The sequence below is a fragment of the Stegostoma tigrinum genome, chromosome 35 (genome assembly GCF_030684315.1).
Source record: "Stegostoma tigrinum isolate sSteTig4 chromosome 35, sSteTig4.hap1, whole genome shotgun sequence".
In the NCBI taxonomy this organism is placed as follows: domain Eukaryota; kingdom Metazoa; phylum Chordata; class Chondrichthyes; order Orectolobiformes; family Stegostomatidae; genus Stegostoma; species Stegostoma tigrinum.
The window spans coordinates 2,951,779-3,023,867 of NC_081388.1; the positions used below are offsets into that span (position 1 = coordinate 2,951,779).

The following is a 72,089-nucleotide window of genomic DNA, read 5'->3' on the forward strand; positions in this document are numbered from 1 at the left end:
CCAGACCTGCTGAGCTTTTCCAGCAACTTTGTTTTTGTTCCTGATTTACAGCATCCACAGTTCTTTTGGCTTTTATTAAAATTTAAGGTGTTTATTGAATTCAAAAATTCTGCATTTGACTCAGTAGGATTCAAGCCTATGTTCTTACAAAATTAGCTTAGGGTTCACAATTAGCAGCCTAGTGACACATTCCTTACCTGCAAGTACTTGAAAAGTCCAATCTGTGACAGACCTTACTGCCTCATATGAGATAGTTATAACGGTCAGTGAGAGTTGCTGTTTCCACCATTAACATCCATTGTCATTGACGGCCATGGTGACACATACCCACACAAAGAGGATGAGAAAAATTCACTCTGTCATCAGCTGGTGTCTCCTCAGTGTTCAAACCAATGTTTAGAGATTGCAAACATCATTAAAGTAGATATTAGGGATTCCTACCGGGCTTCGAGCTCCTACAGAAAAACAATGGCCTTGATTATATGTCACCTTCCTGTGGATGTGCCCATTTCAGCAAAGCTGTCCTGTTTGATCACAGGCAATATACTTGAAAGAAGAGAATCTTTTCATGTATTTGTCTTTCCATGAGATCGTAGAAGTTTGTTCAAATTGAAGAATTGAAATTTGTCGAATTTACGTCCTTATCTTCTTCGCATTCCAGTCAAAAAAATCTGATACTGTAATTGGGGGTTATCAATCCCAGCTCACTACAACATAAGAGGGTGTGAAAACCTGTTGTGTTTTCTTATTTGATTCCTGCACATCGTGGCAACTGAAAGGGTAAAATAAATACAAAGATAAACTTCAATTTAGGTTATGGTTCGTTAGCAGGAGGGGTTCAGCTGCATGATGTCTGTTGGAAAAATCTCCTGATGAAATGAAATTTATCATTGTTTTGGAATTCTTCCTTTCACTGTTGTTCTAAATGCTTTATGTTTAATATTTGTTGTACATGATAGGCAGTGCAGATACCTGGATGTCCTTTAAAGAGGTCCACGAAGGAATATTTTCTTGGATATTACAGAATGCTCAAATTAAATATATTACAACAAAAAAATTCCATTGGGAAGACCCACAGCCCATGGTTAATTGAGAATGTTAAAGTAAAATAGATTTGTTTTTAAAAAACAAACAATTAGGGAAAGATAGGCATGAGGTTGCAAGATTGGACAGAATCTACAACAACAGCAAGGAATAGCTCAAAGAATCTTTTGATCTCAGCTGATGTTAATACTGGATACACAAAACCAGAATGAAATCTGACTTGTTAGCTCCTAAAATCTTGTTTTTTTTTAACAGTGGTGATCAGTTACTTAACAGATTCAATGGGGCTGCCAAAGCATTATTGATACAGGGAATATGTGTTATTTCTCTGGACCTGAGCCTTTGTAATGGGCAGTGTTGCAAAACAGATTGAAATTTATTATTGCTGTGTTAATAATCTTTTGAACTGCCTTATATATGCAGATAGATGGTTTCTAATCAACTTCTGCTGTCATGTTAAAGGAAATTTTCAGCCATGTGTGAATATGTCTGAATACCAAATTCTTAACTAATTAAACAAGAAAGTCAAAATACCAAGCCAGGTTTTCATTCTAGGATCTGACCAGTACTGAAGAACGTAAGAACATAAGAATTAGGAACAGGAGTAGGCTATTCGGCCCTTTGATCCTGCTCCGCCATTCAATAAGATCATGGCTGATCTTTTCGTGGACTCAGATCCTGCATTCTCACCGTATCCCTTAGTTCCTTTATTGTTTTAAAAAAATCTACCTTAGCTTTAAAAATGTTTACTGAAGTAGCCTCAACTACTTCACTGGGCAAGGAATTCCATAGATTAACAATCCTCTGAGTGGAGAAGCTTTTCCTCAATTCAGCCCTAAATCTGCTCCCTCTATTCTTGAGGCCATGCCCTCTTGTCCTAGCTTCACCTGCCAGTGAGAACATCCTCTCTACTTCAATCTAATCTATTCCCTTCATAATTTTATATGTGTCTATAAGACTCCCCCCCCCAATCTTCTCAATTCCAATGAATATAATCCCAATCTACTCAGTCTCTCCTCATAAACCAACCCCCTCAACTCCAGAATCAACCTAGTGAACCTCCTCTGCACCCCCTCCAGTGCCAGTACATCCTTCCTCAAGTAAGGAGACCAAAACTGCACACAGTACTCCAGGTATGGCCTCACCAGCACCTTGTACAGCTGCAACATAACCTCTCTGCTTTTAAACTCAATCCCTTTAGCAATGAAGGACAAAATTCCATTTGCCTTCCTAATTACTTGTTGTACCTGCAGACCAACCTTCTGTGATTCATGGACAAGGACACCCAGGTCCCTCTGCATAGCAGCATGCTGCAACTTTTTACCATTCAAGGAATAATCCTTTTACTATTACTCCTACCAAATGTATGACTTCACATTCATTTACATTGTATTCTATCTGCCAGACCTTTGCCCACTCACTCAATGTATCTATGTTCCTCTGCAAAGTTTCACAGTCCTCTGCACACTTTCCTCTGCCATTTGTCTTCATGTCATCTGTAAACTTTAACACCCTACACATGGTCCCCAACTCCAAATCATCTATATAAATTGTAAATAATTGTGGCCCCAACACTGATCCCTGAGGCACACCACTAGTCATTGATTGCCAGCCAGAATAGCACTCATTTATCCCCACTCTTTGCTTCCTGTTAGTCAACCAATCCTCTACCCATGCTAATACTTTGCCCCTAACACCATGCATCCTTATCTTATGCAGTATCCTCTTGTACAGCACTTTGTTGAAGGCATTTTTGAAATCTAGGTAGACCACATTGTCCCCATTGTCCACCTTGCTCATATATCTTCATAGCATTCCAAAAGATTTGTCAAGCATGACCTGCTCTTCATGAACCCATGCTGCATCTGCCCAAAGGGACAATTTCTATTGAGATGCTTTGCTGTTTCTTCCTTGATAATTGGCTCAAACATCTTCCTCACTACAGAGGTTAAGCTAACCGGTCTATAATTCCTCACGTTTTGTCTACCTCCCTTTTTAAACAGTGGCGTCACATTTGCTGTTTTCTAATCTGCTGGGACTGCCCCAGAGTCCAGAGAATTTTGGAAAATTACCACCAGTGCACCTACAATTTCTCCCACAATCTCTTTTATTACACTGGGATGTATTCCATCAGGGCCAGGAGACTTATCAATCCTCAGCTCCATTAGCTTGCCCAACACTACTCCTTCCATAATAATGATTGTTTCTAGGTCCTCACCTACCTTTGTCCCTTTGCCAATTACTGGCATGTTATTAGTGTCCTCCACCGTGAAGACCAATACAGAATACCTGTTCAATGCTTTGGCTATTTCATCATATCCCATAATTAAATTCCCCTTGTCATCCTCTAAAGGGCCAACGATTACTTTAGCCACTCTTTTTTGTTTTATATATTTATCGAAACTTTTGCTATCTGTCTTTACATTCTGTGCTAGTTTCTTTTATCTCATGTTATAGCTTGCTTTTCTTTATAGCTCTTTTTGTGGCTTTCTGTTGACCTTTAAAGTTTTTGCAATCTTCTAGTTGCATGCTATTTTTGGCCACTTTGTATGCCTTCTCTTACAATTTGATAGACTCCCTTATTTCCTTAGACACCCATGGCAGATTACCCTTTTTCTTACAGTCCTTCCTTTTCATTGGAATATACTTTTGCTGAGCACTTTGAAAAATTGCTTTGAAAGTCCTCCACTGCTTGTCAATTGTCCCGCCATAAAATCTTTGTTTCCAGTCTACTTTAGCCAAGTCTTCCCTCATTCTATTATATTCCCCCTTGTTCAAGCATAGGACCCTGGTATTGGATTTCATCTTCACACTCTCCATCTGTATTCTAAATTCAACCATACTGTGATCACTGCTTCCAAGAGGATCTCTAATTATGAGGTCACCAATTATGCCTGTCTCATTACAAAGGACCAGATCCAGGATAACTTGCTCCCTTGTCAGTTCCATTACACACTGTTCCAGAAAACTATCACGGATATACTCCTCAAGGCTACCCTGACCGAGCTGATACGACCAATCTGCATGTAGATTAAAATCTCCCATGATAATTGCTGTACCATTTTTACAGGCATTAGTTATTTCTTTGTTTATTGCCCGCCCCAATGTGATGTTATTATTTGGTCGTCCATAGACTATGCCTATCAGTGGCTTTTTCCTCTTAGAATTTCTAATTTCCATCCAAATGCATTCAACCTCATTCTCCAAAGAACCTATATCATCTCTCAGCACCGCCCTGATATTGTCCTTGAATATCAGAGCTACACCACCTCCCTTACCTTTTCATCTGTCCTTCTGAAGAGTCTGGTACCCCTGGATATTTAACTCCCAGTCATGACTATCTTGTAACCAAGTCTCCGTAATGGCTACCAAATCATATTCATTGGCGATGATTTGTGCCGTTAACTCATCAAACTTGTTACGAATGCTACAAGCATTCAGGTAAAGTGCCTTAATGCTAGCTTTCTTACCCTCCTGATTTCCAACATCTCTAATAATATCACCTGAGTTATCCTTCCTTTCTGCCTCTTTCACAGCCTGCTTGAACTTAAACCCTGCTGCACACATGCTAACCTGCTGCTTACCCTTTTTATTAACCATCATACTCTCTGTCGTTTTCCCTTTCCCTTAGCCCTGACTCACTAGTTTAAAGTCCTAGTGACCACCCTATTTATCCTTTTCACTAGAACACTGGTTCCAGATTGGTTCAGGTGGAGACTGTTCCATCAGTACAGACCCCCCCCGTTCCAAAACTGACACTAAATGCCCCATGAAATGGAATCCTTCTTTCCCAAACTACTCCCTTAGCACCTGTTTATCTCTCCAATTTTCTTATCCCTAAGCCAATTTGCACGTGGCTCAGACAGTAACCCAGAAATTGTGACCCTCGAGGACCTGTTCCTTAACTTCATGCCTAGTGCTCGATAATCCCCAAACAAGTCCCTCATCCTAGCCTTGCCTAAGTTGTTAGTCCCAATGTGGACCACAAAAACTGGATCCTCCCCCTCCCGCTCCAATATCCTTTCAAGCTGGTCAGAGTTGTCCTGCACCCTGGCACCGGGCAGGCACCAGACCATGCGGAACTCCAGATCTGGCTTGCAAAGGATACTATCTATCCCCCTAATTATAGAATCCCCTATAACTACCCCTTGTCTTTTTGCTCCCCCATCTTGAATGGCCTTCTACACCATATTGCTGTGGTGAGCTGGCTCACCCTCCCTGCAGCCCTTTTCCTCATCCCCACAGGGAGCAAGTATCTTGTGCCTGTTGGATAACATCAAAACCTGAGGTTCCTCCACCACTGAACTCAAGGTTCCCCCCTACCTGCCTCACTTGCAGTCACACCCTGTTGTCCCTGATCTCTAACTGAATTTGAATTACTTAATCTACCGGGTGTGACTGCCTCCTGAAACATAGCCCAAGTAACACTCCCCCTCCCGGATGTGCAGCAGTGTTTGAAGCTCAGATTCCAGATCTTCAACCCTGAGTCGGAGTTCTTCCAGCAACCAACACTTGCTGCAGATGTGGTCACTGCCGTTCACAATGGGATCAGCCAGCTCCCACAACATACAGCTACAGCACATCACCTGCCCAGCCATCTCTACTTAGTTAACTACTTTATTACTTCATATTAATTTATGAGTTAAATACTTTTGAATACTTCTCTGCTATGGTCTTTTTCAAATAACCAATTTATAGATACATAAAGAAAGAAAGTAAATTTTAACCAATTACATAATACAGAAGAAATAGAAAAAAAAAGAAAAACCCTACCTCACCAACCCACTGCTGAGTCCTTTTTTTTGGTTAGAGAAGGAGGGCGGCTGGGAGACACTATACGTGTAGCATCTTGGGTTCGGCCACTGCCCACATATATTCCCGGCAGCCCCCGGTCCTCGCTTTCGCCTCTCCCTCTGCTGCTGAAAAATGAGTCACGTGAGGTAAGACTTTTATAATCAAAACGCTTACCTTCCCAGGCTGCCCTCGTGCTTCGTCCTCGTCTCCCATCGCTGAAACAACTGAAAAGAACAATCCACTGGGATCATAGCAAACTGTGGAAGTATGTGAGAACGTTGAAAGTAGAACATAGAACATGTTATTGATCAAACCCACAAGAGGATATCAGTTTTTGTTAAACATGAAGAATAAAGCACTTCTTAAACAATGTAAACTGGTACTGTATTACATTCCACAACAGCGCTACAAAAAATTACAGTACATGTGTCACAACATCATTGCTACTTTATGCTTATCCCTTTTCTCCCAAAAAAAGCTTCTTAAAAATACCCAACCCTCTATAAGAGTCACTATTATCTCTACATGAAGGCTTCTCACACAGGTTGGCGCAGCCGTAATCAGTTTCCTTCTGTCAAATTTCTATGCATAACTAAATGCTATTTTCTTTCAGCTGGCATCACTCCATCAAAAACAAACCGCAAACCAACTCACCATTACTTTAACATTTTAGAGCAAACACAAAAAGAAATCCTATGACTAAAGAAGGGTCATTGAATCCAAAATGTTGATTTTGCTTTCTCTCCACAGAAACCGCCAGACTTGCTGAGTTTCACCAGCAATTTTTGTTTTTGTTTCAGATTTCTAGCATTTGCAGTTCTTTGCCTTATTTTACATGAATTCAGAAACTCTGTTTCTAACTGTTTACTTGCCATATTTCTTACAAGGGAGCTAGCACTTCAGCTTCTACTCTCTAACACTTAACATCTGTCTAACGGAGTTTCTGGATCATTCCGTTTCTTAGTGTCACTGGCCCCCTTCCACCATGAAACAGCGTAGAATTTTTCTCCCTCTATCTTTGTCGTAACACACTGAACTGTTAACTCCCAGGTCTACATGAAGTCTGCAAAACCTCATTTAAATGTATCAAAAGAGAACAAGCATCAAAATTCACACAGCTAAGCTATCAGGCTCACAAAATATCTACACAAAATGTATCAAAAGTTGTGTTTCATCTTCCTAGCACTCAAAATGCAACATATATTGATTAAATCTGAAGTTATACATAGTCCTTACCACCTCTCAAATGGAACAAAAATGAAAAGGTATCTTTAAAAGGCATTTTCAGTTTCCTAATATAATTATCATCACTGTTTCTACTTGACTTGTACAGGTTTTCCTCCAGCAGTAAGAATGCATTTACACGAAAAACACCGGGTTACCTATCTCTGTTTGCAACTGCTTCTTCCTGGGGAAAAGAAGACATTTTACATTAATGGCTGAACTGGCATGGCAGGGATAAAATTATTTGGTGCTCCAATAGAAACATCTATGGAATTACCATGACCATGCATTGCCTCTACCTAATCTGCTTGTTGGTGGGGATTCTGGATACTGTGTCATAGTCCTTGTGCACTGGCAGCTAATGTCAATCATGTTGAATGGAATTGTTGTCTACTGCTGAGTTTTGAGGGACAGGGGGCGAGAGGGGTCTATACCAGTGTCATCTTTCAAATGGAAGCAGGAGCCAAAGCATTTCCAATGGTTCCATCAAACCGTGAGTGAGAGGAGCAGAATTAGGACATTCAGCATATTGAGTCCGCTCCTTCAATCGATCATGGCTACACTGTTTCACACCCTCATTCTCCTGCCTTCTCCCCATAACCTTTGATCCCCTTGCCAATCCAGAACCTATCTTAATTTCTTGGCCTCCACAGCCTTCTGTGGCAATAAGTTCCACAGACTCATCCTCCTCTGGCTGAAGAAACTCCTCCTCATCTCCCCTCCACTCTGAGCCTGTGCCCTCAGTCCTAGTCTCTCCTACTAGTGGAAACATCTTCTTCATGTCCACTCTATCCAGGCTTCTCGGTATTCTGTAAATTTCAATGAGATTCCTCTTCACACTCCTGAACTCCATTGAGTACAGAACCAGAGTCCTCAACTGCTCCTCAAATAACAAGCCCCTTATCCCTGGGATCATCCGTGTAAAACTCCTCTTGGCTCCTTCCAAGGCCAGCACGACCTTCCTTAGATAAACGACCTAAAACTGTTCACAATATTCAAAATACAGTCTGACCAAAGCCTCATGCAGTCTCAGCAGTGCATATCTGGTCTCGTATTCCAGTCCTGTAGAAATGAATGTTAGCATTGCATTTGCCTTCCTAAGCACTGACTGAACCTGCACATCAACCTTAAGTGAATCCTGAACTAGGACTTCCAAGTAATTTTGTGCATCAGGCTTCCCCATTTAAAAAAAAACAGTCTTTGCTTCTATTCTTCCTACCAAAGGGAACGGCCTCACATTTTCCCACATTGCATTCCATTTCTCACTTTTTGCCCACTTGTGTAGCATATCCTTCTTCAGTATCCCCGTCTCCTCAACTCTACCCATCTACCCACCTATCTTTGTGCCATCTGTAAGCTTAGCACCAATGCCCTACATTCCTTTGTCCAGCTCACTTATATGCAATGTGAATAGTTGTGGCTCCAACACTGATGCCCTTATGAACCTCCCATTGTATTAAGATATCCTTGGCGATGTTGTTGATTTTGTGGTGTTATGACCGGATCGCTGCCTTGTTTCTCCTTGAGCCCTGAGCTGGTGTGATAGTATTTGAAGCAGTGGTGCCAACTGATCCAGTGCATGGGTATTGTTGAGGCCCTCCGTTTGGTCCAGACTCCAGTAACAAAGTTATTCGGAATACTTTTATTGACATTTCACGAGTGTACTTTACTGAACTGACATTTGTTTGGCACTTCCATCGATGGGAATACTCAAAAAGGAGAGGTCAATTTTGTTGCACTGACAGACGTAGTGACTTTTCTTCTGAACTGAAGACAAGTCGTACCGGACTTGAAACATTAACTCTTGTTTCTTCCTTCACTGAAGCTGCCAGACCTGCTGAGTTTCTCCAGAATTCTCTGTATTCATTTCAGATTTCAACCATCCGTCGTATTTTGCTTTAAATTACAAATGAAGAGCCCAGCTGGAGTGGCCTGAGAAAGAAATTTTGCAGCAAAGACAATAGAGCAATACGATAAAGAAGGTAAAAGCACATGGGATCTGGGGAAAATTGAAAAGACAGATCCGAAATTGATTTAGTGATGGAGACAGAGTGTTTGCGTGATGGAAGGTTTGGAACTTGTGTCATACCACAGGGATTTGAGCTGGGTGGCTCATGAGATGTATAAATGACATAGATAAGAGTGCAGGGGAGTGATAAGTGAGTGTGTGGATGCAATAAAAATTGACTGGGTAGTCAATAGTAAGGAAGGAAATCTCAGGATGCAGGAAGATACAGACAGGTTAGTCAGATGGTCAGATTAGTGGTAGATCATAGAACACAGAACACACAACAATACAGCGCAGAACAGGTCCTTCGGCCCTCGGTGTTGAGCCGACCTGTGAACTAATCTAAGCCCATCCCCCTAAACTATCCCATCATCATTCATATGCTTATCCAAGTACTGTTTAAATGCCGCTTATGTGGCTGAGTTAACTACATTGGCAGGCAGGGCATTCCACGCCCTTACCACTACCTGAGTAAAGAACCTGCCTCTGACATCTGTCTTAAATCTATCACCCCTCAATTTGTAGCTAAGCCCCCTCATACAAGCTGACGTCATCAGCCTAGGAAAAAGACTCTCACTGTCCACCCTATCTAATCCTCTGATCATCTTGTATGTCTCTATTAAATCCCCTCTTAGCCTCCTCCTCTCCAATGAGAACAGACCCAAGTCCCTCAGCCTTTCTTCTTAAGATCTTCGCTCCAGACCAGGCAACATCCTGGTAAATCTCCCCTGCACCTTTTCCAATGTTTCCAGATCCTTCCTGTATGGAGCAATCAGAACTGTACACAACATTCCAAATGAGGCCTCACTAGCGTTTTGTACAGTTGCAGCATGACATCACGGCTCTGGAATTCAATCCCTCTACCAATAAAACCTAACACACCGTAAGCCTTCTTAACAGCACTATCAACCTGGGTGGCAACTTTCAGGAATCTATGTACATGGACACCAAGATCTTTCTGCACATCTACACTACCAAGAATCTCTCCATTGACCCGGTATTCTGCCTTCCTATTATTCTTCAAAAAGTGAATCACCTCACATTTATCCGTATTAAACTCCATTTGCCACCTTTCAGCCCAATTCTGCAGTTTATCCAAGTCTCCCTGCAACCTGTAACATTCTTCCACACTGTCCACCACTCCACTGACTTTAGTTCATCTGCAAACTTACTAACCCATCCACCTATGCCTGTGTCCAAATCATTTATAAAAATGAAAACAGCAGAGGTCCCAAAAGAGATCCTTGAGGCACACTGCTAGCAGCCGGACTCCAGGCTGAATATTTTCCATCAACCACCACTCGGTGCCTTCTTTCAGAAAGCCAGTTCCTAATCCAAACAGCTAAATCTTCCTCAATCCCATGCCTCCACATTTTCTCCAATAGCCTACCATGTGGAACCTTATCAAAGGCTTTACTGAAGTCCATGTACACCACGTCAACTGCCCTACTCTCATCCACATGCTTGGCCACCTTCTCAAAAAACTCAATGAGGTTTGTGAGACACGACCTGCCCTTGACAAATCCATGTTGACTATCTCCAATCAAACTGTTGCTTGCTAGATGATTACAAATCCTATCTCTTATAATCCTTTCCAAAACTTTTCCTACAACATACGTAAGGCTTAACTGGGTTATCTTTGCAGTCCTTCTTGAACAAGGGCACAACATTTGCAATCCTCCAATCTTCTGGTACTAAACCTGTAGGCAATAAGGGCTCAAAGATCAAACCCAAAGGGTCTACCACCGCCTCCCGAGCTTCCCAGAGATTCCTTGGAAAAATCCCATCCGGCCCAGGAATATTATCTACTTTCACACCTTCTAGAATTGATAACACCTCCCCCTTACTAACCTCAATCTTTTCAAGTCTAATAGCCCGTATCTCAGTCTTCTTCTCTACAATATTCTCCTTTTCCTGAGTGAAAACAGATGAGAAATATTCGTTTAGCACCTCTCCGCAGGGTCCACACACAACTTCACACTTCTGGCTTTGACTGGGCCTATTCTTACCCTAGTCATTCTCTTATTCCTCACATACCGATAGAAAGATTTAGTGTTCTCCTTTATTCTATCTGCTAATGTCTGCTCATGTCCCCTCCTTGCTCTTCTTAACTCTCTCTTTAAATCCTTCCTAGCTAATCTGTAACTCTCCATCGCCTCATCTGAACCATCTTGTCTCATTGTCACATAAGCCTCCCTCTTCCGCTTAACAAGAGATACAATTTCTTTAGTAAACCACGGTTCCCCTACCTTATCACTGACCCCTGCCTGACAGGGACGTACCTATCAAGTACACGCAATATCTGTTCCTTAAACCAGCTCCACATTTGATTGTCCCCATCCCCTGCATTTTGCTACCCCATTCTATGCCTTCTGAGTCTTGCCTAATCGCATTATAATTGCCCTTCCCCCATCTATAACTCTTGCCCTGTGGCATGTTCCTATCCCTTTCCATTGCTAAAGTAAACATAACCGAATTCTGGTCACTCTCTCCAATGTGCTCACTTACCACTAAATCAAACATCTGGCCTGGTTCATTAACAAGTACCAGATCCAGTGTGGCCTCCCCTCTTGTTGGCCCTTCGACATATTGAGTCAGGAAACTGTCCTGCACACATTGGACAAAAACTGACCCATCCGACTTACTAGAGTTATAGCATTTCTCGTCAATGTTAAGGAAGTTAATGTCTCCCATAATGACCACGCTGTTCCTTTCACTCCTGCCCAGAATAGTTTTGCCAATCCTCTCCTCCACATCACTGGAACTTTGCGGAGGCATATAAAAAACCCCCAGCAGTGTTACCTCTCCTCACCTGTTTCTGACCTCAGCCCATACCACCTCAGTAGACGAGTCCTCATCAAAAGTTCTTTCAGCCACCGTTATACTGTCCTTGACTAACAAAGCCACACCTCCCCCTCTTTTACCACCTTCCCTGACCTTAATGAAAGATCTAAACCCTGGAACCTGCAGCATCTATTCCTGACTCTGCTCTATCCATGTCTCCGAAATGGCCACAACATTGATGTCCCAGGTACCTATCAATGCTGCAAGCTCACCTACCTTATTCCGGATACTCCTGGCGTTGAAGTCGACACGCTTCAATCCAGCTTGCTGTCTGCCAGCACACTCCCGTGACAGTGAGATCCTGTCCATGTCCTCCCTACTCTCTTCCTCCTTTGCACTGGAATTACACCACAGGTTCCCATCCCCGAACTGGCCTAGTTTAAAGACACCCGAATAGCACTAGCAAATTTCCCAACCAGGATGTTAGTACCCCTCTGGTTCAGGTGGACCCCGTACTGTTTGAATTTAACTGGATAGTGAGGGTTGATTCACATGGTCACCACACTATGAGAAGGAAATGTACAGTGGGGGTGCAGAAGAGATTCACTCAGATGTTGAGATAACAAGGTGTAGAGGTGAATGAACGGGCGGCAGGGTGGCTCAGTGGTTAGCACTGCAGCCTCACAGCACCAGGGACCCAGGTTCGAATCCAGCCTCGGGTAACTGTCTGTGTGGAATTTGCACAATCTCCCCGTGTCTGCATGGGTTTCCTCCAGGTGCTCTGGTTTCCTCCAACAGCCCAGTGCAGGCTAGGTGGATCGGCCATACTAAATTGCCCGTAGTGTTCAAGGGTTTGTGGGTTATAGGGGATGGGTCTGGGTGGGAGGCTCCAAGGGGCGGTGTGGACTTGTAGGGCCGAAGGGCCTGTTTCCACACTGTAGGTAGTCTAATCTAAAAAACGCAGCAGGCCAAGCAGCAACAGAGGAGCAGGAAGGCTGACGTTTCAGGCCTAGACCCTCTTCAGAAGGGTCTTCATTTTTTCTGAAGAAGGGTCTAGGCCAGAAATGTCAGCCTTCCTGCTCCTCTGTTGCTGCTTGACCTGCTGTGTTCACCCAGCACTACACCGTGTTATCTCAGATTCTCCAGCATCTGCAGTTCCTACTACCTCTTCACTCAGATGATCCCTGGCATGGAGCAGTTTCACTGTGAAGTGAAGCTGAATTAGCTCTGGATGTTTCTTTTGGAGCAGAGAATGTTGAAATGGGTCCTGACTGAGGTATGTAAGATTGTGAGGCACATGAATAGGATGAATGGGAAGCAGGTCTTCCCTGTGATTGAGCGGTCAAAAATGAGGATGCATCATTTTAAACTGAACGACAGAAGGTTTAGAGGAGGTTTGAGGAGTTTGTTTTCACCCAGAAGGTGGTGGGGAACTGGAATTCTTCTCCTGGGAATACATTAGGGGCAGGAAAGTTCACAACTTTTAAAAATAAAGTCATAACATTCAAGAATGTAGACTAAGTGCTGGAAAATGGAAGCACAGAAGTGCTTTTTTAAAGTTTGTAGTTCACAGCTGAGATAGGATAGAATCCCTATAGTACTGAAACAGACCTTCCAGCCCAACAAGTCCACACTGATAGTCAGAGCATCCCACCCAGACCCATCCCCCTAATATACACATTCCTGAACACAATGGGCAATTTAGAATGGCCAGCCCACCTGACCTGCACATTTTTTTGGATTGTGAGACGAAACAAGTGCATCTGGAGGAAACCCATGCAGACACAGGGAGAATGTGCAGACTCCACACAGACAGTTGCCCAAGGCTGGAATTGAACCCAGGCCCCTGGTGCTGTGAGGCAGCAGGGTTAACCACTGAGCCACCGTGCTGCCCCAAATATATCCCGGTGGGAGAGGATTCTATGAAGGGAGTAGGTAACTTTGGTTAACCAGGGAAGTTAAGGACAGCATCAAATTGAAGGAAAAAAACACAATGTGGCAAAAGACTAGTGGTAAAGTGGGAAAGTTTTAAAAACCAGCAAAAGATAAGCAACAATATTAAGTGGGACAAAATGAACTTTGACAGTGTGATAATCCCAACAAGACCTATGGGGAATCATTGATAATTGCCTTGTGGAGCTTGTTGCTTATGAGTTCCCTCAATAATAAGCAATGGCTTGCCCAGCTAGAACTCATTGCCTGAGCCTTTGCTAAAGCAGATCCATGCCTGGGTGTCCTTGACCAGACCGCATGCATTGTCCCTCAGTGCTCTAAATGCCTTTCGACAGAGGTGGGCACTGTGCTTTATTTTCCCTTCTAACTCCATTTTGATTTAATCCTTCTGTCTGTCCTTGCCTCCCCTTCACTGACACTGAAGCAACTAATGAATGCGGAGCAGATAAGCAAGACTGACTTCATGAGAATGAAACCAGACGACACAAACACCCCTGGCTTCTATGGGCGGTTCTAAGTACACAAACCAGACATCCCTCTCAAACCTAGTGGACCTACAACAGGGATTGAAACACCTAGTAAATGGACCACCCCATTCCATCCACTCAACTTAAGATTTCCTCAAAACCCTCAAGAATATAAAAATCAGCAACGATGAGATTATGGTATCCTTTGATGTCACAGCTTTATTCACATCAATCAACATCTCACTAACCAAAGTGGCCACATTACTACAGGAAACAGCAATGCAGACCAGCAGCTCCATCAGCAAGGACAACATACTCAAACTACAAGATTTCTGTCTCACCACACACTTCCTTTTTAATGGTCAGATATACAAACAGATCAATGGTACACCCATGGGGTCACCCATCTCAGGACTCATTCCAGAAGCAATTATGCAAAGTCTGGAACAGACCACCGTCCCCCACATGTAATCTAAACTGTGGGTCCAGCATGTAGATGACACGTTTGTCATTATTAAATGCAACAAATTAGAAGAGACCCACCACCTCATCCACAGCATATTCACAGGGATTAAATTCACAAGGGAAGAAGAAAACAACAACTAACTTCCATTTCTGGATGTTAAAGTGGAGCGATTGACAAACGGGGAGTTCCAAACCTCAGTTTACAGAAAAGTAATCCATACGGATTAAATCCTCAACTTCCACAGCACTATCCCAAAATCCACAACTAAAGCTGCATTCGGACACTATATTTAAATGGGCCAAGGCCCACTGAAACACTCCAGAGCTACACAGGAAAGAGGAAGAGCACAATTACAAAATCCTCACTTTAAATGGACATCCCCACAACTTCATCCGCAGATGCCTACAAAACAGACAACAGGAGGTCACAGTATGATGTACCACCCTGCCATACTGTCCTACATCAAGAACATATCAGGACGGACAATGAGACTCCTATGACCACTAGGGATCATGGTAGCACACAAGCCCACAGCCACTCTACAACAAACACTCACAAGGATTAAAGACCGCATTCTCACAACATGCAGAACCAATGCAGTTTACAAAATACCAACGACCATGCAACGATTGCCACAAATATTACATCAAACAGACAGGAAGGATATTAGCCATTAAAATATATGAACATCAACTAGCAGCAAAGTGGCACAACACACTCTCCTTAATATCGGTACATTCAGACAATGAAGGCAACAATTTAACTGGGACAAGGTAACCGTGGCAGTCCAAGCCAAACATTGACCTGCACAGGAATTCCTAAAAGCATGGTTCTCCACCCATACTTCAATCAACAAACATATAGAATTGGACTCCATATACAAATCCTTACAGATCAAAACTGGAAATGACAGCACTCACCATAATGGACTATATGGTATTAATTCCAAGTGGAGTAGAATAACATCGCTTCATTGGAGGCTCCACTGATGTTGTCACCTAGCATGATGATGGAACATCTGAAAAAAAGACAAGCCAGCTCGGTGAGCAAGTCAATAACATCACCCCTTCACTTTTGACTGTCAACCTTGTCCATAATCGGCTATGCACGTAAATATTTAATTGGCTACATGAGGGTTTTTACTGGTTATGGTTAGTAGTTTAAAAGAAAACAAAGTAAAAGTCATAGTGAATTTGGTGGTGGCAAAGTTGTTCACTTGTGCACGCTCGCACTTCTGGGTCTGAAGAAAGAGCTAAAGCAGACCAAGTTAGTGGTTCTGTTCATGCTCAGGTGTCCTTGGAAAGGGTGGCAGCCCTGTCCCCAGTACTCTCAATGCCTTTAGAGAAAGGTGGACACTGTGGGGGATACGATGCTTTATTTCCTTCTGCAAATCCATTTTGATTTAAACCGTTTCCCAATCTCCCGATCCCCTCCCTTTTGATGGATCGCAGCATCCTTAATGGGATTTGACCATAAATCTCTATTTGGCTGCACAAGGTGAAGTACTGGTGGCAGTTAATAACGAAAAACAAAAAACAAAGGGTCATGGTGATTTGGTGGCAGGAAAATGTGATAATACTTCTGGATATTAAAATAAAGCAGGTACAGTGACACTCTTGTGGAACAGTGGTAGTATCTCTAACTTTGAGTTCAGAAACCTGGGTTCAAGTCACAGAGGTGAGCAGGTTGTGTGGAAAATATTAGAAAGCAGACCCACGATGCTTTTTAGAGAAAGGGTGGATACTAAGGTTGGTATAACACTTTATCTTCCTTTCTAACTCCATTTTGATGTAGCCCTATCCCGCCTACCCTACCTGTCCCTCACTCTTGATGGTTTGCATTGCTCTTAACCGGCTTTGTTTCTCATTGGCTGCACAGGTGGCAGTTAAAAGTTAGAAACAAAACAAAAGTCATGGTGATTTGGTGATCGTAAAAGAAAACATTTAGTTGTTTAAAGAGCACTTTTGGAGAATAACAAAAACAAACCCACAGATGATTAAAACAATTAGCAGACCCAACGTGCTCTTGTGGAGCAATGGTAGTTTGACTACATTTGAGCCTGGAGGCCAAGACTCAAGTTCCATCTACTTCAGATATGTGTCATAACATCCCTCTATAAAGCCAACTTGGGATTTGCTGAACTGCCTGTCTCAGGCTGCGATTAGCTATGTGCACCATAGGTAGTCGCACTATTTTGGTGTTCAACAATAAATGGTGCTCTTTTCCAGTCAGGCTGCCTGAGTTATGACATTGACAATAAGAGTCAAGAAAATTTTCAGACAGTTTTGCTTTTCAATGAATTTGGTAAGAACAGGACAGGACATAGGGTGTAAGAACATACTGGAAATGCCTCTGTTATGGAACCTGGACATGTAAGTTGGAGGATTCAATTTTTTTTTCCTTATTCGTCCATGGGATGAGGGTGTTGCTGGCTAGGAAGCGTTGATTGCCCATCTCTAATTGACCTCAGGGCAGTTAAGAGTCAACCACATTGCTGTAAGTCTGGAGTCACATGTAAGCCAGACCAGGTACGGATGGCAGTTCACTTCCCTAAAGGGCATGAATGAACCAGATGGATTTTTCCAACAATTGACAATGGATTCATGGCCATCATTAGACTGTTAATTCCAGATATTTATTGAATTCAAATTCCACCATCTGCTATGGCTGGATTCGAGCCTGGGTCTCTGGACTAATAGTCCAGCAATAATAGCACAAGGCCATTGCCTCTCATCTCAGTATGTCAAAAGAATGAGTTTTTTTCAGGCATTTGGATAGAAGGGGACCACTGATGAAAAGTCATTCTCCTGACCGCTTGAGGGGCCCCAAGTTTCAGTGTCATATAGAATACAGCCCACCCAGCAACGCCAGAGTCAAAAACCTTTGGTGAACTGTTGGATATGGTGGTATCAAACCAGCTGCATATCTGCAGTATAACATGTTTAACACAGCCAATAGGCTCCCTGGGGAACCATTTACTAAATTTATGGCAACACTGTACAAAATGGTGGAACACTGTGCAGAGGTGACAAAGAGAGGAGATACCTTATTGAAAAGTAGTTGAAAACCATACAAAGAGGCTTCAACTCCAAGGAATGTAGAGAGTTCAAGTTTATCCTAGATCTTAAATATTAAGAGGGGGAGATATGGTCCCTGTAAGGAACTTTGGTGACTGTTCTCCAGGGGTCCTGGGAGTTATCCTTAAAAACACCAGGACTTGTATTGTACACGGTCAAAACTAGGGAGAAGATCACAAAACAAAAGAAAGTAAGTCAACCACCTCCAGCAGAAGCCCTACAAGGAGGTGATTACTTCAAAGAACGCACCACCCTGCGGAGACTCTTTGATGGTCTTCACAGAAGAGATCGCATAAGAGATACTTATTGTACGCCCTTTGATCGGACCTGGAAAGCAACAGGAATAGGGCCATGGGCAAAATGGCACAGAAGGGCCTATCGTCATAGGACTGAATTGGAGTGAAGGAGAATGTTTCCTTATTACCGTGACATTTAATCTCGCTGTACTTCTGTCTCCAACCAGGAGAGCTTGAGCATTCCTGAAGTAATCCTTGAATGAAGGCCCAACTGATTTTAATCACCATCAAGGGTCAAGCAGGTAGTTGCTTGTTAGTTTGTCGCAAGTAAATTGTAACAAATTCACTGAAACTATTCACATTATAACCCACCATCAGAAGCCGAATTTGCCCTGTATATTATTCCTACTAAAGTCAGTAACATAAACCTGCCAACAAAGATCATAGGTAAATATTAACACACTCACTGAAACTCTTTGTCCTCGTATTAAACTGGTAAGTACTCACAGTAACCAGTGACAAGCTCTCAGAGACCTTGGGTAATTCTTCTGCAGCGCAGAAAAACCATCAGTAATTGTTCATCCATGTCTTCTGTAAACGTTAACTCAATCATAGAGCACACTGCACACTTTAATTCCCTGCCAGAGTTACAATTCTGCAAGCAAAACTTTTCCCATAAAATCCACAATGAATCACTGTCAGATATTGTTCATCATAACAATTGACAATGGTATCATGCAGGCAATAATACACATTTAGCAGTCAATTGCTGGGGTGATAAAGAAAACCCATTGTACATCTGGGGAAGATGTTTTTGAGATCAATGAACAACATTTGGAGGAAACACTGACGTGTCAAGGACACAGAACATGCCCTGGGCAGGGGATTTCAATGTCCACCACCATGAGTGGCTCAGCAACACCCCACTTGGCAGAGCTGGCCAGGCCCTAAAGGACACAGCTGTTAGACTGGTGCACTGCAGTGGCGAGGGAACCAACAAGGGAGAAAAACATTCTTGACTTCATCCTTACTAATCTGCCTGCTGTAGATGCACCTGTCCATGATAGCATCAGTAAGAGTGACCATCGCACAGTCCTTGTGGAGACAAAGTGCTGCCTTCACATTGAAAATAACTTCCATCATATTGTGCGGCACTATCATTGTTCTAAACAGGACGGACTTCATACAGATCTAGCAACTCAAGACTGGGCATTAGTGAAGTACGGTGGGCCTTCAAAACCAACTGTACTGTACTCCAGCACAATCTGTGACCTCATGGCCCGCATATGCCCCACTCAACCATTACCATAAAGCCAGTGGATCAACCCCAGTTCAATGGGGAGTGCAGGAGGGCATGCTAGGAGCAGCATCAGGCATATCTACCAAGGTATCAACATGGTGAAGCTATCAAACAGAACTACCTATATTCCAAACAGCCTAAACAACAAATTGTATTACAAAGCAAGCAATCCCACAACCACTGGATCTAAGCTCTGCAGACCTGCCACGTCCAATCGTCAAGTGGACAATTAAACAAACTACTGGAAAACAAGACTCGACAAATATCATTCTCAATGATTAAAGAGACCAATACATAGTGAAAAAGATAAGGTTGAAGCATTTGTAGCAATCTTCAGCCAGAAGTGCTGAATGAATGATCCATCACAACCTCCCGCATTGGTCCCCAGCATTACAGATAGCAGCCTTCAGCCAATTTGATTCACTCCATGTGTCATCAAGAAAAAGATGGAAGTATCGGGTACTGCAAGGGCTATGAGGCCTGAGAACATTCCACCAATAGTACAGAAAACTTGAACTTCAGAACTTGGCATTCCCCTCACCAAGCTATTCCAGTACAGTTACAACACTGCCATCTGTCTGACAATGTGGAAATTTTCCCAGGTAGGTCCGAAACACAAAAAGCAGGACAAATCCAATCTAGCCATATACTACACCATCGGTCTATGTTTGATCATCGGTAAAGTGATTGTAAGTATCATTAATGCTATCAAACAGCACCTCCTAAGCAATAACCTGCTCAGTGATGCCCAGTTTGGGGTTCCGCCAGGGTCACTCAGCCCTTCACCTCATTACAGCCTTGGTTCAAACATGGACAAGACAGCTGAATTCCAGAGGTGAGGTGGCAGAGACAGCCTTTGACATCACAACCGCATTTGACCAAGTGTGTGAAGTCAAGGAGCCCTAGTAAAACTGGAATCAATGGAAATCAGGAGACAAACTGAAGTCACATCTGGCACAAAGGAAGACGGTTGTGGTTCAGAGAATCCCTACAGTGCGGAAGCAGACCATTCAGCCCAATGAGCCCACACCAAACTTCTGAAGAACATCCCATCCAGACCCAGCCCCCTACCCTATCCCTGCATTTCCCATGGGGAATGCAGTTAAGCTAAGCATCCCTGAATACCATGGGTAACTTAGGGCCAATCCACCGAACCTGCACTTCTTTGGACAATGGGAGGGAGCCATGGCAGTAAACAGAAACCCACACTGACACAGGGACAACGTGCAAGCTCCATACAGTCACCCGGAGATAGAATCGAGCCCAGCTCCTGGCTGTTGTGAGGCAGCAGTGCTAACCACTTACCCACTGTGCCACCCCCTTGAGCCACAATGTCACCCACTGTTGGAGGTTGTTGGAGGTCAGCTTTTTAAGTCTCAGGAGTTGAGCCATCTCAGCTCTGCAGCAGTAGTGTCTTATGTATAACCATCTTCAGCTGCTTTATCAATGATCTTCTCTCCTGTACAGGATGGGCCAAAGGATGAAAGTTTAGTGATGATATTCGATAGCTGCATGAGAACATAGATTGTATGGGATGGGAAAATAACCTGGGAAAGTTAATAACGATACTCGACAAGCTGCATTAACTTGAATGTGAATATTCCTTTGTGGGCTGAAGATGACACCTGCAGCTTGTCTTTCTGCAGCCAAGCTTTCTGCACTAGCTAGTCACTTGTCTTCTGCATCTGGTGCTGGCTGTTTGTTACACTGTATAAGAGATTGAGTTTCATTCCAAATCACTGGACTTCACCTCGGACCAGGATCACGAATGGTGCCAGGAACGCCCTCAGTCTCCAGACCAGCTGTTGATCGAGGGGTCGCCGATGGGCAGGAGGGTGTGAGGTGTATGTTTTTTTGCCTCTCATTCTCATTCTTTTTATTTACTTAATAAATATTCCTTTTATTCTCAATAAACATTCATACTTAAGTATATTGCTATTGTTGAATCTTCTCTTTACTATATTTAACTGAATCCAAAAGAACTGCTTGGATACACCCTGTGATCCAAGACAACTCCATCATAAGGTCAGAGGTGGGGATGTTCGCCGATGATTGCACAATGTTCAATACCATTCCTGAGTCCTCAGATGCTGAAGCAGTCCGTGTTCAATTGCAACAAGATTTGAACAATATCCAGGCTTGGGCTGACAGGTGGTAAGTAACATTTGTGCAATATAAATGCCAGATGACGGCTATCATCTATAAGGGACAATTTAACCATTGCCCAACATTCAACGATGTTACTGTGACTGAATCGCCTTTATCAACAATCTTAATGTTATCATTGACCAGAGGCTCAACTGGGCTTGCCACTACAAGAGCAGGTCAGAAGCTAGGAATACTGCAGCAAGTAAATCACCTCATGACTCTCCTAAGCAGTCCACAATCTATCAGGTGCAAGTCAGGAATCTGATGGAATATTCCCCACTTGTCTGAATGAGTGCAGCCCCAAGAACACTCTAGAAGAATAATACACAATCCAGGACAAAACAACCCGCTTGATTTGACCCCAGTCACCACATTCAACATTCATTCCCTCCACCAATGACAGACAGTAGCAGAAGTGTTTACCATCTACAAGGTGCATTGCAGAAACTCACCAATATTCTTTAGACAGGACCTTCTAAAAGCGTAACCATCACTAACTAGAAAGAAAAGGAAGCTGTTATATGGGAACACCACCACCAGTACGTACCCCTCTAAGTCACACATCATTCTGACTTGGAAATATATCACTGCTACTTCAGTGTTGCTGGTTAAAATCAAGCAATTCCCTTCCTCACAGCATTGTTTATGTTCATGCACCCAGAGGACTACAACAGTTCAAAAAGACAACTCATGGGTGACTAAGTAAGGGCAATAAATCCTGGATTTGTCAGAAGCTTGGTAGACCCATAAATGAATTAAAGCGACTTCAAATTCATTTCTACCAATTGCCTCCTCATATAAATACCACTACATGTGCAGAACATATCAAGAAACATACACTCCGCATGTATATGTTTCTACACATGCAAATGCACACATGCAGTCACTAGCACACAAAGAGATAGACAAATCTGTAAACATATGAATAATACACACGCATAAATATTCATAAAAATGCATATAAAAAGGAATTCACATACAACGTACACAAGCATGAACACCAATGGTAAACTCCAAACACAACCAGATGAGACAAAACACATACACATAATAATCAATATATAGAATGATACAGTAAGAGGTGCACATTCAAACAGACACCAACGGCCTTGTGCGCAGACAGATACATGCACAGGCAAACATATAAATCCAACACACCCTGAACAAGAGAGACAGGTAACATTTAGAAATGGATTGAAATCACCCTGTTAGCTTAGGGGTGGAGAGATAATGGGAACTGCAGATGCTGGAGATTCCAAGATAATAAAATGTGAGGCTGGATGAACACAGCAGGCCCAGCAGCATCTCAGGAGCACAAAAGCTGACGTTTCGGGCCTAGACCCTTCATCAGAGAGGGGGATGGGGGGAGGGAACTGGAATAAATAGGGAGAGAGGGGGAGGCGGACCGAAGATGGAGAGTAAAGAAGATAGGTGGAGAGAGTACTCCCCCTCCCATTCTCTTGATGACATGTCCATCATGGGCCTCCTGCACTGCCACAATGATGCCACCCGAAGGTTGCAGGAACAGCAACTCATATTCCGCCTGGGAACCCTGCAGCCATATGGTATCAATGTGGACTTCACCAGTTTCAAAATCTCCCCTTCCCCTACTGCATCCCTAAACCAGCCCAGTTCATCCCCTCCCCCCACTGCACCACACAACCAGCCCAGCTCTTCCCCCCCACCCACTGCATCCCAAAACCAGTCCAACCTGTCTATGCCTCCCTAACCGGTTCTTCCTCTCACCCATCCCTTCCTCCCACCCCAAGCCGCACCCCCAGCTACCTACTAACCTCATCCCACCTCCTTGACCTGTCCGTCTTCCCTGGACTGACCTATCCCCTCCCTACCTCCCCACCTACACTCTCTCCATCTATCTTCTTTACTCTCCATCTTCGGTCCGCCTCCCCCTCTCTCCCTATTTATTCCAGTTCCCTCCCCCCATCCCCCTCTCTGATGAAGGGTCTAGGCCCGAAAAGTCAGCTTTTGTGCTCCTGAGATGCTGCTGGGCCTGCTGTGTTCATCCAGCCTCACATTTTATTAGCTTAGGGGTGGAGATTGGCGCAAATTTGATTTCTCATAACAGACTGCATTTTAGCTTCAACCTACAGTTTAGGTCAGACTTTCACATCCTTAGATTTCAAACCCCAAGTTTGGCCCTTTGTGTCGCCCAGTGCCTCGCTGAATTTTTTTGTTTTCGAGTGCTGCACCGTATTGTTTCATAAAACAATATTGAATGGTGTGGATTTACAGGACTGAAACAGACTATTTGCACAATATGTTCATGTCATACTTCTTTCCAATTCAACCTCCTCCTACATGATTACCCATCAGCATATTATGTTCTTATCAAGATTCCCCTAAAATACATATTGTGGTATTCCCATAAGCTCCTTTATAAGGTAGGGAATTCCATATTGGCGTCCGTTTCTTCATGTGTAAAGATGTATTTCCTGAATTCCTCACTGAATTTATTAGTAATTAACTGACAATTCAGATCCTAATTTTGGATCCTTCACAAACATAAACATCTTCTCTATATTTCACCTATAAATGAGATCAGATATGTCATTGTAAGGTGGGTAGGTAGTTAAGTGATCTCAGCACTGAGGCTAAATAAGGTATGGAGACAGTATTTCAGAAAAGTCTCTCTAGACTCTATTATCTTTGATACAATTTTAACCTGACTGTGAAGCCTCTTCTAGCGATGCCTAACCTGAAGAAGTTACCCTCCTCCCTCCGGATAAACGTCAGGGGATCTCTCTCCCACTGCAAGTCTCTAAAAAAGATTTCTGATGAAGGGTCTAGGCCCGAAACGTCAGCTTTTCTGCTCCTGAGATGCTGCTTGGCCTGCTGTGTTCATCCAGCTCCACACTTTGTTTTCTTGGGTTCTCCAGTATCTGCAGTTCCTATTATCTCTCCCTCTAGATTCCCTCTTGACTATTGAAGGTTTTGCACGAGATTTTAATTGAGTGCTGAGGTTTAAGACAGCCCCTTTAGAAAACCAGAGTTGCTAAGGTAGTGGTCAGCTTGAAAGTGTGTTCATGGCACTGGTTAGGTTCAGAAAGAAAGTAACAAAAGCATAGTTGCTGGAAAAGCTCAGCAGGTCTGGCAGCATCTGTGAAGAAAAAAATCAGAGTTAATGTTTTGGGTCTAGTGACCCTTCCTCAGAATTGATTTGTTTTTGGAAGCATTCTGTATTACATGTATGTATTTTAGGGGAAGCTTGATAAGAGCATAACACACATGTAGGAAGAGGTTGAAGTGCATTGGTTTTCTATTGGTTTCGTTTCTAATTTTTAGCACTTCCACTTCTTTCAGTTTTTATCTCACAAATTTTGCACCAAAGTTAAAAAAGAAAGACGGAGAAAGTCGAAGAGAGAGAAAAAAAAGCAGGAACAAAAAAGGGGAGACAGAGGCAGCATAAAGTAACAGAGGCAGACATACATAGAGTGACATACGTAGAAATAACTAAGAGGCTGCAGGGTGATTGACTGAGTGGGTAAGTACTTTGCAAATGCATTGTAACACAGATAAACATGAGGTTATCCACTTTGGCCGCAAAAACAGGAAGGCAGATTATTATCTGAATGGTGGCAGTTTAGGAAAAGGTGAGGTGCAACGAGACCTGGACACCTTGATGGAACAGCCGCTGAAGGTTGGTATGCAGGTGCAGCAGGCAGTGAGGAAAGCTAATGGCATGCTGGCTTTCATAGGGAGAGGATTTGAGTGTCAGAATAAGAATGACTTGCTGCAGTTATACAGGGCCTTGATGAGGCGACACCTTGAGCACAGATTGCATCATTTTGGTCTCCTAGTCTGAGGAAGGGCATTCTTGCTATTGAGGGAGTCCAGCGAAGATTCACCAGACTGAGGTGCTACTCAGAGGACTGGTACAGATTCAATGTACCTAATGTCCTCTTTCTGTGCTGTAGGGTTTCTGTGAGTACTCTACAGTTGTTGTGGAACTTCCGTACTTTTAAACTCCAACTGCCTACCAGTCAAGTCCAAGATTTCATTTACTTTCTGAATTGCTTGCTGCACATATATGCTAATTTTTCTGTTTCATCGACAAAAATCCCTTTGTGCTGCCCTTCTGTGCATTTCCTCCCCATTTAGATAATAGTCAATCTATTGATTCTTTCATGACCTCATACTTTGCTCCATTAAATTCCATCTGCCAAGTTTCTGTCCAGTCCCTCAATCCATCAATATCCCCTTCCAGATTTTTCCACTTCTTCATCAAAACATATCCTTCTGCTTATTTTTGTACCATCGGCAAATTTGGATAAATTGCACGCTGTACTTCCAGCATACTGTGGATGCAGATTGGAAATAGTTGACCTTCTACAACTGAAACTTGAAGTACTCCGTGAGTTATAGAGCCATAGAGTAATACAGCCTGGAAACAAGCCCTTTGGCACAAACTGGTCCATGCTGGCCATGGTGCCCACTCACCTAGTTCCAATTGCTCACACCTGGTCCATATCCCTCTAAACCCTTCCCATCTATGTACCTACCCAAATGTTTTTCAAATGTTGCTGTTTGTACCTGCCTCAACCACTTCATATGACAGTCCATTCCATATACGCACCACTCTCTGCGTGAAGGAGTTGCCCCTCAGGTCCTTCTTAAATCATTCCCCTCTCACCTTAAACCTTTGCCCTCTAGTTTTCAATTCCCCAACCCTAGGAAAAAGATGATATGCATTCATCCTTTCTTTACCCCTTGTAATTTTGTACACCTCAACAAGATCAGCCTTCATTCTCCTACTTTCCAAGGAATAAAGTCCTATCCTGGCCAACCGTACCCTACAACTCAGGCCTGCTACTCCTGGCAACATCCTTGTATATCTCCTTTTGCACACTTTCCAGTTTAACTATTGCTTTCCTATAACAGGGTGGGCAAAACTATACACAATACTCTACCTGCAGCCTCACCAATAACTTATACAACTGTAACATAACACCCCAACTCCTACACTCAATGTCTTGATTGATGAAGGAGAGGATGCTAAGTGACTTCTTCAACACTCTGTCTACCTGTGACGTCACTTTCAACCAACTGTACTTGTACTCCTGGGTCCCCCTGATTCACAACACTCCTCAGGACCTTACCATATACTGTATAAGTCCCACCTTGGTTTGACTTTCTAAAATGCAACACCTCGCACTTCTCTGTATTGAATTTCATTTGCCAATTCTCAGCCCACTTTCCCATCTCATCAAGGTAATTTTTGATACCTTCTTCGTTATCAATAATGTCTCCTAATTTTGTATCATCCACAAACTTGCTAATCAAGCCTTGTACACTCACATACAGATCACTCATGTAAATAACAAATAACAAAGGCCCCAACACTGACCCCTGTGACACACCACTAGTCACAGGCTTCCAATCCAAGAAACAACATCCTACTAACACTCTCTGCTTCCTGCCATTGAGACAGTTTTAAATCCAATTAGCTAGGCCTCCCTGAATCCCATGTGACCTAACTTTGCCTGATGTGTGGGACCTTGCCAAAGGCCGTACAAAGTCCATATAGACAACATCCACTGCCCTACCATCATCTATCCTCTTGGCTATCTCTTCAAAACACTCTAAAGGATTTGTCAGACATGACTCCCATATACTGTTCCATACTGTCTACCCCTAATCAGAACTTAGCGATCCAAATGTTGGTTGATTCTGCCCATCAGTATCCTCTCCAATCACCTTCCTGCCACTAATATAAGGCTCACTGGCCTTTGTCTTTTCTACCTTTCTTAAACAATGGAATAACATTAGCCATCTTCCAGTCTTCCAGAATTTCACCAGTGGCTAAAGATAAAGTAATAATCTCTGCAAGGATCTCTGCCTCCTACAATGTCTAGGATGGACTTGATCAGGCCTAGGGGATTTATCCACCTTAATGCACTTTCAGACTGAAAACACCTCCTCTCTGGTGATGTGTATGCATTCTAAAACATCCCCATTTGTTTCCCTTATTTCCTTAGCATCCATGATTACTGAGGAGAAGTATTCATTAAAAATCTCCCTAGCCACCTTAGTTGAGTATTTCCATCCTGAAAAAAACCCATTGATCTCAACTTTTTGTTTTCTATGTTTTAACCAATCATCAAACCATTCTAATATATTATCACCAAATCATGATCTCCTCTCTAATGTGTTAAAACTTTCTGTAGAACCTTCTGTAATGCCTTCTAGATGTCTAAATACACTACATCTACCAATTTCCCTTTAGCAACTCTTCTTGTTATATCCTCAAAGAACTCTAGCAAATTTAACAAATGTGAATTCTCTTTCATAAAACAATATTGACTCTGTTTCCAAACATTAAGCTTTTTTAAATGCTCTCCTATTTCTTCCTTAATAATAGGCTCATTTTCCCAATGACTATGTTGAAATGTTGGTGGAAGACATCTGTGTATCTTCCTTGTCTGGTCCCAATGTTCCTCGTGGAGGCCAAAGTGTCCATTTCAATTTCCTTTTTAAAAAAAAGTCACATGGGCAAAGTCTTATATATAACCAAGAGAAAAACGCTAATTATTGAACCACACCTAAATCAGTCCTTCCTATCTCCACTTGATGCTTCCACTTTTTCTCTGTTATAAGAACTCATAATTTTGAGCATTACCAAATTTTACTTCTTTGGTCTTTCTTACAAAGATGAACGTATAATTTTCTCAAATATAAATTGTTGTATTATGCTTGACTTTTCGTCTTCCAAAATTATTCTGAATTCAAAATTGACAACAATAAACTCAAAGGTTTCTTTTGCGTGCAGCCCCTACTGTATTGTTGAGCTGATAGGTTTCATTAGTGGTCAATTAATTTCTTCCCAAACAACCTATCCCTTTTTCTCAGACACCAGTTAAAATAACATACACTGTTTCTATCGGCCCTTTGTTTTTAAATTAAAATTTAAAGATATTAAATTTATTTGTCCTCTAAAATACACTTAAATTTCCTATTACATGTTTAAATTAACAAGTATATCAAATAATTTTATCGATCTCAATTTCAGAAATAATGCCACTCAGCCTTGGTATTTCAATCAATACCCTTATGTTGGTTCAACTGATTGTGGTTGGTCCAAAGTTCTGCCTGTTTCCAAAGCCTTTGTGTCCATGAGATGTCCAGATGCCCCACTGTGTTCTTGAACCCTGTTCAAAAACATTAAAAAAAAATCCCCGGCAACTCAGGAAGAAGCCCAATAGGTTAATAATGTTCAAAGTCACACATCTCACCACACAGAAGGTGCGTGAGAAAATTTAGAGCTGTCTGCAGAAAGGGCTAACTCTGCAGTTCTTGGAATGGGCAGGGCCTAATTTACCACTTGACATCAAATCATATTTTCATGTATTCTATTTAAGAATCTGCCACAATCTCCTGGTGGTTTTAAATTTCTATTGTCTTAAAGAAACTTTTGTCAAGTACTTTATTTCAAGACCACCTTGAAAAAGAAACAGTATGAGCATACAGGAAAAACATTTCTCATTCCAAATTCTGAGTTATTCAAATTGGTTTCCTTCCAAGAGAGAATATCTATGTTTTGAAAATAACAAATGTTCTTTCTCAATGCCTTCTGCAGCTGATCAAAAATAGCACTTTTTAATCTTTTCAACAAAATATGATTTGGACCTATGATGCTTTCAGACTTCCCCTTTTAGTGCCTCCACCAGGAACATTGGGACCAGACAAGGAAGATACACAGTAATAAAGTGTAAAGCTGGATGAACACAGCAGGCCAAGCAGCATCTCAGGAGCACAAAAGCTGACGTTTCAGGCCTAGACCCTTCATCAGAGAAGGGGATGGGGAGAGGGTTCTGGGATAAATAGGGAGAGGGGGGAGGCGGATCAAAGATGGAGAGAAAAGGAGATAGGTGGAGAGGAGAGTATAGGTGGGGAGGTAGGGAGGGGATAGGTCAGTCCAGGGAAGACAGACAGGTCAAGGAGGTGGGGTGAGGTTAGTAGGTAGGAAATGGAGGTGCGGCTTGAGATGGGATGGGTGAGAGGAAGAACAGGTTAGGGAGGCAGAGACAGGCTGGGCTGGTTTTGGGATGCAGTGGGGGGAGGGGATGAGCGGGGATGAGCTGGGCTGGTTGTGTGATGCAGTGGGGGGAGGGGACGAACTGGGCTGGTTGTGGGATGCAGTGGGGGGAGGGGAGATTTTGAAGCTGGTGAAGTCCACATTGATACCATTGGGCTGCAGGGTTCCCAAGCAGAATATGGGTTGCTGTTCCTGCAACCTTCGGGCGGCATCATTGTGGCACTGCAGGAGGCCCATGATGGACATGTCATCTGAAGAATGGGAGGTGCAGTTGTTTATTGCGAACCGAGTGGAGGTGTTCTGCAAAGCAGTCCCCAAGCATCCGCTTGGTTTCCCCAATGTAGAGGAAGCCACACCGGGTACAATGGATACAGTATACCACATTGGCGGATGTGCAGGTGAACCTCTGCTTAATATGGAAAGTCATCTTGGGGCGTGGGATGGGGGTGAGGGAGGAGGTGTGGGGGCAAGTGTAGCACTTCCTGCGGTTGCAGGGGAAGGTGCCGGGTGTGGTTGGGTTGGAGGGCAGTGTGGAGCAAACAAGGGAGTCACGGAGAGAGTGGTCTTTCCGGAAGGCAGGCAAGGGTGGGGATGGAAAAATGTCTTGGGTGGTGAGGTCAGATTGTAGATGGCGGAAGTGTCGGAGGATGATACGTTGTATCCGGAGGTTGGTGGGGTGGTGTGTGAGAACGAGGGGGATTCTCTTTGGGTGGTTGTGGCGGGGGCGGGGTGTGAGGGATGTGTTGCGGGAAATGCGGGAGACTACGTTGGGGAAACCAAGTGAAGGCTTGGGGACTGCTTTGCAGAACACCTCCGCTCGGTTCGCAATAAACAACTGCACCTCCTGGTCGCGAACCGTTTTAACTCACCCTCCCATTCTTCAGATGACATGTCCATCATGGGCCTCCTGCAGTGCCACAAGGATGCCACCCGAAGGTTGCAGGAACAGCAACTCATATTCCGCTTGGGAACCCTGCAGCCCAATGGTATCAATGTGGACTTCACCACCTTCAAAATCTCCCCTTCCCCCACCGCATCCCACAACCACCACAGTTCATCCCCTCCCCCCACTGCATCACACAACCAGCCCAGCTCATCCTCTCCCCCACTGTATCCCACAACCAGCCCAGCCTGTCTCTGCCTCCCTAACCTGTTCTTCCTCTCACCCATCCCTTCCTCCCATCTCAAGCTGCACCTCCATTTCCTACCTACTAACCTCATCCCAACTCCTTGACCTGTCCGTCTTCCCTGGACTGACCTATCCCCTCCCTACCTCCCCACCTATACTCTCCTCTCCACCTATCTTCTTTTCTCTCCATCTTCGGTCCGCCTCCCCCTCTCTCCCTATTTATTCCAGAACCCTCTCCCCATCCCCCTCTCTGATGAAAGGTCTAGGCCCGAAACGTCAGCTTTTGTGCTCCTGATATGCTACTTGGCCTGCTGTGTTCATCCAGCTTCACACTTTATTATCTTGGATTCTCCAACATCTGCAGTTCCCATTATCTTTGATCCAGGGAAGATGCACAGATGTCCTCCACCAACATTTCAACATAGTCATTGGGAAGTGCTAATTTCTGTCCAGTGCAAGGGACATTCTCTTTGTAAAAATTACAGGAACATTCTGCCAATACAATACCATCTTCACAGAGGCCTTATTTAAATTCAATAGAAGAAAGGGTCCTACTCCTTTGTCTACACTTCCCGGCTCATTGGTGACATTATGCAACAACTTTGTCTCATTACACAGAGATGGACCAATTGGAGAATCAATTACATTCTCAAGGTTACCTGCCCTGTCTTGCAAGGTAACAGTCCTCGCTGCTGTCTGATCACATTTTTCTGTCTGGTGTGTTTTGATTTTTGCTAAATCAAGTCCATTTCATCATCTGTGTCCAATTTGTTTACTCCATAATTTGGGTGTACCTACAGCCTTTTCCTCATATTGCACATTATGGGTATAATACTTCCCTGTTGGTAATCATTTTTAACCTGCAGCTTTTTTTACCCATTCCCACAGCGTTCTTTATCCAACTTTAACACACACAAAAGCCAGCAGGCTGACTTATTGTGGACAGTTTGTAACTCTGTTATTCCTTTTGTAACCTCTTTCAAAAGCCTATCAAGGACACACAAATAATTACCATTGCATATTTCTACAATTCCCAGTACAGATCCCACTGCCGTTGATTGTAACTTTTTCATCAGTTGTATTTTAGAATATGTCAGTAACCTGGTTAGAAACAGCTGCTTCCCAGTTTCTTAAACTTAAAGCCAACTAAACTCTTACTCCTGTGATGCATTAGTTAGTTAGTCAAAAAAAAATATAAAAGTGACAACTGTGAATGGTTCACTGAAACCCGAGAATAAACAGGCTGTTGGCACAGAGTGTCTTGGTCTCATTAAAATGATAGGGGCAGCATCCTGCTCTCTAGATAAGGTGTTAGGGAACTTGTCCATTGGTTTTCCTCCTCTACTTTTTCCTTCTTGAATATTTTTCTCAGACTCTACTTGCAACACCAAAGTGTATCATTAGGCTTAAAGTACCTAATGTGTTATTTAGAATCTGATCAAAATGAACAGAACATAGAACAGGACAGCACAGGAACTGGCCTTTTGGCACACGATGGTGTGCTGAACATGACACCAAATTGAACTAAGTCCTTCTGCCAGCCCTTGGTCCATATCCCTTCATTCCTTGCATATTCATGTGCTTATCTAAAAGCCCCTTAAATGTCCATATCATACCTGCTTCCAGCATTACCCCTGGCAGTGCATTGCAGAAACTTACCACTGTGTAAAAAACTTGCCCCTCACACCTCCTTTAAATATTCCCCCCTCACCTTAAAAGCATTCCCCTAGTTTTAGACATTTCAACAGTGTGAAACATTTCAACATTCTGATCATCAGACCTATGCATCTCATAATTTTATAAACTTCTTTCAAGTTTCCTTTCACTCTGTTGTTCCAGAAAAAATAACCCAAGTTTTTACAGCCCCTTCTTTGATCACACATCTTCTAATCCAGGCAGCATGCCGTAAACCTCTTCTGCACCTTCTCCAAAGCCTCCATATCCTTCCTGTAATGTGGCATCCAGAATTGAAAGCAATATTCTAATTGCAGTCCAAACAAAGTCTTATAAAGCTGCAACATGACATTGTGACTATTGTACTGAATTCCCCAACAAATAAAGGCGAGGGTGTCATATGCCTTCTTTATCACCTTATCTACTTGCATGATCACTTTCAGGGAGCTATGGACTTGAACACCAAGATTCCCTTGTAAATGAATGCTGTCCAGGATACTGCCATTTTCTGCATATTTTTCCTTAACATTTGATCTCGAAAAATGCTACACCTCACATTTGCCTGGATTAAACTCTACTTGCCATTTCTCTGCACATATCTACAATTGATCTATATCCTGCTGTATCATTTGACAACCTTTTACTCTATCCACAACACCATCAACCTTTGTGTCATCTGCAAACTTACTAATCCACCCACCCACATTTTCATCCAAGTCATTTACATATGTCATGAACAGCGAAATCCCAGTATGGAAACCTATGGAACTCTACTCGTTACAGACGCCCAACCTGAAAAACACTCTTCCAACATCCTTTCTGCCTTCTATGGGCAAGCCGATTCTGAATCCAAGCAGCCAAGTGACATGCATCTTAATCTTCTGAATACATGTGCACTTCTAAACATAGCATATTTCACAGAAGTATAGGGGTATTTCATAGTTTGGAAGCAGGCCATTCAGCCCATTGACACCACACCTCCGCTCAGAAGAACATCCCACGCTATCCCTGTAACTCTGCATTTGCCATGGCTAAACCACTTAATCTGCACATCCGTGGACACTACAGGCAACTTAGTATGGCCAATCCACTAAACATGCACGTCTTTGGACTAAGGAAGGAACCTGGAACACCTGGAGAAAACCCATGCGGACATTGGGAGAGCTCCACACAGACAGTCACCAAAGGTGGAAACAAACCTGGGTCCCTGGCGCTATGAGGCAGCAGTGCTAACCACTGGACCTCCATGCCACCCTGTTTATTGGCGTAATCAACTTATAAGTATGAGCTAATCAGTGAACCTATTAACTGAAACTACTTTATGCAAATACAAGCTAATGAATTGTATTGACTTGTTTTCACACTGGGGTCATGGGCAGCAGCTGGCATTTAGAATGTGATCTCAGATTCTATGGCACTGGTCCCATGAGCCCCAGTTGGATGGTGAAAGACTCCTCATATTAATACTACTCTGAATCTGACATTCCATGCTGTATTGCCATTCGGGGTACTTTTCCCAATCATTTCTTTGTGCTTGGTGGTCACAACAGAATCCAGATGTAACTACAAAGAGCCTGTTCCCAATTCAAGTCAGTGTCATTGTCAGCCAAAACACACTGCTCTCTACTAAGAGATAGTAGGAACTACTGATGCTGGATTCTGACATAACAAGGTGTCAAGCTGGAGGAACACAGCAGGCCAAGCAACAAAGGAGCAGGAAAGCAGACGTTTCAGGTCTAGGCCCTTCTTCAGAAAGGGGGAGAGGAAGGGTGCTCTGAAATAAATAGAGAGAGAGGGGGAGGTGATGTCGAAAGGTGGTTGGTGGAGCAGATACGTGGAGAGAAGACAGACAGGCTAAAGAGGTGGGGATGAAGCCAGTAAAGGTGAGTGTAGGTAGGGAGTTGGGATAGGAATTGGTCGGTGGGGAGGGAGGCCGGGCAAGTGGGAGGGAAGATGAACAGGTCAAGGAGGTGGGGATGAGGCTAGCAGGTAGGAAGTGGGGGAAGTGGGGGTTGGTCAGTGAGGCGGGGGGAGCACATGGGTGGGAGAAAAGACGGACAGGTCAAGGAGGCGGGGACGAGATTGGTTGGTATTGGATTGAGAAGGTGGGTGGGGAGACTTTGAAGCTTGTGAAGTCCACTTTGCTTGTTGGCTCGTCTGATTAACCCTTAACAATTAACCTTTAATGATTTGGTTTGCAGATATCATTTTTGGGCCTAACACTGCTGAGTGGCAGTACAAGTATCGTGCCACAGTTGCAGCATTTGAGAGTTCATGAATGTTTGTATGGTTTGGATCAAACCTGTTTGTGGTATGTGTTTGAAGTTCAAGCAGCTTCAGCTCAGAGCTTATGAGCTGGAAGCTGAAGTACAGATACTGTGACACATCAGAGGGGGGTTATGTTCCCTGAAACATTTGAGCCAGGTGTCAGACACAGTTGGGTCATCTGATGCTGTCAGTGTTAAAGGACAAGAGAGCATGACTGTGAATTAGGGAGGTGAGGAGACCAGGGGACAGGAATGCAAGACCCTCAGCCTTTGCAATTTTCCACCACATTGAAGGCTATTTCTGCTTATCTGGGTAAGGGAGAGGGCTGTGGGGAGACAGAGGACGAGTTAACTGAGTATGACACCACGGTGCAGGAAGTCACTCATGAGAGGTAGTAAAAAGGAGTGTGGTGGTCACAAGCAAAGATATTGTGAACGAGGTTGACATCACTCTTGGCAGCAAACTGCATGAGTCCAGGTGCCTATATTACCTGTTTGGTGCCAGTGTTCTGAGCAACTACTCAGTGCTGGAAAGGAACCTGGAGTGAGGCAGAAGGATCCAGTTGTCATGGTCCATGCAGGTACCAATGACAGGCTGGGAGTATGGAGGATATCTGCTCTGTAAATGTGGACCTTTGTTTCTTGAATAACTGTGCTCATCCTATTGATTACTGTCACACTTAGGAATAAGATATCCTTACAGTGTATAACAACTCTTCTGCCAATTTACTTTAAGCCTCTCCTACCAGGCAGTTAAACTCCCCTGCAAACTCCAGGATATAGGTCTCAGTCCAAATGAGTCTCAGCTCAGCCGTTGTGAATGTTTACACTCCCCACACAACCAGCAGCACTCCCTCCTGCACCATGTCTCAGATCACAATGATCTCTCACATGCACCACTATAGTTTCATTACAAGTGTATTTCATTAACTGAAATGTTTGAACTGACATCAGTGGCTGCCAACTCCAGCCTGGGATTGATATGACCGTAGACCACATTCATGAACTACATGTTCTATTTGAATTCAGCACAGTAGTCAGAACGTGCTGAGACTTGTAGAGAGGCCAAAATATTGAACCATGTGACTTAAAATCTGGAGGAGTGTCAACTGAGTCAAGCTGTAAACGGGATTCACTGTCACACAAAAAGGAAACACATTAAGCCTTGGGTAAATTCTGAGCAGAGATTTGCTCCCTTTGCACAATTAGAAGGGCAGCAAACACTTCGCATCTGCTTCAGGAACTTTTCCAGTCCTATCATCTTAACCCAATCCTGTGAAATTCCTTGCAGAAGATGAAGAAGGAAATGTTAATGGTTATTGGTGTCTTGCTGCTTATTCAGTGTATTCCTGCTCAAGGGGGCTTCCGGGGACATTTCTCAGGTACATTCTTGCGGTATCTTGCCAGCCTGTTTGTAGACAGCTTTTGAGTTAATTCTGATTAGTATCCTTTGATGCCTGACTGAAGCTGATTCTGAGATTCTGACAAAGACAAAAGAATATAATTGGAACCAGCACCGTATACTTTTGTTTACTGGTAGTTCAGCATGGAGATGGAATGAATTTGAGTTGTTCAACTAAAGCAGTAAGAAAAGGCAGATTCCTTGCTTGTAATAAGTCGGAGTACTATGTCGCAGTTATGCACTGATTCAGCTTGTACACAGCACTAATGTATGGGAGAACTCCTCTCTTCTCCCTGCTGCAAAGTGTAAATGTGGACTGATTCTGAAATTCCTTTAATGCTTTTACTTTACACTCTTCTGTCCAGTTTCACAGATTTAGGGGAGGTGAATTCTGAAAGATATTGTAAATATTTACCTAACTAATCTACATATGTGCATCAGATTTTCAAAGCACGAGGAATTAAAGACATTTTAAACAGCTTGATGTAATTTTAAGCCTTTTTTTTAAGAAAAGGAGAATGTTGGCAACACTGTTAAGGACATTTTTTGTCTAACCTTAGTTGTCCTTGAAAGGGCTGTCTTGCTGTGCCATTTCAGAGAACAGCTCAGAGTCAACCAGATTAGTGTGGCTCTGGAGTCAAGTGTAGACCAGACTGGGTGAAGACAGTACATTTTCTTCCTTAAAGGGAATTGGTGAAGCAGATGTGGTTTTTAAACAGTCATTAATATTTGTCATGAAACTAGCATTCAATTCCAGATTTTGTTAAAATGAATTTAAATTCCATGAACTGCCATGGTGGAGTTTGAGCCTATGTCGCCAGATCATTAACCTCCTTCATTTCTAGCCAAGTGACATTACCACTACACCGTCATAGCTGAAGTGATCTGATTTAATGAATACAGCAGACTGCACAGAGATCAGGCACTATGAAAATCATCAAAGTGTGGAGCTGGATGAACACAGCAGGCCAAGCAGCATCTCAGGAGCACAAAAGCTGATGTTTCGGGCCTAGACCCTTCATCAGAGAGGGGGATGGGGAGAGGGAACTGGAATAAATAGGGAGAGAGGGGGAGGCGGACCAAAGATGGAGAGTAAAGAAGATAGGTGGAGAGGAGAGTATAGGTGGGGAGGTAGGGAGGGGATAGGTCAGTCCAGGGAAGACGGACAGGTCAAGGAGGTGGGATGAGGTTAGTAGGTAGGAGATGGAGGTGCAGCTTGGGGTGGGAGGAAGGGATGGGTGAGAGGAAGAACAGGTTAGGGAAGTGGAGACAGGCTGAGCTGGTTTTGGGATGCAGTGGGGGTTTGGGATGCAGTGGGGGGAAGTGGTCAAGCTGGGCTGGTTTTGGGATGCAGTGGGGGAAGGAGAGATTTTGAAGCTTGTGAAGCCCACATTGATACCATTGGGCGGCAGGGTTCACAAGCGGAATATAAGTTCTCCTCCCCCCACTGCATCACAAAACCAGCCCAGCATGACCCCGAGATGCTGCTTGGCCTGCTGTGTTCATCTAGCTCCACACTTTGTTATCTCAGATTCTCTAGCACCTGCAGTTCCCATCATCTATATGAAAGTTGCCATGGTCTTGGAAGCAAGTGACTGTCAATTTGGTTCAGTCAGGAGTTGAGTGAACAAGTCTGGGGTTGCTGGCACACACCATGGTGGGATAGCTGCATTGTTGATGATTTGTGTTTTGAATGAAACTTTAAATGAATACGCGATCGACTTATTCCCAGTGTGAGAAATATTCAGTGCTACTCAATGAAGGGTTGGGAATTGTACCAATGTCTTGGGCCAACATCGTTCTGTCAGGCGCCCAGGGCAAAAACACCCCAGCCTGCCAAATCATGCTTGTTAATTGTGTGAGCAAATCAATGCTAATGCTTCCTACCAAATTGTGTAAACACTTCAGAAACAGTCTGTGACTGACAAAACCTTCAGTGCCTGGTGAAGCTGGCAAGGTTTCTACCTAAATCTTTGTCTCTGGTCTAAAATGGAGTATTGTAGACTCCACTGTTGGCTGCTATGTGTCTTGCATTAGGAACATAGGAACAAGAAGCAGAAATGGGCCACTCAGTCCCTCAATCCTGCTTCACCATTTAACAAGAACACGACTGACTTGATTGTAGTCAAAAATCCACATTTCCGACTTCCCTGATTACCTTTCATTCCCCTGCCTTGGGTGGGAGAAGTAGATCCCAGTTCTTGTGCTGCTGGTACCAGTAGATGAGAATGGGGGCATTTAATGGGAGTTTTTGCACCAGGACCATCTCACAAGCTCCATAACTGGAGAAGTACAGAGGGTTTTAGATTGCACAGAAGGGGAAAGGGATCATTTGTGAAATATGTGGTAATTCAGGGACAGAAATCACACTGCAGCAGGTTATAGTCCAACAGGTTTAGTTGAAAACACAAGCTTTCGGAGACTTGCTCCTTCTTCAGGATACACACACACACACACACACACACACACACACACACACACACACACACACACACACACACACACACACATCTATGGGGTGAATTTGCATTTGCAGAAACACTCTATTTTGTATTTATAGCAAAGTAAACAAAGAGAACACACACTTTTAACAATAGCTGTCATCCTTTAGGCTTTGTGACTTTGGATCTCTGTCTCAGAAGGTAATGGAGGCAGGGTCATTGAATATTTTTTAAGGCAGAGATGGATGGATTCTTGTTCGGCAGGGGACTCAAAGGTTATCACTCTTGGATATATTGGGGTATATGGGAATATGGAGTTCACAACATAAACAGATCAACCTTGATGTTACTGAATGGGCAGAGCAGGTTCAAGGGGCCAGATGATTTACCTCTACTCGTATTTCATATGTTCATGCTGTTTCTTTCTCAAGGTACCTTAGCTAATTCAGGAAGGTTTTACAATTGCCTGAAGGGCACTTTTAAATGTCCTCAATTGCACCCTGAGCTGGTGAATGTGAGCGTCTTAAGGGGTCTTTACTATCTAATTCTAGTTATTCCTTAACTTAGCAATTACCTAAGCACTATACATTTAATAAAGAGGAGTAAAGTTACATTGTAGTCTTAATTCAGGGGTATACAAGCTCAGAAGTAATCTGTGGTTGGTTTGATTTATTTTTAATTATCTTAGTCATTTTCAGCAAGCATAAATAGAGACCTCCTTCACTGCTGCCTTGTCTGCCGTGAATGCCAAGTGAGGATTTGGTAATTTACAGGGAGTTCGGCAAAGGGGGAAGGAGCTGCTTCATTTTCTTCTATCATTCTCAGTCTCCCATGGTAAATTCTGACTTTGGTACAGGGGATCAAGCTAATTGCTGGGTAGCAGTGTATTCTAATTGTAATATTTGATCTTTGAAGTTATCCAGTGTAAGGTCAGTTCAGCCAGGGGGATGGTACCTCCCATGCTATTGTAAAGTCATGACGGCATCATACATCCACATGAACACATAGAATCCCTACAGCGTGGAAGCAGAATATTCAGTCCATTGAGCCCACACTGACCTTCTGAAGAGCATCCCACACAGTCACACCTCCTACTCTATTCCTTTAACCCTGCATTCCCCACAGCCAATGCACATAACATGGACATCCTTTGATTGTGGGAGGAAACTAGAGTGGCCAGAGAGAAACCACGGAGAAATGGGGAGAATGTGAAACTCCACACAGACAGTCACCCAAAAGGTGGAATCGAACCCAGGCCACTGGCATCGTGAGGCAGTAATGCTAATGACTAAGTCACCATACCGCCCTAACACATCACAGGCTGCACAAGCTCAAACTGCAGATTTTGGAATCTAAACCTTGGCTGGAGTCACTGTTGTATATCCACAAGGCAGAGAGCTGCATGGATAATTTATTCATTCATGGAATGCAGGCATCATTGGGTGGGCTAGCATTCATTACCCATCCCGAATTGCCCAGACAGCAGTGCAGAGTACATCATGTTGCTGTGGATCTGGAGTCACATTTAGGCCAGACCTTACAAGGGCTGAAGGATATTATTGGAGCCAGTATGTTTATTTGTTCCCAACAATCGATAACAGTTTCACGGTCATCATTAGTTTCTTAATTCCAGATTTTTACTGAATTCAAATTCCATCATTTGCCTTAGTCCCAGGTCCCCAAAATACCCAACCTATCTCCCTCTGAACTGACTGCACTCTGTGCACTCAGAGCGAACACTGACTTTGTCATTAAGCCTGCCGATAAGGGTGGTGCTGTTGTAGACTGGTGTACTGATCTCTACCTCGCAGAAACTGAGCTCCAACTCTCAGATACCTTCTTCTACCTTCCCCTGGGCCATGACTCCACCATGACACATCAGGCCGCTGTATCCACTACGGTTTCATCTGGTGATCTCCCAGACTCTGCTTCCAAGCTAAGAGTCCCTCAACCCCGTACAGCTTGTTTCTACCTCCTGCCAAAAATCCACAAACAGGACTGTCTGGGCAGAGCTATTGTTTCAGCCTGCTCATGCCTCACAGAACTCATCTCTTCCTACACTGACTCAATTTTCTTCCCCCTGCTCCAATCCCTGCCCACGTACATCAGTGATTCCTCTGACGTCTTACGCCGGTTTCAAAACTTCCAGTTTACCGGCTCCAGCCACCTCCCCTTTACCATGGACGTGCAATCCCTTTACTTTCTATTCCCCACCAGGAGGGTCTTAGGGCTCTCTGCTTCTTCCTGGAGCAAAGACCTGAACCATCCCCACCCACCACCACGCTCCTCTGCTTGGCCAAGCGCACTCTCACCCTCAACAAATTCTATTTCAACTCTTTTCATTTTCTTCAGGTTAAAGCGGTGGCCACGGGTATGCACATGGGCTCTAGTTATGTCTGTCTCTTTGTGGGGTATGTGGAACATTCCTTATTCCAATCCTATTCCTGCCCCAACCCACAACTCTTCCTCCGATACATCAATGATATCATCAGTGTTGCTTCTCTCTCTTATCTGGAATTGGAAAACTTCATCAATTTCGACTCTAATTTTCAACCTGCCCTCACTTTCACCTGGTCTATCTCTGACTCCTCCCTTCCCTTCCTGTTTCCATTTCTGTGGATAGACTGGCCACTAATGTCCATTACAAACCCACTGACTCCACAGCTACCTGGGCTATGCATTGTCACACCCCACTTCCTATAAAGACTCAATCCCATTCTCTCAGTTCCTCCATCTCCATTGCATATGTTCAGATGAGGCCAGCTTCGACAAGGGAGCCTCCAAAGTGTCCACCTTCTTCCTCAACCGAGGATTCCCCACCTTCGTTGTCGACAGGGCTCTCAACCAGGTCCGAACCATCTCCTGCACTTCTGCCCTCACCCCGCCTCTTCCTTCCCACAGCAGGGATAGGCTTCCCCTTATCCTCACCTACCATCCCACCGGCATCCACATCCAGAAGATCATCAGACTCCATTTCTGCCACCTCCAGCAAGATGCCACCACCAGGCACACCATCCCCTCCCCTCCCGTGTCCTCCTTCCACAGTGACTGTTCCCTCCAGGACACCATGGTCCACACTTCCTTCACCCCCAACACCTCCCCAAATCCCTGCGGCACCTTTCCCTGTAACCAGCGTAGGTGCAACACCTGTCCATTTACTTCCTCTCTCGACTCAGAATCCAAGGGCCCACACATACCTTCCCAAGTGAAGTAGCACTTCACCTGCACTTGCCAGAATCTGGCCTACTGCATTTGCTGCTCACAATGTGGTCTCCTCTACATTGGGGAAACGAAGCATAGACTTGGCGACCGCTTCACAGAACATCTATGTTCTGCTCGCAAAAAAGACCCTGAACTACCTGTTGCCTGCCACTTCAATGCACCACCCTGCTCCCTGGCCAACATCTCTGTCTCTGGCTTGCTGCAGTGTTCCAGCGAAGCCCAACACAAGCTGGAAGAACAACATCTCATTTTCCGCTTCGGAGCCCTACAGCTCTCTGGACTCAATACTGAGTTCAATAATTTTAGGGCCTAAACTCTCCCATGTCCCAACCCCCCACCCTACCCACCAGGCCTTGTTACCACATAACCTGCCAGTACACAGCCCCTGTTGTCAGTCAGCAACAGTCCCCATTAACAACTGTTCATCCTCCCAGCCTGATCGTTAGCAACTCCTTTGTCTGTCCAACTGTCTTTCTCCCTCTTTGGGCTCTATCCTATAGTTTACTCCCTACCCCACCCACCTCCCTATTTTGTGCATATAAACTGACGTTTCCCTAGCCATCATCAGTTCTGAGGAAGGGTCACCGGACCCAGAATGTTAACTCTGTTTTCTCCTTCACAGATGCTGCCAGACCTGCTGAGTTTTTCCAGCAACTTTGTTTTTGCCCCCAAAATATTACCCTAGGTTTCTGGATTAATAATCCCAAATGCCACCATCAATATCCCTGATATGTCCTAACCTGTTGGCAGGACAGAACCAGCAGACATGGTGGCACAGTCATATACACTTGCAATGGAATTGACCCTGGAGTCCTCAACATTGACACGAGACCCCCAAACAAGGACAAGGAAACCTCCTGCTAATTACCATGAACTGTCCTCCCCCCGTTGACAAATCGGTACTCCTCCATTCTGAACAGCACCTGGAGAAAGTACTGAGAGTAGCAAGGGCTGAGGATGTAGCAGAGTGGGGGATTTCAATGTCCACCACGAACAGTGGCTTGGCAGCATGACTACTGACTGACCCGGTCTGGCCCTAAAGGACATAGCTGTTAGACTGGGCCTGCAGCAGGTGGTACGTGAATCGACAAGAGGGAAAAACATACTATTGTCCCCAGTTTGCCTGCCACAGACACATTTACCCACGACAGTATTAGTAAGAGTGTCTATTGTGTTTTGTTGTTCACTAGATCCATAAATAGAATACAAGGTAGACAGAGGGTACTTGAACAAGGAACACTTTATTTTGCATTCTCTCAGCTCTACAGTCAGTTTTAGACTACCCTCCCCAAGCTTCCAACTCCAAGTCACTTGACACCCCTCTTAAATGGGGAACACACTCCCAATGACACGCATAACACCACTGCCCCTTTATTTCAATGCTAATATTAATATACAGGCATTGTAGCTGACATATTTACAACATCAAGAATATTTACAAAAGTAACAGGGAGAAAGAAAACACCCTTTCTGTAGTTTACATTGACATAATCGGTCACTTAGGAGGATGGCAGTTCCGATAAGATCATCTCCTTGCCTCAGGAACATTTTCCAATTCAGTCTCCCAGGCTTCCAGAAGGTCCTGTTGTTCCGCAGATACATCTCTCTCTGATTGGCTGTTGTTGCCCTGTAATGCTGCTGTCTCCTCCCTTCGTAAAGCCGGCCCTGGCTGGAAACTGATGTGAATCTGCTGATTGAGGCCATTCCCATGGGTGAAAGGGCAACAGTGGCAGTGCCTTCCTTACTAATGTGCAGAATGTGCAGGGTCCCACTTTCTCCTCAATCTGAGAGTCCACAATCGGCCACCAAAAATCGCTCATGGCTACTTCTTTCGTCTGCACACTGCTGGGATGACCTTGGTGTATTGGTCCCTTTGCCTTTCCTCTTACTGGGGGAGGGATAACAATTCACATTGACCATGTTAAACACCAGTCTGATATGGGCCAGACCCACCTTCTGGGCAGGTAAGGGAGTAATTCTGGGCAGTTTCTATGACAAGTTCTTCCTCTCCGGTATAAATTCATCACTAAGCTCAAAACTGGGTCATTCTGGGTAGCAGTCTGCCCCTGGCTCACTGACACCAGTACCTTGTCTTCCTGGGAGAAGTACATGACTCTCAGGTTCCCGTTCCATCCTTATTTCTTGAAGTTATAACCTTGACAAAACATCTGCATTGCCATGATTCTCTGCCTAAATGTGCCTGATTTCCTATGCACTGGCTGACAGAGCCAGTTTCATCTCTATAGGCATGCTATCACCAGCGATAGTATCCCCATGTGCAGGTCAAAATGGTGGCAGTCTATCTGCAGCACGAGGTGCCTGGTGTAAAGTAAATGGGACGACTTCTTAATGCCAGAAATGACACCCAATCCTTTATCCTTCCACTCCAGCTTTATTAGTGACTCAATGTGAACATGATGGATCTTTCTTCTCCATTCGGTTAGATATGTGACAGTACAGCGCTAACTCCATAAGATGGGGTGTCATATGCTAACTGTAACGACAACTTTGGCTCATTGTCATCGAATCAAATTCTTACAGTGTGGAGACAGGCCCTTTGGCTCAACAAGTCCACACCACTCCACAGAGCATCCCACCCAGAACCATCCCATAAGACACACCTAATCTACACATTCCTGAACATTACGGGAAATTTAGCATGGCCAATCTGCCTAGTCTGCACATCTTTGGACTGCGGGAGGAAACCGGAGCACCTGAAGGAAACCCACGCAGACAACGGGAGAATGTGCAAACTCCGCACAGACAGTCATGCGAGGGTAGAATCGAACTCATGTCCCTGGTGCTGTGAGGGAGCTGAGCTGACCACTCAACCAACAGTTCCAACTTTTTTAAAGCTTGCTTCACCTCCCAGTAAGCTTCCTCACATTCCTGGGTCCATTTTCATGGCCATTCTTTTCCTAGCAACCTGTACAGTGGTTTTTCACAACTATCAGATCAAGCATAAACTTGCCACAGTAATTTACAAAACCCAAGAGTGATCTCACATGAGGTATATTCTCTGGCCCTGGGGCCTTCCTGATAGCCTCCATTTCTTGGGTGCCTTGTGTAGTTCTATTGATTTACATAGCACAGGTACTTCATGGGGTCTTTAAGAAACTCACATTTCTCCCTTTTTACTTGTAGGCTGTAATCTAGAAACCTTTTTAGGGTTTCTTCTAGGTTTTACAAATGTGCTTCTTCAGAGGATCCAGTAAACAAAATATTGTCCCAATAACGCTGGACACCTGGCAATTCACTCAGGATTTGATCCATAGCCCTCTGGAATAGAGCCAGCACTGACATAATGTCAAAACGCAGTCGCTTCAAGCGAAACAGTTCCCTAATTATAAATTTAGGATGTGACAGGAGAGGCCAGCTGAGTGGAAAGTGCAGCTTGTCATATCAGGGGAGCTCTGGATGCTGCCAGTGTCCCGAATGAACACAGGAAGCGCTCCCAGCTGCGGAAGTTGGAGTTCCGGCCTTCAGAGCTTGAACAGCGTTCGGAGATACTATGGCCCGGCCGCCAGGCTGAGACATACATGGATAGCATGTTTACAGAAGTGGTTATGTTGCAGCTTGATGGACTAGGGGAAAGAAAGGAAAGGGAGACCACCCAACAGTACAAAGGAACAGGTAGGTAGTGCAAGAGTGCCCTGGGATCCCACTCACTAACTGGGACTCTATTTTGGAAGTGGATGAGGGTGTTGCTTCCTTGGAGGAATGTAGCTAAAGACAAGCTTTTGGCACCAGAATTGGCTTGACTTCACTGGGGTTGAGGAAAAAGAAGAGCAAGGAGATTCTTCAGTTAGGGGAACAGACTGGTGTTTCTGCAGCTGAAGATGTGACTCCAGGATGGTGTGTTCCCTGTCGGGTGCCAGGGTCACTGATGTCACTTAACAGCTACATGACATCCTGAAAGGGGAGAGTGATGAGTTAAAGGTCACTATGCATGTTGCTACCAATGGTATTGACAAAGCTAGGAATAAGGTCTTGTGTTCAGGAGAAGAATTCAGGAAGTTTCGCAGTTGATTAAAAAGCATACCTCAATGGCTGTAATCTCTGGATTACTCCTAGTGCCACGTGCTAGCGAATATAGAAATAGGTGAAGAGGCCAGACGAATGAGTGCCTCAGTGGCTGGTGCAAGAGGGGAGGGTTTTGGATTCCTGGACCACTCGGACCATTTTAGGGAAAGTGGGACATGTACAAACAGGAAGGTCTTCAGCTGAACCACATTGGGACTAACATCCTTTCAGATAGGCTTGCTAGTGCTGTTGGGAGGAGTTTGATTTAGTCTGGTAGAGACAGCACAGAATACTGATGAAACAGAGACACATCATGCTATAGCAAAGGAACCAAGTCATTGTGAGTTCAGCTATGTTGAGTGTCAAGACAGTAAGGCAAAGCTGGATGGTCTTTGTTTTAATGCTGGAAATGCGATATGTACATCTGATGAGTTAAAGATTAACACATGGGTGTATGATATTGTTGTCATCACAGAAACAAGGTTGAGGGAAGAGGCTAGACTGGCAACTAAACATTCTATTGGATCTTTGGGTGAGACAGAGGATGGAAAAAGAGATGTGCTGTCATACTATTAATTAAGTAGTCAATTGCTGCCAGAAGGAGAGATACTACCTTGGTAGGGTCCTCAAATGAGGCTTTGCGAGCAGAGCTGAGGAAAGATAAGGGGACAGCTACTTTGGGTGGCATGGCAGCTCAGTGGTTAGCACTGCAGCCTCACAGCACCAGGGACCCGGGTTCGATTCCAGCCTCGGGTGACTGTCTGTGTGGAGTTTGCACATTCTCCCCGTGTCTCCGTGGGTTTCCTCTGGGTGCTCCGGTTTCCTCCCACAGTGCGGGGTTGTGCAGACTAGGTGGATTGGCCATGCTAAATTGCCCGTAGTGTTCAGGAGTATGTGGGTTATAGGGGAATGGAAATGTGTTTGGGTGGAATGCTTTAAGGGGCAGTGTGGACTTGTTGGGCTGAAGGATCTGTTTCCACACTGTAGGTAATCTAATCTAATCTTTACCGAGAGTGTATTATAGGCCCACAAAGGGTTTGTGGGAAATAGAGGAGCAAATATATAGACAGTTCACAAAGGTGTGTGAGTAAAAATTGAATATTCATACTAGCAGATTTCAAATTTCCCAACATAAATTGGGATAGTCATAATGTTAAAGGGTTTAGAAAGGGTGATTTCTTGAAATGTATTCAGGGAGATTTTTGTATCACTTCTTCGAAGGCCCAACAAGGGACGGTGCAGTACTGGATCAGGTTCTGGGGAAAGGATCTGGGTAGGTGTTCGATGTGGCTATAGGGGAACAGTTAGGTGATAGCAACCAGAATAGAGTACGGTTTAAATTTATCATGGACAAGGAAAAAGGTGACCAGCAAAAGATGGTTTTGGAGAAGGGGAAGGCAGACTTTATTAGAATAAAGTAGGATGTGGCCACTGTAGACTGGGATCAGCTCCTTTTGGGTATGTCTACTGCAGAACACTTGGGGGGAATTCAAAAAAGAGCTGGAGAGACTATAGGTCCAACACTTATCCTTTAGAGGGAACAGTAGGAACAATAAGTTCAAAAAATTTTGGATGTCCGGGAAAATTCAAGACCGGATAAAGAAGACCAGGAGGGTTTTTGATACATACAAAGGAAGCAATTCAGCTGTGACCCTGGAGGATTATAGGAAGTGCAGGAGGCAACTTAAGAAAGCAATTAGAAGAGCAAAAGTAAGGACTTTTGAACAGGATTAGGAAGAGTCCCAAGGTATTTTAGAAATACATTAAAGGGAAGAGGTTAACCAGGGAAAGAATAGCACCCATTGGGGATCAAGGGGCAACTTATGTGTGAAGCTGCAAGACATTGAATCACTCTTGGTCTTCACTCTGGAAAAGGAGAATGCAGGTGCGGAATTCAGGAAAAGGATTGAGAGGAACGTGCACAGTTTGACATAGAAAATAGTGAGGTATTGGAAGTTCTGTTGGGAATAATAACAGACAAATCCCCTGGCCCAGATGAATTACATCCTCGTCTACAGTGGGAGGTGAGGCAGGAGTTTGCAGGGACTTTGGCATAAGTTTTTAATTCCTCTCTGGCTATAGAGAAATGCCAGAAGGCTGGATGATGGCAAATATGCCTCCATTTTTTAAGAAGAGTGGTAGTGATGAACCACAAAATTACAGAGTAGAGTCTCAGGTCAGTGGTAAGGAAACTATTAGAGAAAATTCTAAAGGAGCAAATTAATATCCACTTGGAAAGGCATAGGTTAATCAAAGATAATCACCATGGCTTTGTCAGACAGTAGTTACATCGAACACATTTGTTCAACTTATTTTGAAAATGTGACCTGGATCAGAAACTGGCTGCGTAGTAGGACACAAAGGGTAGTGGGCAGAAGGCTGTTGAGTGACTGGAGGCCAACAGTGTACAAAAAGGATCAGTACTGGGACTCTAATTATTTGTTGTATACATAAATGATATAGATGAAAATGTACGGGAAATGTCAAGCAAGTTTACACATGACACCAAGATTGATGGAGTGGTTAATAGTGAGGAAGATGTTTGTAAATTTTGAGAATATGTGAATTTGTTAGTCAGATGGGCAGACCAGTGGTAGATCATATTTAACCCTAATAAGTGCAAGGTGATGCACTTAGGAATAAGAAACAAGATGAGTGAGTATTTAATGATTAGCAGGACACTGGGTAGCATAGACGGGCAGAAGGATCTTGAGTTAATTATTCCCAGATCCCTGAAGTTAAATAGGATAGTTAAGAAAGCATATGGGCCACTTGGTTTCATTCGTCAAGGCATAGAGCTTAAGAGCAAGGATGCCGTGTTGGAGTTATGCAGAGCATTGGCCAGGCCTTAACTGGAGTACTATGTACAGTTCTGGTCACCTTGTTACAGGAAGGATGTGATCGCACTAGACAGGGTACAGAGGAGGTTCACCAGGATGTTGCCCGGGATGCAGGAATTGATCTATAAGTAGGGACTAGATAGGCTTTGGTTGTTTTCTTTCGAGCAGAGAAGTCAGAGGGGGAACATAGTTGAGGCTTATAAGATTGAGGGATATGGACAGGGTGAACATAGAACAGTTCTCCCCCTTGTTTGAGGGTCAATCACAAGGGGCCATAGTTTTAAGGTAAAAGATAGGAAATTCAGAGAAGAATTGGGAATGAATATTTTTACTCAGTGGGTAGTTAGAATCTGGAATGCACTGCCTGGGAAGGTAGTGGACGCTGGAAACCTTACAACCTTTAAACAATATTTGGATGAATATTTAAAATAGCATAATATTTCAGGATATGGGACAAGTACAGGAAGTTGGCCTGAGTGCACTTTAAATGGTAGTTACATTGGTGTAGACTCGATGGGCTGAAAGGCTTTTTCTACATTATGTAAATCTATGAATCGGTGTGTCACTATATTCAGCAATGGCTGGGCCTCCTCATGATGCCCAACCCGTCCATTTTTTGAGAATTTCTTTCCCCTCCAAACCAATCCACTGGTTTGGCCTCCTATAAGTGAAACAGGTGATCTGCACTCAGGACAGGGTTGACTGTGTCCTTAAAATCATCACAAATCCTCGCTTTGCTATTTGTTTCTAAGATTGGAGTGACTCGTTCACTGGAGGTGACTGGTTCCAATGCCCCCAGGTTCACCAGCTGTACCAGCTCCACCTCCATTTTTGGCTGGATGGTATTTAGTACTAGGTACGCCTTCAGCCTCCTTGGACAGGCGTCTTGCTTTGACCAAATTTTAACTTTTACTCCTTTTATTTCCCCCAGGGCTCCCTTGAAGACATCTTCATACCTGTTCAAAACCTGTTGCAAACACGTTTATGAGTCTGTCAGCCTCTTATAAACATCCCCGTTTTGCTTTAATCTCTGTAACCAGGAGTGTTGGAGCAATACAGGGGAGCCACTTTTCACTTCACACAGAGGCAGTTCAGTGCACTGGTCCCTTAGCTGAACTTTTAGTAGTTTGTAGCCCTTCAGTGGCACCACTTGTTCTGTGTATGCCCGCGGTGTGATCTTGGCAGGTTTCAATGGCAGTGCCTTTCACTATTGATTCAGGAATCAGAGACACCACAGGCCCTGCAGCCACTTCCACCTTTACTGTCTTACCTTCTATTGTGGGAAAAACCCAGAAATGATCAGATTCACTCCAATTTGACAGGATGTTTAGCCGAAGCTGTGCTGACTCTGGGCCTTCTGGTTCACTGACTCCCAATTTGTTCAATGGCTGGCAGCATGTCCCTTACTCCTTGTCCTCTGAATTGTCTCCTTTAGATTCCCCTTTCTCTTGTTTGGGTTGTCCCCGGGAATTTCAAGCAATATGACCTGTTCACTTACACCTGCTACACAGGACTTCTCGAGTCCAACACGTTGATTTCTTGTGCCCACTCATGCTATATTGGGAACATTCCAAGATTGGTGCCGAGCTCTGCTGAACTTGCCCCACTCTATGTGCCCATACATAGCTAATTTAAAATGTTGTTTTATTGGCAGTCAACTCCATTGAGGTAGCAATTTCAAAAGCTGTTGAAATCCAGGTCACTCCTTGATAGTAGATTTGATTGGTTGGCTTTGTGTCAGAGGCCACAAACTAAACGTTCCGGCAAGGCATTGTAGAGGAACCTCCAAATTCACAATGTCCCACTAACCCGTTTAAGATGGCCACAAATTGGGCAATGGACTCGGCACGGTGGTTCACTGGTGAGCACTGCTGCCACACAGTGCCAGGGACCTGGGATCAATTCCACCCTCAGGCAACTGTCTGTGTGGAGTTTGCTCATTCTCCCCATTTCTGTGTGGGTTTCCTTCAGGCACTCTGGTTTCCTCCCACAGTCCAAAGATGTGCAGGCTAGGCTGGATTAGTAATGCTAAATGTAATGCCGACAGTGTTCAGGGATGTGTAGATTAGGTGGGTTTCCAGAGTGGCGGTCTGGGTGGGATTCTCTGAGGGTCAGGGTGGGCTTGTTGGGCCTATGGGCCTGTTTCCACATTGTAGGGATTCTATGAACTCTCCTTCGTGCTGTACCAGTTTATAAAAACGAAAACATTCCGCTATCATCAGTGGACTTGGTATAAAATAACTCTGTAACACCATAGTTTTTGGAATGTCGTTCCCAAGGGTTTCTCTGCTTGCTCTCGACTCCTTTGAATTGTGGAAGTCTTAATCTCAATGGTAGTCAGGAAAACTGATTCTATTCGGTCTTCAGAGATAGCAGGAACTGCAGATGCTGGAGAATCTGAGATAACAAGGTGTAGAGCTGGATGAACACAGCGGGCAAAGCAGCATCGGAGGAGCAGTAAAGTTCACGATTCAGGCCCAGACCCTTCCTCAGAAATTTAGTAATATAATGAGGGGCTTGGATAGAGTGGTTGAAGAGACCAGTTTTCTCCAGCAGAGGTCAATTGCCTGAAGACAAAGTTTGACGTGAACAGTTGAAGGATTAGAGGGGACATGGGGAAAATATTTTTCATCCAGAGGCTAGTTGATTCCTGGAATTCACTGTCTAGTTCTGGCAGTTGATGCGGAATCCTTCAAGCCAGTTAAAAAAAAACGTGGATCCACACATGAAGCACTGGGGCCTGCTTTGAGCAGGTGCTGGAAAATAGATTAGAGCTCATTTACTCAGCCAGAACAGACACATTTCTGTGCTTTAACCTTTCCATGTTTCCACAAATGCAAGTGCTTCCTTCTTGTTGTTCCATGGAACTTCTTTGGACAAAGTGCCAGACTGTGAACATTGCATAGCTTCCTGTGTAGAAAGAGATTGTCAAAGTGACACTGACTGACCCAGTTTCATGTTTTCTCATTGTTTGCCCACCCATGACTACAGGGCCGTCCAATAACTTGTCACCTAATTTGTATTTCAGCTTACCTGGGAAAGTGCAACAAGCCCGGAACAAGATGTCGTGCTGGCTTTTGTGGACCAGAAGAGGTGCTTTTCCCATTGCAATGTCCTGGCATTTTGGATTGTTGCAAAATGATGCAGTGGAAGATCTTGTAGTGATAGATTCCTATTCTAGCCTGCGACCTCCAATCTCTCTCCAAGCAAACCTTTGTACACTGGATGTCTTTTGATTGTTCAGGCGAGAAAAATCCTGGAGTTGTAGAACCACATTCTCAATCACGGTCTAAGCTCCTCAATAAAACACATTGCACTGATTCATATCAATGAGCAATTCCTACTCAAGGTCTCTGTGCCTGAAAATAACCTGTCTGGGTAGAATAAGACTTGGGAGAATGCTGGGGAGAATGAAAAGTGAAGTGCAAGAGGAATCCACTTCAGGAAATACAGATTAACCCGTGTGGAAAAGGACTTTAGTAAGACAGGGCACCAAAGACGACACTATCACTGTGCCATGAGATTTCTCCTCTAGCTCATTTTATTGACAAGATTTGAAATTTAAGGCACAATGACTTAATTAGAAAACTGGTTAATCTTGAATATATGAGGTCATGGAATTGTTTAATTTGCCAACAAGGCTAAACTGTCCCTCAAAAACCAGCATGCTCACCATTACACCATGGCAATGTCAGCTTTTGTGCTCCTAAGATGCTGCTTGGCCTGCTGTGTTCAGCCAGCTCCACATCTTGTTATCTCGGATTCTCCAGCATCTGCAGTTCCCATTATCTCTAATCTCTCCCTCGCTCTCTATCTCCTGCATCTACATATCTTGCTTAAAACCAAAATACCACAGATGTTAGAAATCTGAAACAAACACAGAAAATGCTGGAGAAACTCAGCAACGTTTGTGGAGGGCTAAACAGAATTAACATTTTGAGTGTAGAATGACTCTTCTTCAAAACTCCCTCAGAAACATTTCAGAACTGAGTCACGCTGTGCTTGAAATGTTAACTTTGTTTTTCTCTCCACAGATGCTACCAGAACTGTAGAATTTCTCCAGCATTATTTGTGTTTAACATATCTTTATTGGTATGTTTCTCATTAATAGTGTTTTCTACTTCTCTTACACAATACATAGTGTTGAGGCCTTAGTGTTCATCTTGTCTCTTGACATGTTTCTGTTCTCTGCATGTTTTATGGAATGCTTTGCACGGTAGAATACAATAACCTCAATGACTGGTACCCACTAATGCGCCTACATCAATTTAATCTGGAAGAACTTTGAATTGTGAGTGTGCTACAGCTACTTCCCATCATTCATGATCCTCTAATTTGCCAATGACTTCCCAATTCAGACACAGAATCAATGGCTGGAATGTTGTTGCGGTGTCCAGGGTCTTGCTTGTTGGCTAGAGACCTGGCAACAGACCCAATCCTCCTCTTCTGAAAAAGGTCACTGCAGTCACATTCCCATCAGGAAGTGACGAGACCACTGGCAGCTCTTGCCCTGGAATTGAGATCCTGTGGGTGGAAGTTCAATCAGCAAGAGACACCAGTCAATCACATGCTCTCACCCTCAGCATCAAGCCAGGGAGACACTGTTTACTCAGAGCAATTGTGGAGGACTCGCAGTAGGTGCATTGGTGAGAGGCATAGGCGGAGGGGCTCTTGGCAGCCAATCTCCTGCCTGACTGATTAATCCTCTGCCACCACTTATCTTTTGTTACCACAGCCTCTACCTTGTAGGTAAAGATAAATGCAGGGTACTAATTTAACGCCTCAGCCAGGCCTCATGCCTTCAGGTGAAAATCCACATTCTTGTCTCTAATTGGTCCTATTCCTCCATTTAATTTTTAATATTGACATGCATATTGAAGACTGGGATTTCTTTTTATGTCAGCCTTTTTCTCATAATCCTACTGCTCTAATTTGTTTTGCCCCTTCCTTTTGAACTCCCTTTTCCTTTAGATGGAATGTGCCTTCACTGTGCCCAAACCACCTCCTCTTTTAAAATAGCCAATCGGCCAGCCATCGTTTTCCCCACCAGCCTTTGGTTCCACCTATCCAGCCAAGTCTTGTTCTTGCCCCACTGAAAACAACTCGCAACCAATTATTCACAGAATCACAGAAATGTTACAGAGGGAATCAGTCCACTGTGCCTGCACTGGCACACATTAAATGAACATTATCACCTGCATCCTGTGTTTTCCTCATACCCTTGAGTATTAGAATAATCATCCAATGTCCTCTTGAATGCCTCAATTAAACTTGTCTCCACCACATTTCCAGGCAGTGCATTCCATTTCCTAACTACTTGCCATGTGAAAAAGATTTTCCTCACTCCATGCTTTCTTCTTTTGCAGATCACTTGCAGTATATAGCCTCTTCATCTTGTCCCTTTTATGAGTGGGAACAGTCTCGCCCGATCTACTCTATCCAGTTCATGAACTTGAAAGCCTCTGTCAGATCTCCTCTCAGCCTTCTCTTTTCCAAGAGAACAGCACTAACTTCTTCAATCTATTTTTGTGACTGAAGTTCCTCATACCTAGAACTTATAAACCACTTCAGTACTCTCTCCATTGTGTAGGTAACCTTTCTGTAATATGGCACCCGGAACTGTATGCAACCCTCCAGCCGATGTCTAATAAGCATCTTGTATAATTTAAATATCACCTTATGTTCTATATCCTATTAATAAAGACCCAGGAAACTGTTTGCTTTACTTACTGATATTTCTACTCAAACTTATACAACTAGGCCCTATCATCTTGTTAGAACTGCATAAACTAATCATTGTTTTAAATGTTCTTCCCACCAAAATGCATCACTTCACACTTCACTGCAATGAAACTCAGCTGATTCCATCTACTTGTCTATGGCCTCCTGAAGTTCTACACTATGCTCCTCACAGTTTACAATCTTTCCACAAAGTGTATCATCTAAATACTTTGACATTGTTCCCAGCCCACCAAGATCTAGATCGGTAGTATATCTCAGGAAAAACAAAGTTCTCAACAATGGCCCCTGGACAACTCTACGAAGGACCTTCCACCAGCCTGAAAATAGCCATTGACCATTAGAACATAGAACAGTACAGCACAGTACAGGCCCTTTGGCTCTCTCTGTTGTGCCAGACTTTTATCCTAAACCTAAAGTCTATCTAACCTCCAACCCTACCTTATACTACCATCCATATGTCTATCTAATAAGCGCTTAAATGCCCCAATGAGGATGACTCCACTGCCCTCTAAGGCAATGCATTCCACGCCCCTACCACACTCTGTGTAAAGAACCTACCTCTGACATCTCCCCTATATCTACCTCCACTCACTTTAAAACTATGTCCCTCGTAATAGCTACCTCCTCTCTAGGAAAAAGTTTATGGCTGTCCACTCTATCAAAACCACTGATATTTTGTGCAGCTCTATCAAATCACCTCTCATCCTTCATTGTTCTAAAGAGAAAAGTCCTAGCTCTCTCAACATTTCCTCGTAAGACCTTCCTTCCATTCCAGGCAACATCCTGGTAAATCCCCTCTGCGCTTTTTCCAATGCTTCCACATCTTTCATGTAATGAGGAGACCAGAACTGGACACAATACTCCAGACGTGGCCAAACCAGGCTTTTGTATAGCTGAAGTATAACTTCACAGCTCTTGAGCTCAATCCCTCTATGAATGAAAGCTGACACACCATATGCCATCTTAACAACTCTATCCAACTGGGTGGCGGCTTTCAGGGAACTGTGGACACAAACCCCAAGATATCTCTGCTCCCCCACACTGCCAAGAATCTTTCTGTTAACCCTAAATTCTGCTTTCAAGTTTGTCCTTGCAAAATGAATCACCTCACACTTTTCAGGGTTAGGCTCCATCTGTCACTTCTCAGCCCAGCTCTGCATCCTATCAATGTCCCTTTCTAACCTAGAATAGCCCTCCCCACTATCCGCAACTTGACCCACGTTCCTATCATCCGCGAACTTACTAATCCACTCTTCCACTCCTTCATTCAAATCATTTACAAAAAGAAGAGGATCTTTGTGATACACTACTCGTAACTGAGCACCATGTTGAATACTTACTGTCCACTACCACCCTTTGTCTTCAAAGGGTCAGCCAATTCTGAATCCAATCTGCCACATTTCCCCCTATCCCAAGCCTCCTTACTTTCTGCATGAGCCTACCATGGGGAACCTTATCAAATGCCTTACTTAAATCCATGCATACACATCCACTGCTCCACCTTTATCCACGTGTTTGGTCACATCTTCAAAGGAATCAATAAGGCTTGTGAAGCATAATCTACCCTTCACAAATCCGTACTGACTATCACAAATCAAACTGTGCCTTCCCAAGTGATCATAAATCCTCTTTCTCAGAGCCCTTTCCAATAATTTGCCCACCACTGAGATGAGACTAACTGGTCTGTAATTTCCAGGGTTATCCCTATTCCCTTTATTGAACAAGGAAATGACTTTTGCCTCTCTCCAATCTGCCAGCACTATACCTGCGGACAGTGAGGGCGAAAAGTTCATCACCAAAGGCCCTGCACCTCTTCCCTTGCTTCCCATAGAATCCTTGGATATATCATATCAGGCCTGGGGCAACTTATCTATCTTCAACTTCCTCAGAATTCCTAACACATCTTCCTTACTAACATCGACCTCCTCGAGCCTTCCAGCCTGTTTCACAATGTGTTCTTCTACAACTAGATCCTTCTCAGTTGTGAATACTGAAGAGAAGTAATCATTAAGGACCTCTCCTATCTCTTTAGGCTCCATGCACGAACTCCCTTTATAATCCTTGATCGGCCCTACCCTTCCTCAGGTCATTCTCTTATTCCTCACGTATGTGTAAAAAGCCTTAGAGTTTTCCTTGATCCTATCTGCCAAGGTTTCCTCATGCCCCTTTATAGCTCTCCTACGGCCTTTCTTCATCTCCTTCCTGGCTAATTGTATCCCTTTGGGGCCTTTTCTGTTCCTTGTTTCCTAAACCTAACATAAGCCTCCTTCTTCCCCTTAACCAGTTGTTTGACCTCTCTTGAGAACCAAGGCTCGCTCACTCGACCTCACCTTCCCTGCATGGTACCAAATATTGCCATTTCTCACTGTTTTCCTATCACTCTGCCCATTTTGTATCCACATGCTACTGAACCCTTTATTCCGTGGCTTAAAACTTTCCTTGTCAGTCATTTATTTGGCACTGTATCAAATACTTTCAGAAGGTCCATGTACACCACATCAACAGTGCTGCCCTCATTGAGCCTTTCTGTTACTTCTTCACAAACTCCAGTAAGTTAGTTAACCTTGATTTCCTGTTTAGAAATCCATACCAACTCTTCATCAGCAATCAGCATTTTTCCATGCGACTACTAATTGTATTCTAAATAATTGTCTCTGGAAGTTTTCCCAACACTGGAGATAAACAGACTGGCCTGTAGTTGGTGGGCTTATCCTAACAACTTTTTCTGAACAATGCGGTAACGTTTAGAATTTTCCAGTTTTCTGCCACATCCCCTGAGTCCAGGAAAGATTGAAAGATTATTGTCAATGCCCCTATAATTTCTACACTCACTTCCTTCAAAATCTATACTTTCAGGTGTTAGCAGGGCTTCCTTTCCTATTGAAGTGGACACTTACTGCTGTAGAATGTGTTACTGAAAATAATTTAAAAATCTTTGTCCCTTCCTACCCCGTACACTATCACTATCCCAGTCACTATATAAGGGAGGCAATGGGACAGTGGTTTCTGAAATACCTCCACAGAGGCCAGGATCCCATCACCAAGAGACTTTTTATTTACATGTGGTGAGTCCTTGACACTGACCCAACTCTCTCAGAGCCAGCTGTCAGAGCAAACAGAAACTCCGACCCTCCTGTTTATATCTGACAGCTCAGGCTCCCTGATTCAACCAGATTAACAGCCCCAATCAAGGAATTCATGTTCAATGAGGAAGACATAGTTGACTTCATTATAATCACTGCATCCCTCTCCCTTTGAGTCCGAGGTCATGGGCCTATTCTTTATTTTGTAGCTCTTCCTGGGGCGTTTTATCACCGCGTCAGGTTCCTCCATCTCTGCCTCTGATACAGCAGAAGGCAACACAAAGTAGCTTGCGCCTTGCACTCAGAGCACCTCAGGAGCAATTTGTTCCCTTCTTCAAATGGAAAAGTCATCGAGGCAGCGACATCTGCCCTGTCCATCTCAGATTCTGAGGTAACGTCAACGTTTGATGGAGAGTCATTTATGTTAATGACCTGGGTGAAAATATGGATGGGTGGGTTACTAAGTTTGCTGATGACACAAAGATCAGGGGAGTTGTGGATAGTATAGAAGGGTGTCAATGGATTCAGCGGGATACAGATCAGTTGGAAATAAGGCCAGAGTAATAGTTGATGGAGTTTTATCCAGGTAAGTGTGAGGTGCAATAATTTGAGAGATCAAATGTTAGGGGCAAGTATACAGTTAATGGCAGGAACCTCAACAGCATTGATGTACAGGAGGATTTGGGGTTCAAGTCCATAGCTGCCAGAAAGTGGTCATACGGTAGATAAGGTGGGAAAGAAGGTGTATGGCATGTTTGCCTTTATTGGTTGGGGAATTGAGTACAAAAATGAGGATGTCATGTTTCAGCTTTATAAGGCCTTGGTTAGTTCATACTAGTCAAGGACTCACCACATGTAAATTCAGCTCTGGAAGGATATGGAGACTTTGGAGAGGGTGCAGAAGAGGTTTACCAGGATGCTGCCTGGATTAGAGAGTAAGAGCTACAAGGAGAGACTGGAAAACTGGAATTGTTTTCTTTCAGATGGAAGGGTGAAGGGGAGAGCTGAAAGAAATTTATAAAATCATGAGTGGCATAGATAGGGTTGACAGTCACAATTCTAAAACGGAAGTAACTGTCAAAGAAGTGAGCTGAAGGCTCTGTGTCTGACGTTCAGGAGCTTTTATGATGAAGTGGACGAATTAATTGCACAGACAGTCATTAATAGTTATGACATAATTGGGATCATGGAAACCTGGCTTCAGAATGACATAGGATGGCAACACAATGTCCAGGGTTATTAAATTTTCAGGAAAGACAGACAGAAAGGGATGGAAGGTGGGGTAGCATTGCTGGCTAAGGAGGAGCTTAACACAATAATAGGGGAAGACATTAGCACGGACAATGTGGAATATGCACGGGTGGAGCTGTGGAACACTAAAGGGAAAGAAACTCTGAGTGGGAGTTGCATACAGACCACCAAACAATAGTTGTGATGTTGGGGACTGTATCAAACAGGAAATTAGAGATGCACGCAGTTAGGGTACGGCAGTTATCATCGGTCACTTCAGTCTACATATTGATTGGACTAACCAAGGTGCTAGCAATGTGACGGAGGAGGATTTCCTTGAATGGATGATGGATGGTTTCCTTGACCAATATGTCAAGGAACCAACTAGAGGGCAGGCCATCCTAGACTGGGTCAAAAACAGAAGTTTCTGGTAAAGCTCAGCAGGTCTGGCAGCATCTGTAAAAAAAAGGTGAGAGTTAACGTTTTAAGTTCCATGAACTTTCCTTAGAACTGATGGTAGCTGGGAAAATGTCGGTTTATATGCAGAACGTAGCGAGGGAAATGGGGTAGGGGGTTAACAACTCCTTTGTCCATCCAATTGCTTTTGTTTCTCTTAGAGCCCTCTCCTTTATCCTAATGTTTACTCCTTACCCCATCTCCCTTCATGAAGGAGGACACAAATAATCTGCAGGAAGTGCTAGGCGACAGAGGTCAAACATGAAGGAGGAACTGAAGGAAATCCTTATTAGTATCGGGGAAATTGATGGGATTAAAACTCCGATGTTCCGCATTCCAGTGTGCTTAAGGAAGTGACCCTAGAAATAACGAATGTGTTGATGATCATTTTCTATTATTCTACAGTTCCAGAAGAGTTCCAATGGATTTATTTGACAGGATAGAGATTTTACAGACCTCCTCATCTGCAAATCTAACAGGAACCTAACACATTCTGCCTGTTTGATACCTTCTTCTGTCTTAGACCATCAGTCTGCTGAGACAATTTAAATATCACCCTTATATGATATTGATATGTCAATCGGGAGATCTGAATGAAAATTGTCACCCAGTGCAGCAGGATAATCACAGTTCAAAGCAATTTACAAAATCAATTCAAACTATAATCTGCTTTAGTCATACTGGATTACTTTCCAGTTTCTCTAAGCACTTTCCTGATATGATAGTCTAGTATTATTATTGCTAGATATTAATCTCGAGACCCTGGTAACGTCTGGGAACCTGGCTTTGAATTCTACCATGGATTATGGTGGAATTTGAATTCAATAAACATATGCAATTGGGAGTCTAATGATGATCATTAATACATTGTCGATTGTTGGACAAACCAATCTGGTTCATGAATGTCCTTCAAGGAAGGAAACTGCCATCCTTACCTGGTTAGGACTACATGTGACTTCAGATCCATAGCAGTGCGGTTGACTCGACTGCATTCAGGGCACTTAGGAATGGACAATAAATGCTGGCCGAGCCAGCAACACCCACATCCTGTCAATGAATATATAAAAACTTTCTGAGCACTTCTACCTCTCCTGCCATTTGATTCCTCAACAATCAGGATAAAAGTTTTCTGTACTTTCCAATGTGCAAGCTACGAACCATAAATGCACATTAATGTTATCATTCCTTTTATAATCTATCTTTAGATATTGATAACAACTAAGTGGGGAAGGATATTACTTATGTTCTGATCTAAACCATCCTTTATTTCAAGCATTCTGTGAAACAACGAGACCAATCTAATCCAATCACAAGATATCTCCAGATTATTGGCAGAGACAACAATAGCATTCCATTGTCTATGTTACAGTCACTCATTTCACTGCCACCCAGATGATTAAAAGGTTAAATCACCTCAAAACTGAATCATTAACGTTTGTCAGACATTACTAAAAACAATGAACTTTCATGAGATAGTCTCATGTCCACTAGCAATAATGTGAATTTTACTGCATCCACAGTAAAAATCAGTTTCCATGATTGAATTTGTTTATTAAATTTACATTTAATAATCACTCTGGTAATCACTCTGGTAGGACTACATTAGAGACCACCACCACCAACCCCACCATACCCCCTACCCACCCACTGACAGCCACAGAGATATGGAGGAACAAATACCTCGGCAGATTATAGGAACTGCAAAAACAACAAGGTAGTCATAGTGGGTGACTTTAACTTCCCAAATAATGACTGGAACTTTCTTAGAGTAAGAGGCTTAAATGGGGCAGAATTTGTACGGTGCATCCAAGACGGTTTCTTGAAACAATATATGGTTAGTAGAGGCAGAGGAGGGAATATACTAGACCTTGTATTGCCAAATATGCCTGGCTGGGTGATTGATGTCCTAGTGGGAGACCATTTTAGAAACAGGCGTCACAACTCCTTAAGTTTTAAGATAGCTATGAATAGGGATTAATCAGGGCTGTGTAGGAATGTGGTTAGTTGGGGATGGGAAATTATGTCACAATGAGGTGGAAGCTAGGGAGAGTTAGTTGGGAGGAGTTATTATTGGCCAAGTCCATTTGTCATGATCAAATTGTTTAAAGGCCTATGATCAGAGTTCAGGACCAGTATGTTCCAGCAAGGAGGAAGGACAAGGATGGCCAGGCATGGGACCCTTGGATAATGAGGCTGGTGAGAACTTAGTCAAAAAGAAAGAGGACACATATGTAAGGTTTGGGAAGCTAAAATTGGACAGGGCTCATGAGGCATATAAAACAAGTAGGAAACAAATCATGTGGGAAATTAGGAGAGCAAAAAGTGGTTGTGAAGCATCCTTGGAAAGTAAGACTAAAGAGAACATCAAGGCATCCTATGCATATGTTATAAGGAAGAGGATAACTAGGGAGAGAGTAGGGCCACTCAAGGATAAAGAAGAGAATGTGTACTTGGGAGCATGAGAATATGGGTGAGATCCTTAATGAGTACTCTGTATTGACTTTCACCAAGATAAAGGAGATTGTGGATAGTGAGATTAGTGTAGAGCATGCTAATATGCTAGGGCATTTTGAGTTCAAGAAAGAAGAGGTGTTGGGTCTCTTGAAGCATATTAATGTGGATAAATTCCCAAGGCCCAATGGGATCTACCCCATGTTATTGAGAGAGAAGATTTCTGGGGCCTTAACCAACATCTTTGCATTCTGTCCAGCCACTGGACAGGTCCCTGAGGACAGATTAGTCATTAATGTTGTTCCCCTGTTCAAAAAGGGAAATAGGGATAATCCAGGAAATTACAGATCAATGAGTCTCACATCAGTGGTTGGGAATCTATTGGAGAGGTTTTTTAATGATAGGATTTGCACGCATTTGGATAAACATGGCCTAATTAGGGGCAGTCAGCATGACCTTGAGCAGGACAGGTCATGCCTTACTATTTATCAAGGATACTATCAAGGATGATTGATGAAGTAGTGCAGTGGATGGATTACATGGATTTTAGTAAGATTTTAAACAAGATAGCTTATAGTAGGGTCATTGAGAAGATTAAGATTCATAGTGACTTGGCCACTTGAATTCAGAATTAGCTTGCCCAAAGAAGGCAGGGAATAATGGTGGACGGGTTTTTTTTGCCTGGAAATTTGTGACCTAGTAGTGTTCTATAGGGATCCACCCTGGGACCTCTGCCGTTTGCTATATATATAAATGAATTGGATGAAAATGTAGATGGCTGGGTTTGTAAGTTTGCAGATGGCACAAAGATTGGTGGATTTATGCATAGTGTGGAAGGTTGTCGAAATATAGAGTGGGCTATAGATCAGTTGCAGATATAGGTGAAGGAATGGTGAATGAAGTTTGATCTGGACAAAATTTGAGATTTTGCACTTTGGGAAATTAAATGTTAAGGGAAAGCATACAGTTAATGGAAGAATGCTGTATAGAAGGATCTTGGGGCCCTAGTTAGTCCATAGCTTCCTGAAAGTGGCCACTTAGGTAGATAGGGTGGTAAAGAAGGCATATGGTATGCTTGCCTTTATCGGTTGGGGAAATGAATGCCAGAGTCCAGGATATCGTGTTGTAGCTTTATTGAACTTTGGTTCAGCCCATTTAGAGTTTTGCGTTCAATTCTGGTCACTATACCACAGGAAGAATATGAAGGCTGTGGAGAGGGTGCAGGAGACGTTTAACAAAATGCTGCCTGGATTAGAGGGTATGAGACACAAGGAGTGGCTGGAAAACTCGAGTTGTTTTCTCTGGAGCAGTGGAGGCTGAAGACAGTCCTGATGGAAATTTATAAAATTTTGAGAAGCAAAGATAAGGTTGACAGTCAGACTCTTTTTCCCAGAGCTGAAATGCACATAAGAGAGGGAAAGTTCACATGAGATGTGAGTGGCTAGTTTTTGTACACAGAGAGTAGTGGGTGGTTGGGACACACAGCCAGGGGCTGTGGTGGAGACAGATACAATAGGAGCTTTCAGAACAGTACTTGAGTAAGCAAAGGGTGGAGGTATATGGGCCATGGGCAGGCAAAAGGGATTAGCTTAATTTGGCATCATGTTCGGCTCAACATCGTGAGCCAAAGGCTCTATTCGTGTACTGTACTTTTCTATCTTCTTTGTTTTTTGGATGAAATGATTACAGACTCATTTAAGGCCTAGCCAGGGAATTCATAGTGGGGAATAGCAGGTAAGTCAAGTGATCAAAGTATTTTTAATTCAGAAGATGCAATTAAGCTTCAGAAGTCAAGATCCAAGAAGCTGGAAAGAATGAGTTGTTGAAGAGAAGCACCATAAGTAGGAAGATTGCATTAGAGAAATCAATGGAGCTGAAAGTTAACAAGTCCTTGGGACCCGATTGTTTACATTCCAGAGTGTTGAAGGAGATGTCTGTAGATGTAATCAATGTATTGGTAATTATCCTCCAACTTTCTATCGACACTGGAATGATTTATGTAGATTGGAAGGTAACAAATACAAACTCATTATTTAAGAAGGGAGTGAGAGAAAAAAGCAGCGTATTGCAGGTCTGTTAGCCTTATATCCGTTTAGATTAGATTCCCTACAGTGCGAAAACAGGCCCTTCAGCCCAACAAGTACACACTGCCCCTTGGAGCACCCCATCCCCCTTTAACCCACACACCCCTGAACACCACAGGCAATTTAGCATGGCCAGTCCACCCAGCCTGCACATCTTTGGACTGTAGGAGGAAACCAGAGCACCCGAAGGAAACCCATGCAGACACAGGGAGAATGTGCAAACTCTGCACAGACAGTTACCCAAAGCTGGAATCAAACCCAGGCTTGTGGTGCTGTGAGGCTGCAGTGCTAACCACTGAGCCACCATGCCGCTCAGAGGTGGGGCTAATGTTAGTATCTATTATAAAAGATAGAATAAACCCACACCTAGTTGATGATGATCTGATTAGGCACAGTCAGCATAGATTTGTGAATGGAAAATTGTGTTTGATGATCTTGTTGGAGTTTTTTGAAGATGTTACTAATGCAAATGATAAAAGACAATCAATGAATATGGTATATCTAGACTTTCACAAGACTTGTGATAAAGTCCCCCAGAGGAGGCTCATTAGAAAAATGAAAGCATGTGTGTTAGGAGGTGTAAAACTGGTGTGTACAATGACTGGCTATCAGACAGAAAACAAAGTGTACGAATAAATAGATCTTCCTCATGTTGGCAGGATGTGATTAGTGGGATACTGAAGGATCAGCAGTTTGTCCCCGGTTTTTTGCAGTATAAATCAATGACTTCAGAGCGAAAACAAGTTGTTCTATTTCCAAATTTGCAGGTAATACCAAACTAATTGGGAATTTACATTGTGGGGAAGATATAAAGTGGCTTAAGAAGATTTATCCACTTTAAGAGAAGGAACAGACGTGCAGAGTACTTGTTAAATGGTAAGAAGTTTGAGAGTGTATGTGTACAAAGGCATCGAGATGTCCTTGATGATAAGACACTGAGGACTAGCATGCAGGTGCAGCAAGCTATTTGGGAGGCTAATGGAGTGTTAGCTTTTATCGCAAGATGATTTGAGTACAGGAGTAATGAAGTCTTATTCCACTTGTACAGAAGCTTAATTATACTGCATCTGGAGCACTCTGTGCAGTTTTGGTCTCATTTCTCAGGAAAGATATCATTGACACAGAGGAATTGCAATGACTGTTCACCAGACTTATTTGAGGGATGGCAGGAATGTCCTTTGAAGCGAAGCTGGGCAAACTGGACTTGTATTCTGTAGAGTTTTGAAGAATAAGGGGTGATCTCATTGAAATCTACAAAATGTTTCTAGGGATAGATAGGGTATAGGCAGATAAGATGTTTCCCTTTTGGGGAGTTTAAGTTCACGAGAATGCCTTAAAAATAAGGAGGATACCACTTAGGTTTGATTGGACGAGGAATGTCTTTATTCAAAGAATTGTGAGCCTTTGGAATTCTCTTCCACAAAGGGCTGTGGAATCTCAGTCATTGAGTATGTTTAGGATGGAGATTGATAAATTTCTGATTACAAGTAGCATACAAGGTTACGGGGATAGGATGAGTAAAAAACAGTGATGTGTTCAATGAGCCATGATCACACTGGATGGCTGGGCTGACTTAAAGGGTTGAACAGCCTATCTTAGGGTCCTATGCAACACCAGAAAATAGTCATAGAATCCCTATGGTGTAGAAACGGGCCATGTGGCCCATCAACTCAATCCCACCCAGATCCACCTGCTACCCAATCCCTGTAACCCTGCATTTGCCATGGCTAATACACCTAGCCTGCACAACTGGGTTTTGTTAGCTTCTTGGACTTTCTTCATTTTACATTTTTAAAATATCTATATTAAAAAATGACATACAAATAGAGTGACTGATGCGTGGATTGTTTGAAGAAGGATTTCATCTGTCCAATTAGAGGTTGAGAGGAAAGAAGGAAACACTGGCAAATATGCCACACTTGCTTCGTGCTGTGAGCGTTGAAAAGCATTTTTTAAGAAATGTCAGGATGTATCCAGGACTGTCATGCCTCCCTAGAATGTCAACTCTCACCATAATCCCTTCAGCAGAGTATTTACAAAAACAAGAGATACTGAGTGTTTGAGGTTACTCAGCTAAAAAATAAAGCAATTAGCATGAAACTCAAAATATCTCAAGGTCAGTCCTGAGTTTTAGACATTATCATTTATTTTTATCTCTTTTATAAGGTCCACTTCTCAAGTTGCAAGATTTACATTGAATGTATTTACTTGACACTGAAGACTTGATTTAGAATAGAGAGATATTGGGAACAGGAAATATTTATATCTTTTGTACTTAAATTATTTTCAATCTCCTTCTGCCTGTTTTCTAAGTTTTTTGCTTCCCTCAATACTGAGTAACATTAATCTTGATACGTTTCCCCAGTAGTGAAATATTTACTGCATGCCAGGGCAGTTAGACACATTTGTTACTGTCTGTGAACATTAAACAGGAACAGATTGAACTTTCAAATGCATCAGTAAATGGAAAATAGTTCAAAGAATACTTTGTTACTTGTGCCCGGCAATGCCTTGCTCAAAAAAAAGCTTGACATTTTTTGTGACCTTATTTTCTTCTACAGTTTGGACTTTACAGTTTTGTGCAAAACGATTAAATTAACAATGATGCATCTGACAGTATGTACAGGGATCAAATTCAACAAATTTTGGTGTTATTAACATCACACGCTCACCACCTGGATTAAGGAGCTGCACAGGTGGAGCTGGATGTTTGTTTGAGCCAAAACTTGGTGGCTTATGCTCTACTTCTAACACTGGTGGCAGAGCTATTGCACAAAAAACATGGGCACACGGCTTGGTTAAAACATGGGGCAGAATCTTATCGAGGTCTGAACGATGTGGACTATGATAAGATTTGTACCAGGATTGCATGAGCAGCCCAGTGCATCTTATCTTTACGTTGGGAGCATTTTGTGGAATCGTTTACACTTTTGACAAGCAGTGAGGATTGTTGCTTGTTTAACACCTTGTTAAGATTAGATTAGGTTAGATACCCTACAGTGTGGAAACAGGCCCTTCGGCCCAACAAGTCCACACTGCCCCTTGAAGCATCCCACCCAGACCCGTCCCCCTATAACCCACACACCCCTGAACACTACAGGCAATTTAGTATGGCCAATCCATCTAGCCTGCACATCTTTGGACTGTGGAAGGAAACCAGAGCATCCAGAGAAAACTCACGCAGACACGGGGAGAATGTGCAAACTCCGCATAGACGGTTACCCAAGGCTCGAATCGAACCGGGGTCCCTGGTGCTGTGAGGCTGCAGTGCTAACCACTGAGCCACCGTGCCACACTTAATGGCACAACTTGCCTCTGTAATTTTCAGCTTTCCACCTCAACAGATGCACTAAGCAATCTTGATGCTAAGATTTGGACATGAAAAACAGAGCATATACCTGGCGGATTCAGCTCACTGCTCACTCCATGTAATGTCCAAACTGCATCTTAGGGCATGGCCCATGGCTACCAACCACATGCACCCCTCAGACATTGGCATCCAACATATCCTGGTATCTCTCTGATTCACCTTCAGGCTGTTCAGGAAGCAGGGCTGCTGCAGGGTCACTTTGCCTGCAGAGACAGGATGGACCACACTACAACTCAGGGCTACTCGAGTGCTCTTGGAAGCCTCATTCACTTAGCACTTCCTCACCTTGCCATGGCATACCTTGCCCATTAACACAGTGTAGCTTCAACCAGAGCCAAAGGCCATCATTACTGCTATATTGAGGGAGCGCAGACACACAGACAGGCTGCTCGTCATACTTGCCAGTAGGATCTGTCTGGAGGTTGGTGGGAGTCTTGCTGAATGGCACAATGAGACATCTGCCTAATGACAGCATGTGCCAGCTGCCTACATGGCAAACACACTGCACATGCATTTAACCAAATGGACATAGGGTCTCATCCTTACTGACATTAAGGGCGTGGAGGGTGGCCAGGCACATTGTCTGACAGGGGTTTGCTGGTTCTGTCAGTCATGGGCATAGTCCACTTGGGTGGTTCACAGTCAGGAGATCTATCCCAGTGCAGTCAGGGGAATGGACAGCAGTCAGCCCTGTAGGGCCACCACAAGCAGGCAGGGGAATCAAGTATAATCAGGTGCATGGGAACTGGTCACGCGTGTCTGGGGCTACTAGCTGAATCCAGCCAGAGGTCTGAGTTGATCAATTCAGGAGGATGTAAAGGGTCCTGTGGAAGTACCAGAGGTAAATGGAGTAGGGTGCTCAAGATGAGATGGTAAATCAGAGTCATTTTCAGAGGTGAGGGGAAAGTTCAGCGATGGCAGGAATTCAAGGTGAATAGGGGTATGCAGAATAAAAATGGAGGACACGAACGGCTATAGGACAGAATTTAGCGGCAGGAATATCCACTGTGCTTTTCTAATGCTTTAGAGCATTAGGGTGGACAACATTACAGTGTAAATGTAGGGGTACAGGGGACAGATAGGACAATTGGAGGTGAAGTTCAATGAGGTGGGTCTCCAATGGGTGGGTGAAGTGGGCTGTTGTGGTAATGCACAGCAGAAGGGGATATGGAAGCTCTGAGGAGGATGCTACTTGGTAACTAGGCAGGTGTCAATGGTGTCTATTGCAAGCTGCATTTTTGACCATTACTTGTCCTTTTTCAGATTTTAAATGCAGCTAGAAAATGGCTGGGACAATGCCCAGGGTGGGTGGGCATTGGCCTAGTGGTATTATCACTAGAATACTACTCCAGAGACCCAGGTAATGTTCTGGCAAGAAATAGAAGGAACCGCTGATGCTGGAGAATCTGAGATAACAAGGTGTAGAGCTGGATGAACACAGCAGGACAAGCAGCATCAGAGGAGCAGGAAAGTTGAAATGTCTTCTGATGCTGCTTGGCCTGCTGTGTTCATCCAGCTTCACACTGTGTTATCGCTAATGTTCTGGGGACCTGGGTTCAAATGAGAGTGCATCAGACAGTAGAATTTGAATAATCTGGAAATAAGAGTTTAATGATGACCACAAAACCACTGCTGATGGTCAGGAAAAAGCCATCTGTTTCACCAATGTCCTTTAAACAAAGAAACTGGCCTGGCCTACATGTGACTCCAGGCTCATAGCAATGTGGCTGATTCTTTATTGCCCTCTGGACTATTAGTGTTAGGACATAAATGCTGACCCAACCACTGACACCCACATCCACATCTGTGGATGAATTTATGAAGAAGGTCAGGTGTCAGTTTGAAGGATAAAAGTTTAGGATGCCAGGACATCGAGTGAACTAATAAGTGAAGCTACCATTTGCAAACACGAGCTATATTTCATTTTCAACCATTTTAATGCCTATTTGCTATGCATGCAGTTAAATGGTTCAGCCACTTTTGACTAGTGAGAGATTGCAATTCAAGCCCAAGCTGTAAGCAATCTGTATCAATGATTGGAGGTAGCACCAAAAGAAATATTTCCAAATTTGCAGATGTTACAAAGCTAAACATACCCATGAGGAAGCTGTATTTAATTAATGTGATTTGAATTTTCTGAGGTAGTAACAAGAAACGCTGGTGCAGTCTCTATATTTGATGCAGTGTATAAGGATTTTAATAAGATTGCTTCGTAAGGTCCCACACAGCAGTCTAGTTATGCGAGTAAAGCCCATGGTGTTCAAGCCAAAGTAATAACATGGATGCAAAATTGGTTCGGAGCGTGGAAACAGTGGATAATGGTCAATAGGTGGTTTGTGACTGGAAGACTGTTTCCAATGGGTTTCTGCAGGTCTCAGTATTTGGTTCCTCGTGTTTTGTGGTGAAAGTGATTTGGACTTGAAATTAGGAGAATGATTAAGAAGTTCAAAAATGACACAAAATTTTGTCTTGTCGTTGATAATGAAGAGGAAATCAGCAGACGGCAGGGTTTATGAATGGAGTAATTAACTGGACTGAACAATGCTAAATGGAATTCATTCTGTAGAGGTCTGAGGGAAAGTATTTTGGGAAACTCAGAGGATGAGGAATGCATAATAAATGGTTGGATACTCAGAACTGACGTGAAACAGAGGAATATTAAAGTTCATGCCACTGAAGTCTAAACACAGCTGGGGAGGTAGGCAAAGAAATTAAGAAAATCTAAGGAACACCTCTCTTTGTTAGTCATGATATAGGATGTAAGAACTGGGAGGTTCATAGAATCCTACAGTGTGGAACGAGACAATTTGGCCCAAGTTCATACCAACCCTCCAAACAGCATCACACCCAGACCGAGCAATCTATTTCCCACGGCTAATCCAACGAACCTGCACAAGACTAGAAACCGGAGCTGCTGACAGATATGAAGAGAACATGTAGCCTCCACACAGTCACCGCAGGCTGGAATTGAATCAGGTTCCCTCGTGCTGTGAAGCTGCAGTGCTAACCATTATGATGAAACATCATTCTTGCTATAATACCCCAAATGGCACTCTCACTTTTATTTATTTTTTTCTCTCTTTTCCCTTATCTCCCGTTATTACAAATATGCATGGCTGATGTCCAGCTTTGTGAAGGACAGCTCCCCTGCCAGCTTTGCGTATATGTGAGAGATTGGCTATTTATCCATCTACAAAAACACAGTTTATGGTTTGTTTAAAATTCTCCACAAAGGCAAACATACCCGTCAGGCTTCACAATCTGTAAGACCAATTCGACAAACTAGATTGGTTTGATGATTCCTTTGCTTTCTGGCCTTCTGATTTCTGCCTCTACTTTTGCACATAAGGCACATGACACTGGGTGGACCTTGCAGATTTTTATAGATGCGCTGTAGAAAGTATCCTATCTGGAAATACCACAGTGTGGTATGGCAACAGCTGTGCCCAAAACTGCAAAATATTGTAGACAGCTGTGAATACAACCATCACGCAAACCAGCCTTCCTTCCATTCATTCCATCTAGTCTTCCAGCTGCCTTGGGAAAGCAGCTAATGTAATCAAAGGCCCCTCCCACCCCAGTTATACTTGCCTCCACACTCTTGCATTGAGCAGAAAATACAAGTTTGAAAACACATGCAGACAGACTTAAGAACAGCTTCTCCCCTGCCGTTATCAGACTTATAAACAGACGTCTCACAAATTAGTACTGATTTTCTCTGCACCTTCTCTGTAGCTATAACACTATATTCTGAATTTTGTTCTATTACCCTGAAGTACCTAAGCAAGGAATGATTAGCACGGAAAACAATGCTTTTCATTGTATCACCTCAGTACATGTGCCAATAATAAAGTAAGTCAAATTAAGAGTTTGATCCATTGTTTCAGCCTTTTCACACAACGCAATTTTTTTTTCTATCTTGACTCCACTTTTTCTGTCCTTGTGCAATCTCGTACATTTGTGTATCTTCACATGCCCTGTAACACTTCAATATTTTGAAGTTTCCTGGATCAAACCACCTCCTCTCTACTATGGACACCAATCATTCCACTTCGCATCAGCATGATCTCAGAGGACTCTATTTCTTCCTCACAGGAAGACCCAACCAGCCCTCATCCACAACCCTCTCCCTGCTCCTGGCTGAATTTGTTCTTCGTTATGTGTCTTTTGGCCACTGCATTGTGAAGACATTTTGCTATATAATCACTTCTGGTTTCCTCCCTCTCGTGGGAAAGCTGCGGTGTACTAATAGTGTCAATTATCAGACCAACAATCAAGAACATGCATTCAAAACCCACCATGACACATAGTGAAACTGAAATTCAATTTTTAAAAACTATATCATCTTGCCTAATGCTGACCAACAAAACATTCTTGAAATACAAATCTGGATTGAATTCCCTACAGCGTGGATACAGGCCCTTCGGCCCAACAAGTCCACACTGCCCCTTGAAGCATCCCACCCCCCTGAACACTATGGGCAATTTAGCATGGCCGATCCACCTAGCCTGGACATCTTTGGACTGTCGGAGGAAACCGGAGCACCCGAAGAAAACCCATGCAGACACATGGAGAATGTGCAAACTCCACACAGACAGTCGCCCGAGGCTGGAATCAAACCTGGGTCCCTGGTGCTGTGAGGCAGCAGTGCGAACCACTGAGCCATCATGCTGCCCAAATCTGGTTCAGTAATATCCTTAAAAAGAAGGAAATCTACTGTCCTTGCCTAATCTAGCCTGTCCAGAAGAGAGGTGACCTGATCGAGGTGTACAAGGTAATGAGAGGCATGGATAGAGTTGATAGCCAGAGACTTTTCCCCAGGGCAGGATTGACTGCCACGAAGGGTCATAGTTTTAAGGTGTTAGGAGAAAGGTATAGAGGAGACGTCAGAGGGAGGTTCTTCACCCAGACAGTTGTGAGCGCATGGAATAGTTTACCAGTGGTAGTCGTGGAAGTGGAGTCATTAGTGACATTGAAGCGACTGCTGGACATGCACATGGACAGCAGTGAATTGAGGGGAATGTAGGTTAGGTTATTTTAGTTTTGGATTAGGACTATTCCACGGCACAACATTGTGGGCCGAAGGGCCTGTAATGCGCCGTACTTTTCTATGTTCTATGT

At 43.5% G+C, this 72,089-nt stretch overlaps 1 long non-coding RNA gene across 1 annotated transcript; it reads left to right on the plus strand.

Annotated features, from left to right (window-relative positions):
* The first annotated feature begins 35,737 nt into the window (after positions 1–35,737).
* On the plus strand, positions 35,738–51,872 carry LOC125447588 (uncharacterized). Its single transcript, XR_007246573.1, has 2 exons — positions 35,738–36,006; positions 51,581–51,872. It is a non-coding gene; the product is annotated as an uncharacterized LOC125447588 (long non-coding RNA).
* The last annotated feature ends 20,217 nt before the right edge of the window (positions 51,873–72,089 follow it).